We start from the raw sequence: 69,541 nt of genomic DNA on the forward strand, positions 1-69,541 counted from the left end.
ACACAAATAATATATTAAATAAAATATCTCTCCAACTCCTTGCACATATGGGTCGGGTGCACTGCAATTTTGACATAGACAATCTTCTCTTCGGCGGTCTAAGGGGCGTTCCTGTTCTGGAGTTGGGTCAACAGCGGTGGTGAAAATGTCTGGCGGTGGCATACTAGCATAGACAATCATCCTTGGCCTTCTAGTGGGTTGTTCCTGTCTGATTTCGGTCGGAGGTGATGGCGATTTGGAGCATTTGTCGATTGACGTTGTTGACATTAGGGTCCAGCATTTAGTCTCAGGTCTGACTGTCCAGCATTTCAGTTTGGTCGGGTTTGAAGTCACAACGAATGTAGACTTGGTCGATCAAAGGCAGATCAAGAGGACTCTAAGTGGCGAGTTTGTGTTGACAAAGTTGTGTGTCAAGGATTCATTGCTCCTGCGCATTTTGTCTTTGTTGTTTAATTGTTGTGCAAGTTTTAAGTCTGTAGTTGAGTTGGGGCCTTTTTTGGCTCTGTCAGTCAGTCATTATGGAGTTCGAGTGTGAAGTCCAGCGGCCATTTCTGAGTATGAGATGTTGCCAAAACTCATTGTATCCAGTTCATTATTAATGAAGTTTCTTCTTGATAAAAAAAAAAAACCTTCCTGACCTTTTTTTTTTATTTAAACAAACAAACAAACAAACTTTCCTGACCTGATTTCTCTAGTTTTCACAACAAATTGAAATAGAATTATATATTCAGCAATAGCAGGTCTTGAACCAATCAGAAACAAAAAAGCACCAAAGAAAACAATGAAGTTTAACAAAATGACCTTCTTCCTATGGTCTCGGGTGACCAATTTCACCTCCTCAGAAAATCATAAAGTACAACAAAGATGCTTCAAGTGCAGTTTCCAGTCCTTTGCCAGATCCTCTTCTCTCACCCATTAGCATGAGAATAAAATGATCTCAAGTGCTAAATGTGCCTGAAATCACAAACCATAGAATTTGAGATTCAGTTTGACCTAAGGCCTCGTAAACGTAAGAGAATGAGTTTTCAAACTGTTTTACTTACCGAGATAAAACCATGCCTCAGCGTCAGGTACTCATAGTAACTGACCTGAAAAACTGTCTGAAGAAGCACACCTGATAAGAAAAGGAGAATACCCTTAAACCTTGTTGTTATAGCTTTTACATACTCAATGCATTACTGAGTTAATTCTTTGTAAAATCCAACAATTGCAAGTACAAAATTCCTATTAACAATGCAATAAAGCTCAACTTCAAAGTAGTGCTTTATGTACAATGCAAAGGAAAACTGATGACTGGCTCCAGAAGTTCAAATGACTCTTTCCGAATGATGTATCCCTTGCATACCTAAACCTTTCTGAATCTGCAATGCAACCACTTTGTAAGGTATAATCCAAGAAGTTCTAGCGACTAAGAAAGCTAAAAATTTGTCAACTGGTATCTGAGATGACATTATAGATTGCAAAAAGGAAAACAAGTATAGGCCACAGAAGCTTAATTTGTAGGAACACTTGATATGTAAAGAAAGTCAGTCTGCAGACTAACTAATTTATTTGCATAGTCAAATGAATCATGATGTTGAAGAAATGGATGCATTTAGCTTTTAACTGAAGAGATTGAACCAATTTACCATTACTAAACTGGTATGCAACTATTTTTGTCTATTTCTCCCAATACTTCCATATTCTCATTTGTAGTCTAGAAAAACAAAAACAATGAATTGTTGAGAGAGAGAGAGAGAGAGAGAGAGAGAGAGTTAAACCTGTGTAATGGTTTTAATAACCTAAAAAAAAAAACCATTAAAAGCTTGAAAGTCAGATTAAGTAAACCTAAAATTTAAATCAAGAAGATGGAAGCAAAGGTATCAAAAGTAACTTGAAGAGAAAATTGCTGTAAGCAGAAGTAAAGGTCACAAAAAAAAAAAGAGAGAGAGAGAGAGAGAACAAAAGGTTCAAAGTTAGATTAAAGAAACATAAAAATTAAATCAGGAAGATGGAACAAAGTATTTTTGTTTTCTTTATAGATACTATATAATTGACAGGTAATAACTGTGAGTTTTGTACTACAATAGTTTGTCGGGTGTAAGCTAAGGTCTAAAGATATTTAGGTGATGCTTATGAATATTGACAATGACACTGTATTGTGATTGAACATTGCTCATGTTTGTAAGGTGTCAAATCAATTCAAAATCAGTATAATTCTTATAGACATCATTTGGTGATTTCAGGTATTAACTATTAAGCTTATAAAATATATAAAAGATTTGAAACTGAGGAAGCACAAAAAAATACAGATCAAAGGAAATACAAATCAATAGAAGTAATTTGAACTCATATATTTGGTCAGAAATGCTAGAAAACTCAAAATTAAATTAGACAATTTAAGCATTGGTAGAAGAGAACTCACATTTTCAACAAAGTCACTATCAAACACAGCACCAACTTCAGGCTCTACCTCATAGTGATTGTTCATATATACTTTAGTTGACAAAGTGATTGTTTTTTTATGCTTATCTGGTGTCATATTATAGATCAATTTGAGCTGCTCCAAGATGCCTACCTGGTGTCATATTATAGTCTCCTGTATACACCATCGCAGCATTTCCCACCTTTGCATAAAACATTGCAGCTCTAAGAACCTGAGGAGCATAAAAAATAAAAACAATGATCAGGAGTTCAGGACACTCAACAGTCAAGCAAATGACAATACGAATGCATACACTTACATTGATGGATCAAGTTAACTTCGGATGCAAATGCTATCTAAAGCATTCAATCTATGATGATAAATGATATACATTACTATTTACCAAGTTGTTCCGCATTTAATAAGCTGAGCAGGCGAATTATTAGAGACTTGGTTTGTTTTTATTGATGAGTAGCATGTACTACTGCAAAACAAATCATTCAAACAAAGAAAGTCAACTGAATATTCATAGTTATTTGCACTGTTTTTCTGCCAAAATGATTTGTTATTCTGTTTTTTTTTTCCTCTTTCTTTTTCTTCTTTTGTTATAAATCAGAAACAAAAGAAGAAGAAGAAGAAGAAGAAGAAAAACGACGTTTTAAAAACCATAACACCAGCAAATTCACCTTCCAATATACTAAGCCATTCCATTCTCTAACCAAACTAAAATAGAAACATCATCTCATCAACATCCATTATTCAAACTCAATTACTTTCATACCTTCTCTTGTTAAACTCTTGCCAAAACAATGCCCACTGCAGACACAGAACCCTATCTAATTTTGCCAATTTCCTATTTCAAAAGCAACAATTCATCATTTCCTTCTCAGAAATATGTACAACTGTTCCAAACCTCGAATCAAAACTTCAAACCATTGACAACAAAACCATAAAGAACATAAAACCTCAAAATTCCAATTTCTCAAATCTTAATCAAAACTCTAAATTGATTATATCATCTTATATAGAACTCGATCAGTAACATAATGTTAAAAGCCACCACACTGCTATCAAATAATTCAATATTTACAAAACATCAACTACATCCCTAAACCCAATCGCCAAACATCAATGTTCCGAACTCAGACAACCAAAAGTACATAGCAATCAATCAAGAACGTAGACTAAAAACAAAAGCTAATATTACTCACTGTATTTCTGGAACATTGAGAGGAGAAAGGGGAAAAAAAAAATCGGGCTACTCAATCTTCCCACTCTGTGTCGGTAGAAATCCAAAACCATAAACTATGCTATCCTCCAGTTCATTCAAAATATCCCAAAACAACTATCCTCCTCAAAAACATTTAACAAAAGAAGAAAAAACCCAAAAACAAAAAACACAAAATGATTCAAAACAATCAAGAACAAAACCAGAAATCCAATTCTCACAAATACCTTCCAGTCGGTCTATTGTCGCCGAGATCTTTTTTTGATGTGAGCGACTCAGTTAAATTGAAGGGGATGTCTTTGGGATTAGGTAGAATCAATTCAATAAGCTTCTATAGAACAATGGCACCACTGCACCAATCAGTGAAGACTAAAACTTGCATACATTACATTCCAATATACTAGATAGAGATAAATGTCATCACAATTTTGACAACTACGTAAAGTTAGTTAGGAAATAAATTAAGACTGATGAATTGCCACGTATGTAGAAGAACAATTAGGTCATTGGGGCCATGCAGTCACGCCTCGATTTTTAAATAAAATTAAAAATCAATATAATCTCATAATTATACATGGATGATGGTTTAGCCATCAATACAAAATACCTAAAAAACTTTTTCCTTTTAAATCAAGTACTTACGGATGCCCTGAACCCACAATGTCAATATATACTCGCTCCGCAGAGTCATATATTACACAAGCTTACGAATTAAATTGTCACAACAAAAATAAATGTAAATGCTTCTCAGAGCCCACTACAAAGCGAAAATCATAATAATGGCAAAGCCAACAAAATTTGCTTCTTACCCGTATTGCTGCTAACAAGCTACTTTGGCTTCAGCCACGATTAATTGACCTGCAGGATTAACCCCTACACCATCGAATAGTGTATCGGGTTGCCACACAACAAACCTCGTAAGCTTATAAAAGCTTGTATGAGTAACTCAAATACATCAATCAAGCAACTCACACCAATCAACTTAAGGAAAACAATTCAACCATGATTTCTTCCAACACTGTCAGTCCTTTTCTTAGAATGAACAACAAAAGTCACCTCCGTGACAAAAACATATTAATTGATAACTCAACAAATCAATATGAACATTCAAGTCCCACATGGACAATAAAAGAAAGAATTTCTCTCGAGACTCTCCTTTAAACTATACACTTATGAGTCTCCAGCAACCTCGACCGTTACCCCCATAAGTTATAATGGCAGACAGACTAGAGCTCTAACTGATCGTAACCACTCACCCGGCCAAAGGCGTGGTTCCCGATTACATGCTTTTGTCACCATATGTGACATGTGATTTTCAGACTCATCTAGTTTTCAAATCAAACATTTAAATAAGTTGCACCCGACCTAAAAATGTTACATAAATCTAATAGAAGATTTCCCCATCCTTGCTCACCATCTGTGACTCTTGGTACAAGACCAATACATTTAAAACAAGTCACGCTTGACTAAAAAATGTAGCATCAAACTCAACACTTATCAAACAATAGAAAACATCTTTTTCCACTATATTATTTCCCGAAAAGTCGCCTTCAAACAATAAAATGAACACAATCATGCATATTGTTTCACCACACATCACACTCACATGAATACACACACACACACACACGTAGTTATTCGCTCAAGAATGCCACTAATACTAACTATGGTTTGCAGTTAAATAAATAACTCTCAAAACAAATAAGGTAACTCTATCTGTTCGTAAATGAACAATACTCACCTCAATATTCCTGCTGTGTCTTCACACAACTAGTTACTTACAGAATGCACTCTGTCAAGCACCTAAGGAAAGTACGGTCTCAAATCAATACACGAATTACAAAACGATTAAAGTTTGAATCCCCATTTGAACTAAAATCCATGAGTAACGCCAATCGAGGCGAAACTTCATCCGAGACCACCCAAAGTCTCTGGAACACTCTTACGATCAATATGTCAAAGCTACAAGTCGATCGAATGGCTGGATCCTCACGGATCGAAAACTGAGACAATCGAAAACGGTAAAAACCCTAACAAATTCATACGATCTCCAAAAATACGTATTATATATCAAAACGTTTGTATCGACGAGTAGATGATATATAATACTAGAAACTGCCCCTGACATGGCCGGAAACGCCTCCAAGCGCCGCCACAGGCAATGGCATACCGCCGCCGGCCAAACTCAAAACTACAACAATCAAACTGTCCAAAATGTCAAGAATATCAAGTATAGCAACTTTAATACCTGGAGCAAAGCCCAACTTGGCCTAGATCGCTGCCACAAGCTCAAACACACTGTTCACCTCGAGTTGCAACTCTACACTAGGATTTGATCAAAACCACCACCAAGCTAGGATCGAAGGAGGAGGCCTTTGCGAGCTCAACAAGGTTGGTTTGAAGCTCTGCCGTCGTCGGAATTGGGAGAACCAGTCGGGTCCGACAGCCCTCGCCTCCGCCGCCTTGTTGTGCCGCCGTGGGTGAGAATCGCCGCTAGAGACCACCGTAGGGAGGACCACACAAAGGAGACGAAATGATCTGGGTTGGTCGATCTCACCGCTAGAGATCGCCGGAAAACAAAACGCCGGCCGGGTTGGAAACTCGCATACGAGTCAAGTTGGTCGGGGTTGAGGAGAGAGAAGAGAGCTTTCTGATTTCTATTTTTGGAAGGTTTCCAAAAAAGCAAATTATGATTTTCCCAAAACAGAAAATCTATTTATAGTAATTTCCAAAAATATCTGAAATTTTCGCGGACCATAACTTTCACATACTAACTCCGATTTTCGCGTTCCACATATCCACGAACTTGTATCGACGTGCTCTACGACTTTCGTGAAGGAAGTTTTTGGAGAAACCCAACATATAAAAAGTCAAACTTCGTACACCCCCTAAAACTGTGAAATTCGAATAATTATTCGTACGAAAATAAATTCACTTCTCAAATAACATACGAACAAAGCATAGCACCCATAATTCGTACAATTAATCCATTATTAATTGTAAGAATTAAATAACGAAAATTCAGGTCATCATATGCATGCATGTTAATTGTAAGTATGTCTTTTACATATTCTGGGCAATGACTGATCTGGATGAGAATATAAACCAACAGAGATCTGGAATCACGTATTTAATATAAACACAAACCGGAGGAAGCAAATATACACATATGTTGGGATTTGGGGACGAAAGGATGTCATTTTCTGAATTAAAGGAAAGGAATAATACCCACATATAAGGTAAAAGGTGGAAGCATCAGGGTCCTTTTCTAAAGAGTGGCTCATGGCTTTCAGGAAAGAAGGAGCTGGCCATGGCTTTAAGTGAAAGCGCGTTTGTACCGCTTGCAAGCTTGTTTTGGACTTGAAAGCTTGGAGTAGTGCTTCAATGGAAAGAAACTAAACCAGTCCATATCAATCACCAGAAACAAACGCGTTTAATTATATGAGCTTTTGGATTTGTTGCATTCAGTGCTTGAATTTATTACAAATTAAAAGCCATTCATCTTATTACATGCATTAATCAGTCCCCACATGCACATTGTTATCCATGCACTAATTGTTGATATATATGCGATGATCGAATGCATTAATTTCTCTTCAAAAATACTAGACGGAAAATAATAATTGCAGGGTCTTAATCTAATAAATATAGGTCTTAATCTAATGTGACAATATGGTGTCAACTGTCAAGTTTAATCTTTTTTCGTTATTGATTATTAGATATTATTCAATAACACTATAGAGGCCGGCTAGTACATGCATCTTTTTGCAGCCCCTGGCTAGCTAGTTTAACATAACACACTAGTGTCACATGCAAAGTGACATGCCCCTAGCTAGTAGCGTTACGAACACTTTGGCTAGAATATGGTGACATTGTAAGATGCTTCTTCCATCATATTGTTATTTATTTTTATTTTATTTTTTATGTTTGAATATGTATTGTTTTCTTTCATTTTAACATGAAAACTATTTGCAAACTGTGGACTTTAATTTCAAACAGCACCACCGGCATAGTTTAGGCATAGGCTGCACAGTAGACAAACAATTCACCCAAAACATGATGATGCGCGCCAACATAACAAAAACCTATATATGGTACTTAATTACTTATTACTGCTCTAAAGGAAAAAAAAAAATTTGGTTCAAGGACAATTGATCAGGTACAAGAGTGAAATTTCATATCAACTGCTTAAACCCTCGTTAAACCCCAAAGCCTGCAGTATATTTGACACCAGTAGAGGGCAACCACAAGTTTCCTTCAATAAACTCGGACACTGTATAGTTCTTGGCCTGCCCGGACTCGTTAAACTTTTGATATCCTGGCCAGGTAACCCGGCTCCCGAGGCCCGCTCCAGGCCCGTAATTCATGTACTCTCCATAGAACAATGAATCCAAAAACATGCTACCATTCCACTCTAGCCACCCTTCTGGCTTTATGATATTGCTCATGAAGGACTGCATGATTATAGTTCTTGAAAATTGTTTCCATGGTCTACCAAGGTAAGTAGGTGTGCTAGAGTTAACCGGGGTGGCTAACAAGTCTGGATGTGCAGATATGTTGCAGAATTGGATCGAAAAGCCTGTTGGCTCATCTACGTACTTTCGGCCATGGGCTGTGATGCTGTTCTTTTGGTTTGGCAAGGCTTGTCTGGCTTGGATTTGGCAGTTCTGGAACACAACAGTGCCGTCACCGAAGATGAAATCAACAGTGCCGCTGATTTTGCAGTCTCGATAGAATTGGCGCATAGAGTGTGTGTATAGTGTGTCCTGGTATCCCCGAAACTCACACCGGTAAAAGACCGAGAGGTCTGAGTCGGATCGTAGCGCCACTGCCATGTGTTTCTCGGGTCCTGCTGTGTTCTCGAATGTGATGTCGCGCGCTATGAATCCTCTTCCACTAACAGCTGATAAATACACAAACATAAAAATAAGATTATTATGAGTGATGTCGAATACAAATATCGAACATATCAAAGTGGAGCTTTCACTTTGCATGTGACATTAATCTCACGAGACTTTGCTCATCTTAAACACATAATGGGACCATAGTCCATACATATATCCTTAAAGTCCACCTTTTACTTTGCATGTGACATTAATCTCACGAGCTTAAGTGTCTTGTTTTTTTATCTTAAACCCTAAACCCTACACAATTATGTATCCTTGATCTCCCTACCCCAACTAAATAATGAGTCTCTCCATGTGACACTAGACTTGCAACTTACATATATTGGGACCTTAGACCTTAAAATTAAAGTCTCCTTTGCCTCTCATCTGCCATTTTAATGACGTTACCATAACTAAAGTGGTTGGAACGTCACTATTGATATCTCACTAGTACAATATATCCATTTAGTCTGGGTCCCAAACACACAGTGAAAAATACAAAAGGACTAAGAACAGCAAAACTTGAAGAGATCTCCAAATTTCCCATGTTTGTTCAATAAGTAAACAAAATAGAAGAGTCTAATGACGAACATGATGCAAAGAGTGTTACCAAAAGTTGCAGAGCGAAATGTGGTCCAACCATCCACATAATTGTGATTCCCACTGATTACAGTAGCATCCATGCCATCTCCGATCATCATTATGTTCCATTTCTTCTTCTTGATCTCCACATACTCCTTGTACACCCCTCTCTTGACGTAAATCACGTAGCGCTTCAAGCTGTAATCCGGTACTGATAAAATCGCGGAGGTGATATTTGTGAAGTTCCCGGTTCCATCCTGAGCTACCACAACGTCTACAGGCATTCCATTTGCTTGTAGCAGTTTGCGGTCCTCGGATCTAAACCATGCTGGGGTTTGGCCATTTGACTCGTGCTGATCCGAAACTGGGTGCACTTGGCCGAGTAGTTCTAGGACCAAGGAAGTTATTTGGTCAAGGCTACCGGACACCAAGTCTTTGACAATGCCGTTGGTGCCATCAAATCCATCACTGCATGTGTCCTGGTTAAACAGTGTAGCACTCAGCCATGTTCTCAGATCAGAACTCAAATTCCCAGTGCTGTTATGTTTGCCTGCAAATCATGATTCAAAATGTGATTGTCAATTACAGCAGTTGACTTCTTGTGCAACCGAAATGGACTCATTCTAGCTTATAGGGAATTGTGTGGGTTGGGATCTGAAAATTGAAGTGAATTCATTAATTACATTGATTTATTTGCATGTAATAAGTGATACCAGATCCAGGAATTCGAAAATAACATTTGGAAATCAAGAATTCTCGCACCCATCAAGCTAAACATCAACCTCGAAAAAAAAAAAAAAAACAAAAACAAAGAAAAGCTGCGGCAGTTTAATTTTAGTCCACTCTGTGACCTCATGAACCAGAATTCAAAGTTGCCAAAACAAGCAATATTACTCTCGACACCCAGAGTAAAGTGTCATACAACAAACTAAATTATAACACTGCAAATCAAGTAATTATTCTTTAATGAAGTGAGAGATTTGCTAAATCTGCCAGTAGTCCAGTACTCACCATTCTGATTCTGGGTAGCAGAGAGAGTCCAGCTCAACTCATCAGCCGAGCTATCCATCAAATCCAGACAGTCGTCGATGGCATTCGAAAGCCGGAAATCCCCGAAACCCTTAGCAACGCTGGAAAGAATAGACACCACCTGCTGCATAACATCAATGGTGTTCACAATCGACCCGGCAAACTCCGAGTTGGGAACCTTCAAACACTCGGACTGTATCGTGTTTGTGATATTTTCACAGTGAATAAATGGGAACGACAAGAGTACTAACACTAGTAGAAACTTTCCCATCCACAATGGATCGGAAGCCATGAACAAAGATATGACCGAGGAAGTGATAAGGATTTGGGAGGAGAAACAAGGTATTTAAGGCAAAAGAGATGAAGTTAGGTCGGCAGGTGAGGGAATTTAAGAGGGTGGTGGAGTCATGGTTGCCAAATGCGGGTCTGGGAAGAATCGATTGGTCTATTTATATATAAATCCAAGTGTCGGCGATCTCTACTGTGCAGCTCAGATTCGAGGAAAGTGTTCAAATTTCACATGCAAAGGCAAAGAGGGTGTTTTTTTTTTTTTTTTGAATATGAGTGTGATCATCATCATCATTACTATATATCTATATAGTACTTATATCTGGAATTGAGTACTGATTAAGCTAGCTCTGTTTATCTTCTTTTTGAAATTTTGATACACTTTTAAGTGGATTTGCCATTGGTTTTTACTACTTGGGGACCCAAGAGTGACACATATGTCAGGTTTCTGTGTGCCTTAGACAGTGAGACTGGGAAGCCATGCATTGCTTTTCCAAGAGCAGGAGTAATGATGCTAACATGGTATATCTCAAATTTGCGGACTCAAATTTGAGTCATTTCTAACTCAGAGATTCCAAAGAGGTCTCGATTAATTACTTGCCAATTTCATAAGCAACATATATAAGTGGTATTGACCAAAATGGAAGAAAACGAATAATAATTTTGCATGGTTTTTATAGTCAATGGTAATTATATATATTTTTAATATGTTTTTACTTTTTCTTTTAACAATAATATATATATATATATATGCTTTTACTTAAGTTGTAAGGGATGGTGGGGACTTGGGTTATGAAATAAATTTGTGAATTGTAGTGTATCCTCTAGCCACTATATATAGCTTAAGATACTATGTTCTAGCTTAGCAAATGTAATGCCTAAATGATTTAGTCTTTTTCGTACGACTAATTACTTTGTTACATTACTTATATATCAACATTACAATGGTTTGACCATATCTACGATTGACAAAACGATCATAGCAGAATTATTGAATGGACGTTCATGAAGATTGATGGCACTTGCTATAAACACTTTAAAGCCAGAAAGAAATATTTCATTTCCTTCTTTATCTTGTCTTCTGTTTCACCAAACTTCGATCAGATCCCAAAACTTCTCCCCGGCGCTTACCTCTACCAAACATAATTTAATTCATGACCAAATTATAGAACAACCGCAAAAATCAACAAAATCAAATTCTTGAAGATTTTTCATTGATAATTAATTGACACCACTTGTGTAGAGCAGGTAGGATCAAATTCAATGAGATTCTAGATAGAAATAATAGAACACAATAAATAAAAAGTCATGCAACCAGTGAAGGGTGGACCAATAAATACATCTGTGTTCTATAATTCAGTCAATTAATTTTGAGAAGATTTGAATCAACTTAAAATATTAGAAAAATTCAGTCAATTAATTTTGCAAGTGCACTGTCGGTGCATACAATCCTCTTGCAAAATTAAACACGTTAATCTCTTAAAATATGAATGGATGTAATTTTTTTGATATTAAAATATATAAAGGAGTGGATTAGATGAGTGGTTGTTAATTATTTTTTTAGAAATTAAAATAACCGACAGTGCTTCCCTAGCTTTAGACTAATGCAAGCCACGTACGCAGACAATTAAATAGGTCACTGGCCAATGGCCATGCATGCATAGTTGCATACCCATTTTTCATTACTGTAGAATTAAACAGTATCGGCAATTACTGATCTGGATGAAGAGCATAATAAAATCGACAGGATTTGTAGAAAAGAAAGCGTCATTTTCGGAATTAAAGAAAGGGAATTCGAATTATAAATAGTTCAGAAAGAGATGTAAGCATCAGAAACAGAGTCCTTTTTCCAAAAGGAAATTAAAGGCAGAATGGGATGGCTCATGTGGCTCTCTTTAACTTCGCGAAAACGCGTCTCTACAGCTTGCAAGCTTAACTTCTTGTTTGGACTAAAAGCTTGGACTCCTTCAATGGTGGTCAAGAAAACCCAGAATAAGTTCATAAATACCGCGTCATTATGACAGCATAATTGTTTGTTGCATACTTGCATTGCCTGGGTTTGTTAAGAAAAGCTAGCTGGACTTGATTTCAGAGGGTTAAGAAGAGTATATTGAGTATGGTCATTGCATGTTAATCTGTTGGCATTATTAGCATCATCCTAGGGGTCGTCAACGGGCCGGCCCGGCCCGGCCCGGCCCATTCATAGCGGGCTTGGGCCGGGCCTTGTTATATTTTTAAATAATAGCGGGCCGGGCTTTATTAAAAATAGACGGATCCAAGCCCGTCCATATAAAGCGGGCTTTTTCGGGCCGGGCCGGGCTTGGCCTTGCGGGCTTTTTTGGGCCGGGCCTTGCGGGCTTTATGTATAAATAAATATTTAAAGACACAAATATTTTTTTTTTTAATCAAGCTTTGGAAACTCATTGGATAATGATCAAATACAATCAAAGATAACATATCTATAATTCTATATTGTACCAAAAAAAAATCTTTATTTATATATAGATACTAATTTATTGATAAATAAATTTTTAAAGGCACTAATTTTTTATAAATCTATATTTATACATCATACACTCCAAAGAGCAACATATAGCAATTCAAAGAAAATGAGAAAACTGACCGTTGGATGTGATTATTACAATAAAATAAGAGTGTGGTTAAAAATTTAGTCAATTTCACCATAGTTTCAAACCCGATCGGATTGGTCAATTGTAGTCACTTGCATGTTTTCTTGGTTGACCGATGGCGTGATGAACGCAAAACTTGCTTATTTTTTTACATCACGTTTGTAAATATTTCATCGGTGGATGTGTGTGGACATAAGATAAAAATTTCAATTTTTAATTACAAATACGTTGGCCTATACTAATTTGTCTCCTAAAGTTGTATGACTTATACATTACATTTAAATTGTTGAGGTCCATTCTAAAACAACCGTGAAGTGGAAGATGAATTTGGAGAAACCAACCGCTCGATTGAGAGATTGTAATATTTTATGGTGGTTGTAAAAAATCTAGCCAATTTGGTTATCGTTTCGAATTCGATCAACTAGGTCAAACGTAGTTACTCTTATAAACCTATATTTATATATCATACACTCCAAAGAGCAACCCCTATCAATTCAAATAAAATGAAAAAACCGACCGTTTGATGAGTTTATTACAATAAATTATGAGTGTGATAAAAAATTTAGCTAATTTCACCATATTTTCGAATTCGATCGGATTGGTCAACCGTAGTCACTTATATGTTTTCTTGGTTGACCGATGGCGTGACAACCGCGAAACGTGCTTATTTTTTCACATCACGTTTGTATATATCCCATCGATGGATGTGCATGGACATAAGATAAAAAAAAATTAATTTTAATTACAAACACATTGGCCTATACCAATTTTCTTCCTAAAGTTGTATGACTTATACATTGCATTTAAATTGTTGAGGTCCATTCTAAAACAACCATGAAGTGGAAGATGAATTTGGAGAAACCAACCGCTCGATTGAGAGATTGTAATATTTTATGGTGGTTGTAAAAAATACAGCCAATTTGGTTTTCGTTTCGAATTAGATCAACTAGGTCAAACCTAGTTACTCTTCTAAACCTATATTTATATATCACACGCTCCAAAGAGCAACCCCTATCAATTCAAAGAAAATGGGAAAACTGACCATTGGATGTGATTATTACAATAAATTATGAGTGTGGTTAAAAATTTAGTCAATTTCACCATAGTTTCGAACTCGATCGGATTGGTCAACTGTAGTCACTTGCATGTTTTCTTGGTTGACCGATGGCGTGATGAACGCAAAACTTGTTTATTTTTTTACATCACGCTTGTAAATAATTCATCGATGGATGTGTGTGGACATGAGATAAAAATTTCAATTTTTAATTACAAATACGTTGGCCTATACTAATTTGTCTCCTAAAGTTGTATGACTTATACATTGCATTTAAATTGTTGAGGTCCATTCTAAAACAACCATGAAGTGGAAGATGAATTTGGAGAAACCAACCGCTCGATTGAGAGATTGTAATATTTTATGGTGGTTGTAAAAAATCTAGCAAATTTGGTTATTGTTTCGAATTCGATCAACTAGGTCAAACGTAATTACTCTTATAAACCTATATTTATATATCATACACTCCTAAGAGCAACCCCTTTCAATTCAAAGACAATGGAAAAACCGACCGTTGGATGAGTTTATTACAATAAATTATGAGTGTGGTAAAAAATTTAGCCAATTTCACCATATTTTCGAATCCGATCGAATTGGTCAACCGATATTTAGAATATATATATATATATATGCACATATTTTATATAGAAGTATAAGAACTTCCACACACACACACACATATATATCTCTATATATATATAAACACACACACATACATGATATATTGATATATATATATATATATAGGATTTTTCTCAGGTAAGGATGTCCTTAGTTTTTCTTATGGAACGGATTTACTGTTTTCACCCACTTTCCGATCACATTTTCACATCTTAACCGTTCAGTTTTTAGGTCCTAATGTATGGATCACCTCTGCAAAATTTTAGCCAATTTGGTGATCGTTAAGGCGTCCAAAACTGCAATTTACACGAACGAACCGAATCTGTCGAACCGGAACCGTTCGTTTACATTGTTGTAATTTGCAGTTTTGGATGCCTTAATGATCACCAATTTGGCTGAAATTTTGCAGAGGTGATCTATACATTAGGGCCTAAAAACTGAACGGTTAAGATGTGAAAATTTGATCGGAAAGTGGGTGAAAACCGGAAATTCGTACCTAAGAAAAACTAAGGACATCCTTAGTGTAGCCGGACTGTATATATATATATATAAATTTTGCAGAGGTGATCCATACATTAGGACCTAAAAACTGAACGGTTAAGATGTGAAAATGTGATCGGAAAGTGGGTGAAAACAGTAAATCCGTTCCATAAGAAAAACTAAGGACATCCTTACCTGAGAAAAATCCTATATATATATATATATATTTATAAACACACACACATATATAGATATATCTATATATAACACACACACACACACACACACACACACACATATATATATATATATATATATATATATAAACACACACAAATATATATCTATATGTGTGTATATATATATTTATAAACACACACACACATATCTATATATATATATATATATAAACACACACACACACACACACACATATATATATATTTTACGGGCTTTTACGGGCCGGGCCTAGCGGGCTTTTACGGGCCGGGCCTAGCGGGTCTTTGGCGGGCCGGGCCGGGCTTTTGCGGGCTTTTTGCGGGCCGGCCCAATACCCACCCGAGGCGGGCTTTTAGCCCTCAGGGCCGGCAGGCCTCCATCGGCCCACTTGATCCGCGGGCTTTTTGATGAGGCCTACTGATCATCCCACATGCACGTTATTTTCGTATTTATGAGTTCAATTGATTTGTTAATAAAAACAAGAGATGGTGTTTATGGATGACAGAAACGGAGGATATATAGCTAGGAATATTGCAAACTTGATAGCTATAGTTTCTAACATTACTCCTTTGGTAGGGATAAAACAAGACGAAAACATAAGATATGTAACTACTCAATATAAACCCTAGATAGCTAGACCATGACGCGAAATTCTATAAATTGTAACACTCTATTAATAAGGTGACACATCATTCAAGCTATAAATTGTAACACTCTACTAATTCGCAAATACAAGATAAAATGACATGAAACTCTAGAAATTATAATTGATCTTCATAGTTATCTGACTTACTATAGAAATTATGATCCCAATTGAGACTACACGTAGTAAAAACTCGATGAATGAGAAATGCAAAGCAAACGCTAATTAATCAAGGGACATCGGGGCGTTGCATCACCATCCCTAGAGACTTGTTTATGATAGAGTTGCTGTGGTACCACAAATGATGGCATTACCATCCCAAGAGATCGATTTGTTGTTGATAGAGTCGCTACGGTACGACAAATAATAGCCAAACCAAATTACTTAAACACGTTGCTAACGTCTAGCAAACTTCAAATGAAAGATAAATCACAATCTCATATGAATTCAAAATAACATTCGATGACCATGAATTTCTTAATCCTCACAATTAAGAGATTATTGTAAATATGTATAAACACGTTGCTTTATCATGTTCATAGGACATGTCGGTGATGTCGCTATACGCATATGCCGCATATATTGATTTTATTACTAAAGGGAGAATGCAATAGGCCTTTGTCATATCAAAAAACGATTTCATTTCAATATGTTCATGCACCAAACGTAGGATAGATAGCTACCCCCCATAGCTTTAATTTTCATGTGCTTAAACATGTTGGTGATTCGTCTTTTCAGTGTAATTATGATTGGATATAAACAACACATCATGATCTGATTCCCTCCCCTTTTTTCTCTAAGCAGAATATAGTACGTTCTAAAGTTAATGGGAAGAAGAACATTCAAACATATATGCGTGGATCGGAGCTTCTTGTACAGCTACTGCAATATTGGACTTTTAATTGGGTACATACGTTCCTCTGATTTTTAGGGAGATCTTCGCTTTCTCTTTTATGCCGATTTGTCGGATCGTCCTTGGGGTAGTGCATTCTAATGCCATTGGAACCTTGAGCCACTCGCATTGATTTCTCAATTGCACCAGCCACTAGCTGCTAGTATTGTCCGAGCTTAATTACCATAAAGTTTTAGTCTTTTAGTAGGTACAAGAACTATTTATGGTGTGTTGGCAATGGCATTCCCATACAAAACCTTGAAGTATCATACACGCTGATCTCGGAGAATTTCAGGTAAATGCATCCATGCATACATGGTCAGTCCCGTGTGTTGATTAGTGGTTGGTCTAGGAAAATATCTTTGGGGTTTATTTATTTATTTATATATATATATATATATATATATATATATATATATATATATATTAGGAGAAAGACGACCGAATTGTATTACTCATTCAAAGAGTACAATGAGAAGCCACAAAGCTTCTAATAACAGGAGGGACAAGCCCACTCCATGAAAGATTAAAAGAAGAATGTAAAGCTAGTTTAGCTAGATTATGGGCAGCCATATTAGCTTCACGATACACATGTCTCAAGGAAGAACCCACCAACATCCCAAGAGAAAAGTTGATGTCCTCAATAATACGACCCAAGGATGAAGTCTCCTCCCCCTCATACTCAATAGCAGAAACTAAACTCTGACAATCTGTCTCAACCATAATATATAGGAGAAAGATGATAATGTACTACCAATGAACAAGCAGCCCTACAAGCCATGGCCTCAACAATATCTGGAGAGGCAACATAGTTGACCTTTAAACAAATTCCACCAACAATATCCCCCATAGCATCACGAAGAACCACTCCTACTCCACCAGATTTGGAGGAGGAATCAAAGGCTCCATCACAGTTGGCCTTAAGCCAGCCGGAAGGAGGTGGTGACCAAACTGCCCTACCCCTCAATACAGTACTACGAGGTGTAGCCAAAGTAGATTGAAACAACATGTCATATGATCTAATCTGAAATTGTAAGTGAGTCAAAGAGACAAACTGATTTGACCACACTCTTAGATTGCGCTCTTTCCAAACAAACCATCCAACTATAAGCAATAGAGCCACATTCTTGTTAGATAGGATATCAAAACAAGAGGCCAACCAAGTAGTAATTGACGTACCTTCATTACAATCAATTTGTAACACGTACCCCATGCAGCTCCAGAAAAAGAGAGAGCAAATCCTGAACAAACTGGCAATCCCTTGTGATATGATTAATAGATTCATCATGATCATTACAAAACCAACAACCATCCTGAACAAAAACCCTTTTAGTACGCAACAAAGCAGCTGTTGGTAGGATAGAAGAGCATACTTTCCACCAATGAACTTTAACCTTGCCTGGTATTTGAGCAAACCAAATCGGTTTCCAAAAAGAAGAAAGATTCTCCGAACTAGTAGCAACTTCTCCATAGTTATGAAGCTCCTCAAAAGCTAACACATAAGCTCTCTTGGTAGAAAATCTACCTTTCTTATCATAATGCCAGATAAGACGATCAGGGACATCCCTCTGACTAAGAGGCATAGATAAAATCAAATCAACATCATCAGCCACAAAATATTGATTAATAAGAGCCAGATTCCAAGAAAAACCTGGGAGTAACAAATCAGAAACTCTCTCCGGCCCATTCTCATGCCGAATAATAGGGAGAAAAGAAGAAGGTCTCGGAATCCACGGATCCTCCCAAATCCTTACTTGCAGACCATTCCCCACCTGCCACCGAACACCCCTCCTCAGAATGTGTTTAGACGCATGGATACCCCTCCAGCATGCAGAGGGAGATGAAGAAAGCCCACTAGACCAGAAATCTCCATCTGGGAAGTACTTAGCCTGATACAATCGAGCCAAATGAGAACCCGGATTACGCACTAACCTCCAACCCTGCTTAGCCAAGAGGGCCAAATTATGTGCATATAAATCTCGGAAGCCAAGTCACCAAGCTCCTTGGGTTGACATAGTCGGTCCCAAGACAGCCAATGTATCTTACTGTTTTCACCCTTACTGCCCCACCAAAACTTGGCACACTTCTGATGCAATGACTCACAAAAATTCTTAGGTAATAAAAAGCAGCTCATAGTATAAGAAGGAAGAGCCTGAGCCACTACCCGTATAAGAAGATCCTTCCCTGCACTACTTAGTAACTTGCCTTGCCAACCCTCAAGTTTCTTATTTAAACTTTCCTGTAAATAAGCAAATGTTTCGGTCCTATTCCTCCCCAGATAAGTAGGAAGACCCAAATACTGTGTTATTGATTTCCTAAGTATTTTAAGATTTGGTGTCTTTATTTGATTATCTTTAACACAAAATATTATTTCCTTGTAGAAGTCGAATTAGGGTTGTATTCTATTTGATTGAGTATTGCACGGTCCCTTAATATATATGTGTGGAAACAGACGGTCATTTGGAGAATTAGTTTGGTAGTCTTGCTTGCTTGAGATCGGTTTCGTCATAAGAGTCAAGGACACTTGTTCCACGCTTAAGTGTTCTTGGTCATGTTTCTCATATGCATAAATTCTCTTGAGATAAGTAGAGAAGCTGTGAAGAAAGGAGAGCGATAATTGGCGATCGTTCAAGTGAAGAAGGAGTTCAAGATTGAAGACAAACTTCTCATTAGTTATGTCTAGTGATTGTAGCCGAGCAAGTGCTATTTGAGTTTGTAAAGAACATATCCTTAATCATAAGTTAATTGTTCTTTTTGGGTTCTCAAGAGTAAGAGCCACACAGTGTTTTTAATCTCATGTTTGAGGATTTCACTGCGTAACCAAAAATCCTGTGTTCTGTGTTATTTTTGGTTTCTACCCAGTATGGATTGCAACGTGCCTATCAATCCCCGTTTTCCAGAAAACACGTTATGTTCTTGTATTTTCATATTAACTTTTTTGAAAAGAAAAAAGAAAAGATAAAAACTAATAAATGTGGAGAACGGTTTTTGTGCTCTAGGTGCATCCATGTGTCAAATTTTAGTTTGTCTTTTATATTATATATTTTTATTTTTATTTAAATCAAATAATAATGATTAAAGATGTAAATTGTGTGATTACGGAATACTGAAATATCAAACATATTACTTTTCAACTTTAAAAATTGTAAAACAAAATTAATCCGTTAGACATTTTGATATTCTGTCAATTGGAACACATTCTAATAATCATGTTTTGTCAATGATGAGATTAAGAAACATGATCATTTGGATTAAATGAATCTTTGCATGGTTTGACACTGAAGGTACCATACGGGCACCTATAGAATGTAATAGCATGCTTAAATATGTTAAACCTTGTTAATACTATTTTTCTTAAATTATTTTGTTTCATAAGTTCACCATTTGTAGAGCATAATGTTTAGAACATGTTCTAATTGGTAGAACACAAAAATCTCAAACAATTTTTTAAATAAATTTATTGTTTATGACTTTGAAAAATTGTAAAAAAAAATCTATCGTGAGTTTTAAGTTTTGTCAGTTTGAGAAGTGTTTGAAAATTATTACTAGAGGGTATAAAAAATAGGGGAAATGCTCATTTACCCAATTTTAGCTTAAAATTTGCCAACTTGCTCCACTAACAGTTTTTTAACCCCATTTACCCAAAACACTCTAAGGGATTATTTCCCCTTTACCCAATTAATTCTTTTTATTTATTTTTGGGACTTTTTTGCCCTCTCCTTCTTTCTCACTTAGAGGGAGAAGTCATCCTTCACCTTGCCGGACTTCGGTGACCAGTGGCCGACTCCGGTGACCGGAATCCGGAATCCGGCTACAGAACTTGTGTCGGGATTCCGGTGTCTGAATTTATTGCCCCCCAGTAATGTTATTATTGCCCCCCAATACTCATATTATTGCCTCCCAAAAATCATATTGTTGCCTCCAATAATCATATTATTTCCGTCCAGTGAATTGTATAAACTCCCAAAACCAAAATTAATACATTACAGACACAATTGATCATATTATTGCCCCCCAGTAATCATATTACTGCCCCCCAATACGCATAGTATTGCCTCCTAATAATCTGATTATTGCCTCCAATAGTCATATTATTTCCGTCCAGTGAATTGTATAAACTTCCAAAACCAAAATGAATACACTACAGACACAATTGATCATATTATTGCCCCCCAGTAATCATATTATTGCCCCCCAATACACATATTATTGCCTCCTAGTAATCATATTATTGCCCTAAAGTGAACCAAAATGAATACACTAAAAACACAATTGATCCATTTATATGTTCAATTGTACACGTTAACTTTTTTTTCCTTCACCATTCTCGGAGTTCACAATATAAAAAAAAAAAAAAAAAAAAAAAATTGATCTGGGCACCAGATCAGAATGACTGGGGACGAAGAACTCGATATCGGACCGGCATATCTTGAACTCGATATCGGACAGGCAGATCTTGAAGCTTTGGGCCGACGAGCTCGTCTCCCGCGGCTTCTTCCTCCACCGCACCACTGCCGACCTCAACCTCAACCACCTTAAGTCTTCGTCGCCGTCGGGTTCCCCAAGGAAGACCCGGCCAAGATTCAGATCGAGAAACAGATCCGAGTTGTCCCAAAATCCGCCGGAAAGGTTTCGTCACCGTCATCGGCTTGCCGGGCGACGACTTCTGCAGTGAAGTCTTCACCGCCCTGGATCGGATTCTTGTGCTCCGACGCTCCAACGAGGAGGAGGAGGTGTGAGAGAGAGAGAGAGAGAGAGAGAGAGAGAGAGAGAGAGAGAGAGAGAGAGAGAGAGAGAGAGAGAGAGAGAGAGAGAGAGAGAGAGAGAGAGAGTCTGAGATAGAGTTTGATAGGAGGAGAGAGAGAATTTTGTAGTTTAATAATTTGATTGGGGGTGAAAATGTCATTTGCGTTTAAATTGGGTAAATGGGGTCAAAAAACTCGTAGTGGAGCAAGTGGGCATTTTTTAGGTTAAAATTGGGTAAGTGGTCACGGCCCCTAAAAAATAAGAACATGAATTTTGATAAAAAAAATTCGTGTGTCATAGACTCATAGTCCACAGTATTTGGTAAAAATCAAGGTCTTAAGGAATTTTTTTTTTTAAGAAATTTATGTCGTCTAATTTATATGGGGTTGAGGAATAAACTGGAGTTAGTTTACAGTTTTAACATTTTATTTTTCATTTTCATCCAACATTTTGGATTTAATATTATAATTACTAATTGGAGCCTAAGAGTTTTCTCTCGATCGCTTCGTCAGCTCGTCCGGTGGCACGTCCCTGCGGCGTTGTCGTCGGACGGGTTGCTTCCTCTCTCGTCATCTCTTTTCACGTGCGAGCGTGCTTACAGGTAGCAGGGAGTGATGGTGGTTCTGTGGTGGCTGGTTTTGATGGTTCTGATCTAGATTGGGGCTTCAGTTTCTGTTGGAATGATTCGACAACGGGGCTGGGCTGGAGGCGGGGTGATGCCGGGTGGCCAGATCTGGACGAGCTAGTCAGTGCAGGGTGATGGCAGGGTGTCGGCGCGGCTGGGCTCCTGTTGCCTTTGTTCATTCGGTGGTTGTGCTTGCAATCCAGATGCATATTGGATGATGGGGTATGACGTCGATGGTGGGACAATGGAGATGGTCTGGAGGGGCTGGTGGTGGTTCGGTGGGGATGTTGTTCTGTTGGAATTGGCTGGCGATGCCTGGTTGACGGCGGCGGTACGCCGGTGGAGGTGCTGTGGTCGCGGTGGAACGATGGTAGGGATGAAAGGGCAGAGCGGGTTTTGCTAATGGGCTGGAGCAGTCCATATGGGGTCTGGGCTTGGTCTTGGGCCTGGATTCAGGTATTGGGCTGCTATTTGTTTGGTTGGTTGATAGGTGGAGATCGGGGTGGATGGGGCGCCGCTGGTGATGGTGCGATGGTGGATCGGGTTTGCCATGGTGGCGGGCTTGGCTGTTACTAGTGTTTTCGGGTCTGGTTTTTATTTTATAGTTGGTAATAAGACACTACTACAGGTGTGGCAGAGACGATCTTCTCTGTCGCGGTCTCGGGGATTGTTCCTGTTCTGGAGTTGGGTCAGCAGCGGTGGCGAAACAGTCTGGCTAGACAATCATCCTTGGCCTTCTAGTAGGTCCTTCCTATCTCGGATCGGGTCGGCGGCGATGGCGTTTTGGAGCAATGGAGGATGGATGGTGTCGACAATAGGGTGGTGATGGTGTTGGGTTTTCTTTAGTCCCAGGTCTGAAAGTCCGACAATCCTTTTGGCTTTTGGTTGAGTTTAGGTCACAATGAGTGTTGGCTTGGTCGATCAAAAGCTGGTCAGGAGGACTCTGGTTGGTGAGTTTAGTGTCGACACAAGTGAGTTGTCTAGTTTTAGAGTTCTTACTGGCTGGACGAGAGGTGAGATGTCAAGGATTCACTGCTCCTGCGCCTTTTATCTTTGTCATACAGCTGTAGTGCATTAGAGTCAGTATATAGAGTTCCAGTTGGAAGTCTACAGACCATTTCTGTGTCAGAGATGTCGCCTAAAACTCGTTGTAAGCAGTTCATTATTAATGAAGTTCTTATTTGATCAAAAAAAAAAAAAAGTAACAGATTAAAAACATTATAATCTGAGATGATTTTTTTTTTTTTTTTTGAAATTGGGCTGGTGCGGCTGCCCTCAAGCCTTGAGTAATGAAATTGCAAAATACATGGGGGGGACGTAGAGCCTGAACCCCAAATTACAATAAGCATAAAGAGAAAATCCTGAAATAATACCGAGATTCTCCGTAAAATCTATGTATTCTAACAAGCACCAATTAGCAAAGAGTGCACAAATGGCTACTCTATTTTATTTGATATAGCGGTGACATACCAGAAATATAACTCTATAACGAAGAAGCATCATTACAAATAGCACAGCTTTCCCACTATGTTGCCGCACGGAAAAAAATTAGGCGGCACTCAATTTCATCCTGCCACTAGGAGGTTGCGTCCATTTGATTAACCAAACAGCTCACCGCCTCGCTAGGCCAGACAAGGCACACTGAGTGTGCATACCGAGACAACGCCTATATCACCCTGCCCTAAAATGGCAGGGATTTATTGCTGGCATAGAGCCACATTTAGCTAATAATAACAAAAAACAATAAAACAAAATATAAGGGGAGTTTGGGCCCAGAGCCCAAGCCCAGGCCCAAAACACACTTAGCCCAATCCAAGAGAACAATAGACAACAGCCACCTCGCCCCCTTCCCTCAAGCCAGATCCACGCCGTCCGCCCACCGGCGGCCAACCCGCCACTCCGAGTGAACTCAATCCGATCCGCCATCCCTCCGTCCTCCCCAACACCCCAATAGGCATCGCCGCCACCCCTCTCCACCGGACTGCTCCAAGTAACACAGACAAAATCAGATCACTCCGATCCGATCTGAGTCCTTCAAAGCTCGTCCTCTCACCACTAGGTGAAGTCAACAGCCACCATGGGGTGGTCGACCGCAGCCCGACCCACAAGCCGCTGAGCCCGATCTGCACTTCCCCGGCATGACCACCTCGCGGTTTGGAGAACGAAGCCATCGCGCCACCGTCTATTCGACTGGGTTTATTCCACGAATAATCATCACCGGACACTAGGTCCCCTTTAACCCGTCTGACGCCGCCACCTCGAGGGCGTGCTGCCGGAGGGTTTGCTCTCTAGGTGCCGTCGGAGGGTCGCTCTCAGTTTTTCTTATAAGGAGGATTTATTCTTGTTTCTCACAAAAAAAAAAAAAAAAAGGAGTATCAATACGTACATTGCTAGAAATCAAACATGATCCACTGTAAGCTTGAAAAACTAAGCAACAATGGCAGTAAAGAAATCTTAACCTGATGAAGAAGACGAAGTAAAAAGAGAGAATTGGTATTTGATCGTAATTTTACAAAATGAAGCAACTCACAGAAATAACAACACGACTAGCTATTTATACTAATTGGATTTCAACTAATTCAGCTGACAATTATTCTAGAATATTATGCAGATAGTGCCACGTGGCCATCATGATGCGGTCCACATTTCTCCTCCATGCAGGTTAGTTGCATAGTGTGAAGTCACGCTTAACACTTGAGCTGAAGAGCTGATCTGCTGTGTCAAGGCTATGCTCAGGTCCACTCCTGCAACATAAGCTGGCAATGAGCTGGCTGACATCATCAGAGAGTGGAGGTTGGGCCTGAAGGCTGGGTGAGGATTGGGCCTGGCTTGCGGAGTCATTGCTGCTACTAGCACTATCACCTGTTTGAGCTTGAGTGTGCTTAGTGGCTAGTGTTGCCTCAACATATATACATCAAGTGCACCATAATTTTTTTTCAAAATTGACATGTTTGGCACAAAAAGAGAGAGAAATATACCGATTTATAATGGGCTTGATTATAGTAGCAAACATGGACAAATGTGTGCGTTGCACAGATTAATTCTAGCATAGTTATCATTAGCCCATCTTTGTTTAAAAGAAAAGATGGACACTGGACAGTACCCCTTGCTTTCGCTTTGGGTCATTTAGCAAGTCGTGGATAGAATACCTATTACGGGCTAGCTTCTTGTAAATTATCTTAATACAATTATGAATTATGAGTTGGTTTTGGCTTGTTTTTCTGACTTGGCTGAGTTCAGTCCACCAAAAAAATAAAAATAAATAAATAAATAAAATTTACACTAATATGTTCACATTCATTCTTTTCTTGTTTAGAATGAAATTCACGCTCCTATATATTGTCTTTACAAAAAGACAAACTTTTAGATAATAAAAAATTAAACATGGAGTGTGGATTATAAACGAGGAGTGTGAATTATACTCCTCAGAAGAAACAAAGTCATGTTTGAGCTTGTAAAATTCTTGAACAAGTTGATATTCAAGATTGGGGCTAACCTTGAGCTAGCTCGTCGTAACGGAGCTCAACAAAACGCAACCAATTATTTTGAAATTGTAGCAACTTCATATCTACGAGATCACACACTCAAAATATAAACAAATGCGTCATGCGATGACACTAGCACATCGATACAAACTCTATAGTAAGCTCATTTGCTAATCTTTCTTCTTCAATGTGAGTCGAGTGAAGCTAAACTTAAGCGCGAAATTGTCATTGAGCATATCATGCAAACAATGTTTTGGGAAGCAAATCTGATTTCTTGCCCCAAATTACGTGGGCTTATATCTTAGACGAACACGTGATGATCGAGAAACAATGTAAACTTCGATCTTCAAGCGACTTTGATTGATAGATAGAATCATGAGATCGAAGGAAAAATGAAGATGAAAAGGACAGGTTCCTAATTCAGAAGAGATTGATTTCAATGTAGTTTCTAGTTTATGGGAAAGTGACGCCACGTGGAAACCACTAACTTGATCCTATCTATCATGCATCATCTGATCATCGATCAATAATTCTTGATACATAAGCATTTTCTTTCCATTTTAGAAACATGTATTTGTGTCCTTACTATCAGTACTCGATTAAACAACATTCGTTACTATATGGTTCTCTTTTGCACTAAAACAACTCTTAGATTACAATCAACCAAATATTCACTCATCCAGAAACTCAACAGAGAGGTTCATAATCATCCAAGATGATATAGTCTATATAACCCCCTACTAAACAAAAACAAACAAAAGAACAGTATTGTATCCAATCTTGATAAGCAATGCAATAATGGTGGATGAAGAGCGTGCAAGGAACGATTACTTGTCCCGACCAACGTCATAGTCCATATCATAGACACGAGGCACCATATGGGCGCTTGGAAAGTGAAGCCATGAGTAGATCCAAATACTAATCCCACCTTGTGATTTTGATTTTGTTTTTGATTTGGATCAGTGCGTCATTCATAGTGCTTATCATGGATTCAGTGCCCCAATCACACATGTCGCATGCCACGTACGTTCCACTAAACTTATATTCATAAAAAGGTGATTGCTTGTGATTTGTGATCACTTCTCGCTTTCGTTCTAACCCATAATCAACTCCTCCTTTCTCTCTGAAACCTCTGACTCACTCAACCACCAAACCGAGAACGAGAACAAGAACAAGAACAAGAACAAGAACAAGAAGACACCAAAACCCAAAAACTGTATTGATCCTGGTTTTCATTGATCATTGATCAAAACTTGAGCTTGATGCACAATGCTTGGAAATGGGGTTGTTGGGATCGTCTCGGAGACTGTGAACAAGTGGGAAAGAAGAGCACCATTGACCCCCTCTCACTGTGCTCGGCTGCTTCACGGTGGCAGTGACAAAACCGGCGTGTCTCGGATCATCGTGCAGCCGTCGACGAAGCGCATCCATCATGATGCATTGTATGAAGAAGTTGGATGTGAAATTTCAGAGGACCTGTCGGAATGTGGCCTCATTTTGGGGATCAAACAACCCAAGGTTTGCCAACTAATCAAGATTATTAATTTTTTTTTTTTAGTTTTCTTGTTGTTACAATTTATTTGTATGGGATTTGGTGCAGCCGGAGATGATTCTTCCGGATAGAGCTTATGCTTTTTTCTCACATACCCACAAGGCGCCGAAAGAAAATATGCCATTGTTGGATAAGGTATTGATTTCTGATGTTTATCAAATCTTTTGTGATCTTGTTGTGCATGTATATATAGTGAGCATATACATAGACAGTGATGTGCTTGTTTTGATTTATGTTGGTTGCTGTTTTGTGTGGTATGCAGATTCTTGCAGAAAGGGTGTCTTTGTATGATTATGAGCTAATTGTTGGGGATCATGGCAGGAGACTGCTTTCATTCGGCAAGTTTGCTGGTAGAGCTGGATTTATCGACTTTCTGCGCGGCTTAGGACAAAGTATGTTACTGAAGTCTGTTTTCTCACTTTGTTATGATTGAATTTGGGGGCCAAGAAAAAGTTTTTTCAGCTTTTGCTAGTTTACTTTTGATGTGTGCAACTTTAAAGCTTAAAATAGTGGATCATCAGTGTTTTTTTTTTCTTATCAAAGACTCCTTGTGTATGATGTTTGGTTGATTTGAACCTTTTTTAGCTGATTTTCTAACAGTGTTTTGCTTTTTCAAGGGTACCTAAGTCTTGGATATTCGACACCATTTCTTTCGTTGGGTGCTTCGTACATGTATTCATCTTTGGCTGCTGCCAAGGCTGCAGTAATTTCTGTTGGAGAAGAGATAGCAACTCAGGGGTTGCCGGCAGGAATCTGCCCTCTCGTCTTTGTCTTCACCGGTTCAGGAAATGGTACATTGAATATGACATTCCTTTCGTTACCGTTAACAATGTTGTCAACTTTCTGCTTCATAGTTCTGATGTCTTCTCTGGTTCGAGAACTAATCTTTTGACTATTATACAAGTGCATTCCTGAGGTTGTCTCACTTGTGTTACTAATTGTGATACATTTCTCAGCTCATAATACATAGGACTTTACTAGTTCTTACGAAATGATTTTATCACAATTTGTTCCCTGCTGTAGTTTCTTCTGGTGCACAAGAGATATTCAAGCTTCTCCCTCATACTTTTGTGGAGCCAAGCAGACTCCCAGGGATATTTGGGACGGTGTGTACGAAAACTCTTTCTGCATATATGTTTTATGAGGAATCCCTTCTTGTCCTTTAGTTTCACATGCTTTCCTTTTGGTTAGGCCAAGGATGCTGCTCAACCCACCAGGACGTCAAAGAGGGTCTTCCAAGTATATGGTTGTGTTGTGACTTGTAAAGACATGGTTGAACACAAGGATCCCAAAAAATCATTTGACAAAGTAAGTTCCCTCTTTGTCATTTTTTATCGACTTGATTGTTGTCATCATCTAATAACTAACCCAATTATTGTATTGTATTTCAGGCTGATTATTATGTACATCCAGAACACTACAACCCGGTTTTCCATGAAAATATAGCTCCTTATGCATCTGTAATCGGTCTGTATTACACTCTTCCATCAAATAATATGCTATTAGTCTGTTACAGTTCATATAGATAAATTTCAATGCTTACGTAGATAAATTTGTTAATATTTTATTCTTTCCTTTTCTTTGGCAGTGAATTGTATGTATTGGGAGAAAAGATATCCTCAATTATTGAGTACCAAGCAGTTTCAAGATTTAACAAGGAAAGGATGTAAGCTTGTTGGTATCTCTGATATAACTTGTGATATAGGGGGATCAATAGAGTTTGTTAATCAAACCACACAAATTGACTCACCTTTCTTCAGGTACAGAATCAACACATTCATTTGTTATTAAAAATGGTAGGCTATATCTGTTCTATATCATCTTCAACCATGGTTTTCAGATATGATCCAATAAAAGATTCTTACCATCAGGACATGGAAGGTGATGGTGTGGTATGTTCAGCTGTGGACATTCTTCCAACAGAATTTGCAAAAGAGGTACCTTTCATCAGGGCATTTTATTCAGTAAATGTAATAATTTTTAGGACACTTAAAGACCAGAATGTGAAACACTTCTCATTTTCATGAAACTTGCAATTTTATTGTGGAAAGGCTTCCAAACACTTTGGAGACATATTATCCGAATTTGTTGGCTATTTGGCTTCTACAAAAGACATTAAAAAGTTACCTGCACACTTGATGAAAGCTTGCATAGCCCATGGAGGAACACTTACCCCATTGTACGAATACATTTCTCGCATGCGAAAATCTGATGACTCAGAGTAAGTTTCAAATCCATCTCATGTCTTACCCCTCCCCTGTATATACTTGCCTTGCCTTCATTTTCTTGTCTTTTCTTTGTTGATCTAATAATTATTGTACTAGTTACATGTTATCTTTCTGCATTTGCAGAGAAACATCAAAAGATCATGCTAGTCACCACTTTAACAAGAAGTACACCACATTAGTAAGTATCTAAGAGTTTTTGGATCATGATACTTGGGTGTTGCTAATTGCTCCTCTTTCATTATTGATGAACATGATGAATTCACTCTAAATGACAGGTATCTCTCAGTGGTCACTTGTTTGATCAATTTCTGATAAATGAGGCCTTAGATATTATTGAAGCTGCAAGTGGATCCTTCCACTTGGTGAAGTGTCAAGTTGGTCCAAGTTCTCATGCTATGTCATACTCAGAACTCGAAGTGAGTAGGCCTCAAGTGCATTTCGATCATAGGAGAGAGAATATGCTACTTACATACGTTCTCTTTATCTGCCTAATTAGCTGTCTCTTTAGAATTACTTGTAACTGAATTTTGCTGCAGAATAATTTTGGTCTGATGAAACTACAATTCTTAGGTGACACTTGGTACCTTGCTTAATATAATCGCATTGCTATGAACAGGTTGGTGCAGATGATGAGGAAGTTCTGAATAAAATTATCGATTCATTGACTTCTCTTGCTAATCCAAATGAAAATCAACCGTTAAAGCAAGAAGCAAATAAGATTTCACTGAGGGTTGGTAAAGTCCAGGATAGTGGAGCTAAGAAGGAAAATGACACGAAAAAGAAGGTCGGGATTCTAATTATTGGAGCAGGCCGGGTCTGTCAACCAGCTGCTGAAATGCTAGCATCAATTGGTGGAATGTCTTCCCAACAATGGTATAAAACATGCATGGAAGGTGACTTTGAGGAAGACATTGATGTGCAAGTTACTGTTGCATCTCTCTATCTAAAGGATGCTGAAGAGGTATAGAACAATATTATAGTCTTATTGCAAAAATAGTCAGAAATGATCATCTTAATTTCAACTCTTTCAGCAATATGTGAACTTATTAATTTGTTTGAAAAGTGACGGTGTGAAGGTTTTCCATATATCTCTGTGTTTTTCTTTCTTCATTCACATTTGAATGTTTGATACTGAAAAATTGGATGCAGATCACTGAAGGTATTCCAAATGCGATTCCAGTTCAACTTGATGTGTCAGACACTAGTACTCTTCATAAGTATATATCTGAGGTAACTACTTTTCTGAAGTACAGTGAACTGGTATGCAGCAAGTGTACTGCAAAATGCTGGGATTAATGCTTGAAAGAGCAGTTATGTATACGTCAGAAAATTTCAAAGCATACTTGTTCAACATATTTTGTTTAACTTATATGTTCACTATTTTTCTTGAGACATTGTCAATTCTCTTTACGTCCTTGTTTTCCATCATGCAGGCTGAAGTTGTTATAAGCTTACTGCCTGCTTTTTGTCACATTACTGTAGCAACTGCATGTATTGAGGTACTTTACATTGTCTCAAAAGTTATTTTTACTTTGCTGTAAAGAACAGAAGCATAGAGATCATGAAAGATTCCTAGTCAGGACCGATACTGGAAACTTCGTGTATTTTTTTTTTTTTTTAGCTATGAAAATGTTGTCTGTTCATGCAGCTCAAAAAGCACCTTGTCACTGCTAGCTATGTTGATGATGCCATGTCAGAGCTAAATGAAAAGGCAAAGACTGCCGGTATTACAATTCTTGGTGAGCTGGGCTTGGACCCTGGGATAGGTAATGATTTAGCAGACTTTAAAGAAATGGACGATTCATTTCAAAATGCATTTCTGGAGAAACTTCTGGAGGCATGATATCTCCTTCCATTATTCTGTCCTACTTCAGATCACATGATGGCGATGAAGATGATCAACCAAGCACATGTTCGTAAGGGGAAAATAAAGTCTTTTACTTCTTACTGCGGTGGACTCCCATCCCCAGCTGCAGCAAACAATCCTCTAGCATATAAGTTCAGGTATTTTTTGGATTGGGTACACTCCTTACTTCATGGTAGTCAAGCTTCAATTCAATAAGTGGTTAAAATACGGACAAGTACAAGGTTCTAACTTCTAATTTTAGTCCTGTGGAAGTTACTAATCAATCATTTCAGCTGGAGTCCTGCAGGAGCTATCCGAGCTGGACGCAATCCTGCCACTTATAAATCTAATGGCGAAATCTTAAATGTTGATGGTAAGTGAGGAAAACAGATGATAAGTTCAGCGAATTTTAACTATTATACACAATATGAAATCAGATTTACCATGAAGATTTCATTTTTTTATGAGGTCTTTGGTCTGTCTTTCACTTTTATGGTACAAAATTACAGGGAAGAGTCTATATGATTCAGCTGTGAAACATCGGATACCTGACCTTCCTGCTTTTGCCTTGGAATGCCTTCCAAATCGTAATTCACTAGTTTACGGGGACTTGTATGGCATTGGAAAGGAAGCATCAACCGTCTTTCGTGGAACCCTTCGCTATGAAGGTATGGCATGTGTTTGGCACTTGAGCTTTTAGGTTGACTTTCGACTCACATAAAATCTTCAGTATTTGCATTGAGTGTCAAGTAGGATAACAAAGACATCAGGTGGTTAGCTCAGTGTGCTATTTTCTTACAAGTCTGCACAAATGTTTGAATAGGGTTTGGCCAAATTATGGGAACACTGTCAAGAATTGGTTTATTTGAATCCGAACCTCATCCAATTTTTAAGGATGGAAAGAAACCAACATTCCGGATGTTCTTGTCCGAACTTCTAAAAATCAAAAGCGAAGAAGTGGATGGATCTCTGAGAGGAGAGAAAGCCATCAGCGAAAGGATTATCAGTCTTGGATACAGCAAACAGCAAGAAACTGCAGTACGGGCAGCTAAAACTATCATGTAAGCTCATTATCTCTTACCCATTTTCCTTTCTTTCTGAACTGAGTAATGCTTAAATGGACTGAAAAATTGTTACTTTCTGTGGAATAGATTTTTGGGACTGCATGAGCAGAAAGAAATTCCTGCCTCCTGCAAAAGTGCTTTTGATGTTAGTTGTCTCCTCATGGAAGATAGGTTAGCATACACGAGCACAGAACAGGTAAATTCCTTGTGTGCAAATCTAACTACAGATTTTAGTGTCTAAAATTGTGTGTTACTGAAACTTGTTGGATTTATGGTCAGGATATGGTACTTCTGCACCATGAAGTGGAGGTTGAGTTCCCAGATTCTAAACTCATAGAGAAACAGAGTGCCACTTTACTGGAATTTGGGACGATGAGGAATGGTAAAATGATCACCGCCATGGCTTTCACTGTTGGTATCCCGGCAGCCATTGGAGCTCTGGTACTTTGTTACACATTTTTATTCATTACACAATGGGTGGGAGATATTATTAGTTCCTAAATAAGTTTACCTCAATTGTGGTGTTGCAGCTCCTACTTGGAAACAAGATCAAAACAAGAGGTGTCTTAAGGCCTCTTGAACCTGAAGTATATGTCCCAGGTAACCAAGCAATCAAGCTTGTTTGTTTTTCGGGTTAGTCGTTTATCAACATATGGTGTCTAAATGGAGTTCTTTGTGGTATTTGCAGCCATGGATATCATACAGGCATATGGTATCAAGGTAATGGAGAAGGTCGAGTGATCCAAATCATCAAATTTCCCTACCGTCTTCCTATATGTATACTCAATTTCGCATCAAATTTCATCAAGTGGCCCAATTTGATCCGAAACAGCTCCAAGGCTGGAATCACAGAACCTTAACAGTGTTGCACAGATAGTTGAACATTTAATACAACTATGTAACGGCGCTCCAATGACAAGGTTTTGCAAAGCTTTCTTGGTAGAAAAGGCACTTGCAAACTGGAGGAGCTTCCTAATGCTACATTTTTCATTTTTGTATGCAAAATAACATTGTGAATAATGAAATTGACATTTGATCAGATCTCAATGCATGGTCATGGGCTCATGCCTCATGGCCTCCAATTGACCCAACTCACCCAAGTATAGCTGTACCTAAACTCGTTGATATAATTCTTCACAGAAAATAAAATAATAAGATTACACCTTTATTAACGAATAAGAAGTCTCCCACAGAAAATTAAAATAAGAGGTTTAAACTTAAAGTGTGGATATGACGGTGAGATTAGGTGTAGGTTGAATAGCCATGTCACAAATTTAGGGTTAGAATAGAGTGTAGACCAAGATAAAACGGCCGAATTGCAAAAACTAAGACTAAGATTGGATGAGAAGATATGATTGGCATCAATAAAGAATAAGATCAAGATCAAAATCACAATTCGTACACACTTCAAAATTGAACAAAAACGGCTTCAGACAGCCTTCTTGAAATCACATAAATGAAAACTTTTGGATTAATTTGGTCATCATCCATATTTACATCTCTTTTGAGTTTTGAGTTTCCCCTTTAAGCCCTACTCTCTTCCTAAATATAAAAAGATAAGGAACAGAAACTAGTCCTGGCCAGACCAGTTAATATTGAGCTATCTGACCAACAGAATAAATGTGCCTTCCCATCATAACTAGCAATCTGAGAACTAGTTTTTCTTCGAGGGATCTGTTAAAAAAACATCTTCACCTCTCATCAATTCTCCTACGACAGCTTTCACCAGAAAAACAAACCTATTTGCCTGGACTTCATAAAGATTCATAATCAAGAGTTCAAAACCAATACAGGTTTGCTTTCTTCCATGAGGTGCTTGCCAAGCATTAGAATGAGCTCAAAGAATCGTGACAAACTAGTGATCAATCTTGTAATGTGTGTCCTAAAAACCTATGAAGTAACCCATGCCAATAATTGCTTCTCCACTGCTTCCCAGTTATGAACCCTGGTCACGAGGGGATGTAGATCAACAGAATCGGACTTGCACCAAGGATATGAGTTCTCGTAATCAAAAAGTAGAACCCTGATCCCAACTTCGGCACATTCAAGTGCATACCTTGGATTGTCATCAATCAGAACCTTTGCTCCTAGAGACCTGCAAATCCATATCATCAGAACAGAGCCTGTAGTGATAATCTATCAAGGAGGATAATGATTGGATCTCATGACACCGTACACAAAACCAACAAGCAAGTAAACATGCACCATAAGATGATAGGGGAACAGGATACTTGAATTCCACACTTTGGACTAGCACGAAAACAATATAGAAGGGGAAGGGTGTTTCAAAAAGACAGACCAAGTTTAGAATCTGTTAACATACCTGCATATTTCTGACTTAGGCCTTGACTCTCCATGTAGAGCAAAGTGGTTGCCGAAGTGAATCTCCTTAAATAGTCCTGGAAAATGACTTTCAATCCATTGAATTGTGTGGTCCTTGATTGCATTCTGCCGAGAACTTTAATTTTTGCATACATGCCAAAACATGTTAGTCAATGCTCATGTAACCAAAATCAATAAGAAAGGAACTTGGCTAATTGTACATACGTCACAACTGACAGGTTACAAAATCCTGACAACTTATTAAGCGTCTCCTTAGCACCTGGGAGGGGGTGGATCCCAGTCTTGAAATATGATGTTTTAAAGAACTCATGAACACGAAGATCGGCTGTAAACAAACTTGATAATATCAACCACCAAAATTCTTTTAAGAAACGAAGAAATACATAACAGGGTATAACATTGCAGGTACAAGTATCCAAAGCAATATCAAACCAATGACCAGGTCATAAGTCTCTAATAAATTAGAAAATTCCTACATGAAATATAAAACATAACTATATGATCTATGTTGAAAAGGTTCACAGAACTAATAGATTACTTTATTCTAAGACCTCCAGTTGGTCAAGTCAAATGTCTGATTAAATCAACAGTTATGCACCTAAAGATTTGACCTTGACATCAAGAGAATCTAGTGATTCAAAGGTTTCATATCCAAATACAACCTGAACCCAGATGTAATTTATTATATGTAAAGGTCAACTAGATTAGCTGCTAAAAGTCCTCTCTTTTTTTCTGTTCTTTTTTCTTTGCTGAAGAGCTCCTACATGTCCTTTGGCATCATAAAATGATGATCGTGATAACAATGATGACGCTGTCGATTAATACAAACACTGATGATATTATGATGCAAGACAGTAAACAGGATAATGGGCACAGTATTAGTACCTTCATCACGGGAACACTTCCATATCTGCAACAGAACAACATGATTCATCAGAATACGCCTGGTAAAATGTAACTATTTTCCCAACAAAAAGCATATTCAAGAAACAGTAACACCAAACAAAGATGTGTCCATAACATGTTCGAAAAGATTGTTGCCAATGAACATACTGGCACCATTAACCACAGAATAAAGAACTCAGATAGCTGGAGTAACAAATCAAACCCCTAATCGAAGAAAATTTCTCAAATGCAAAACCAACAAGACATCCTAACATTGTACCACCAGCACTAAACCATGACTGCAAAAAACAAAATGTAGCTCTGCAAACACATTGACTCAATCAGTTGGTTTCCAAGCTAGGCACAGCAGCAGGCAATACCTTGAAGAACTCATACACATGGTACTCCGAAACCGTATGGTTCGCCGCGTAACGATCGGCAATAAACCTGTTCAGAGCCGACACAAAGTTGCCCAAAACTGCACAACACAACACAAGAACGAATCAACAAATCATGAAAAACAAACACAAACCCAATGCAATGCAACAGAGAGTGCATTACATACCCTCATCCACATCAACAGCAACCACAATTTTATCCCGGGACAAAGTCTGGCTGTGAAACCCATTATGACTCCCCTGAAAGCCACCATTCTGGGATCTCCGGAGCTCCGAATCCAAATCCCGGACCAACTGCCCATTATTCGGATTCTCAAACACATTACCCTTCACTCTATTATTGTTATGATTGCTACTATTGAAGCAACATTTCACGACGGTCAAATTAGCCGTCTTTCGATTCCGAATCTGGCGAACAGGACCCGCGAATCGATGATTTGGGTGCAGAATTGGGGCTTGTGCATGAAATCCCTTACAGTTATGGTTGTACAAATAGGCGGCCATCTCTGTAAATCGATGAAGACGACGACCTAAACTCAAAGGTTGGCGGTGCTTTGAAGGGTGTGTGAGAAAGTTAACGGCGCCTTGCCTTTTCAACGCCAACATAACGATGCCCAAGAATCCCAGTCACACTCCCACCACCATTGATTGGGACCTAAAAACCCTAAAACGGCTTCCAAAACCCCCAAAACGCAGCGCCTAGGGAAAAAAGATTGATACTTTTGACATGGGTATATTCAAAAAGGACGAACAAGGCGAGAAACTCTGCAACTGTGAGCCAATCATATATAAAATAAATTGGCAAATCTTAATTCAGAAATTTTTTATTTTTTATTTTAAATAATTAGGGCTTTTTCAGAAATTAATAAAATTATTGGTTAAAGCGTAAATCCGGGCCTAGATTTATGATTGCCTGTAGTTCTACTTTATTCCCTCCCTCCCTCCATCCATTGTTGTCTTCTTTCTCTGGTTATGAAAATCAGTGGTGGGGCCCAGATTTGTGGGATCCGACGGTCTTGGATCATCGACCTTTCCGGCACCGCTTGGCCATGGCCATCCATGTCTTTTTCTCATGATCAAAAAGAAGTCGGAGTTTTTGTGTAGTGTACAATTGGCCATGGAAAAAGGAAATAGCTATTTTTCTATTTTATGCTAATTTTGGGAGCACTTGAAATCTCCAATATTGGAAATTTATTTTGTATGGTTGGACACTTAGACCAAAAGGTGGTGATGTAGACGTTGGTTTTGGCTTTCTTGAGAATTAATGTTATCCAGACGTCTATTTTTGCTGATGTAAGTCCACGTCGGTGTATTAAATACTCTTACTACCAAAACAAAGAGTTCACTGATTTTTTTTTTTAGTTTTTAATTTGTTGGTCAATGCATGATAGTGTAAAAGATGGAGATGAAAATGAAAGTAAAAAAGTTAAAATAGAGAATTATTTATATTTTTACCTCTTTCTGTTCTTGTTCTCTATAAATTCAGTGGCTAGAGAAGAGGAAATGTTAGAAAAATCGAAAGTGTAAAAGAAAAAAATGATACGACTCTAGTTTTTTTTTTTTTTTTTGAAGATACGACTCTAGTTTCAACTTTCAAGAAAACTCAAATTTATTTGGTATTATTATTTCTTTGAAAAAATAGGGAAAAAAGTGCGACAAATTAGGCAGTTCACAAAGAGGCATAGGCATCGCCTCTCAGTCCAATACGGACACTAGTAAATATTAGATGATCAATGTGGACACTAATACAAGGACAAGTAAAGCCATCACAACTTTTTGGGAGCTATGCTCATTTAGTCCTGCAGCCACTGAAGAAGGAGGCCGTTTAGCTTTCTGGTGCTTCGACAGATCGATCATGATCTTAAACTGACACGTCCTGTTCTGGCCATTCGACGGTGGAGATGGATCGACACTTGTGGTGATCGACAGACTCGAGAAATTGCATGCATCTTTGCGTTGGTCCATGGTTTGGTAGTACATATTGAAAGCATAAGAAGCATTGCTCCTTGGGTCAAGCATTCCACAAGAAGAGCCATATCCAAGACTAGTGCAATCGGCATAAGTGCAAGCATAGTCGATGCTCTGGACCAAATTGGGGTCGGAAGTGCTTGCTGAAGGTGACATTATGCACCATTGTCTTGCCAAGTATTGCACTCCTTTCGCCGGAACCAAAGCTTTTCCTTTACCTGTATTCAAGGTACAGATTGAAAGTTAGCACATCAATATCGAGTATTTGAAAACAAAGAAATTACGAGGGATTGAACATTATTGCCCTTGATAATATATATCAATCTACAAGAAAGATATGAATGAAATGTACTGAAGATAATGTCGAAAAATTTTCAAGAACATAACCAAAATTTCGAAGAATACCTATATCCAATGAGTATTTGAGTGATCCATCATAATTGAAGACGCCCCAGTGCCGCTCAAAATTCCCAGGTAGGACACTCTTGGCATCTTCATCTATGAGTCCGAATATGTATATATCAGGCGGGGTTGACCTCTTTGGGCTGCCTTGCCCTGCAAGTATACGACGCACAAGCCCTTGATTGAATCTTTTTGCATTTTCTATGTTGGCGTTGGGGTCACCATCAGTCGGCCACCCGATCTCTCCTACAATAACAGGCAAAGAGGAGAAGCCATTCTTTTCCAGAGCAGCAATGCAGGTGTCAAAATTGGCGTCAAGAACATTGGTGTAGGAAATAGAACCATCCACAACAGGTTTTGCACCTTTGTCGAAGAAGGCATATTCTTTGGGGAAATCAGGGTCAGCTTGGAGACTAAGAAAGGGGTAGATGTTGATAGTGAGAGCACCACCATTGTCACTGAGGAACTTCATCATGGAGAGCATGAGGCTGTGGATGTCGGACCGGAAGTCGCCTCCGGATGGAAGATGGTTGTCGGTCTGGTAGACGTCGGCGTTTAGTGGAACAGTAACCTTCACTTGTCTCCCTAGCCCAGCTTTTATAAGGGCTGCTTGAACGTTTTGGAGTGCTGGAAATGTGGTGTTGAGGAATGCGTCTTTGTAGCTTGTGAGGAAGGGTTCATTTCCTACAGCCACATACCTAGATAGATTGACATGTCAAATAAAATTCAGTTTGAAATAAGAGAAAGTAAGATAAGATGTTGTTAGGTTTGAAAATGCTTTCTCAATATGCTTATTGACGTAAAGAACGTTAGGATCAAGCATATTGTAACCTCAATAGCATTTCTATAAAAGTCGAGGTTTCTTTTGCAAGTAGAGAATTTTGAGCATGAAAATTTTTAGCCTCTTACCTTATATCGACCCCGTATTTGGATATGTATTTTGATACATTCTGAGCCACCCACGTTTCAGCGATCGTAACAGTACTTGCAAGCGGTGCCAAGAACTCATTGGGTATTCCCAGCATAACCTGGATACCGGAATCTCCTAGAGCTTCAAGTGCCCCAGGATCAGCTTCAAATAGCTTCACCTTGGTGAACTCATTGTCCTTCAAAAGCCTCACAACTATATCAGGTGACAATGGGTGTGTCGCCCGCGTTCCCCAGTTGCATGCAAAGCCACCATGAACGCCTCTCAAAAAACCTTGACTAAATAAGCAGAGCAACAAAATATACAGGTAACGAAACCCCATGTTTTCGTATGACTTTCAATCTCGTTTTTGGGTTTGTAGATAGGAAGCACACTACTCTGGATTTAACAGACCTAAAAGGCGGACAAATGACTTTTATGAGAGGAAAGTAAAGGAATCACATAAGGAACAACCCGTTCGAATGGTTTCTGAGCTTATTACAATAGCAAGAATAATCCATCAAGAAAAGAATAGAGTGAACTTGCTGTAAACCAATTTTTTGTGCAAGTATTCCTCTGCATAGGGAAAGTCCCCTTTATCTCCCTTCACTTTGTTATAAACTAACCAAATATTGGTGCAGGCTCTATCTTCTACTGCCACGGGTGACATTTGGGCCCCATTTATGAAAATATTGGCAAGATATCCCTAGGAGCTTCCAGGATTCCCGTTTGATCATATTTATCGGGACTATATGGGCTTTTCCTTACATTTGTTCTATTCTGAATAAAATTTGTCGTCTCTTAAATAAAAAAAAAATAAAAAAAATAAAAAAATAAAAAACTAACCAAATAAAAAATGAGTTCTGCGATTCCCTCATAAAAACTTCTTAAACATAAAAAAAAAAACTTCTTAATACCAACTCCATTGCAATTGTGATCAATAGAATAAATTGTTTCTCAAACATAATTGAGGACGTACAAATAGCTTTCATAACTACTGATATCTACTTTTGGGTATTTAATCAAGATACTTACATTACAAAATAACAAAAATGATGCTTATAAACCCGACTCAAATCTATGTTCTCCCCTTTTTGTTTACTTCCTTTTCTACATTAACATCATTACAACAAAATTTACTAGGGAAGGTGAAAATTGAAAAAAGAACATATACCTCTAATCTGAAGAAAATGAAATTTATAGGCACAGGAGAAAGAATATTAGCCGAACAAAATTAGACAATCAATGTTTAGAGGCTTGGAGCAGTGATGCTCAAGTTCCTTTTGGGACACTGTCAAAGTGGCGAGAAAAGGAGAAAGCAACTACGGCAGAAGTGCTTTCAATTGTGCCCTAAATAGATCACCAAGAGCTCCACGAACATCCATCTGAACAGATGAAGCAATTATAAGTTTCCCAGAACATATCCTAATCTCTAGTTAGCAAATGATTAACTGTAAGTGCAGCATCAAGGGATGAATACGGCAGTATTGATTACGTAGGTACTACCACGAGACATATTTGTAAGAAACAGTAGCACGAGACATATTCGTAAGAAACAGGGAAAGAGGAGACTACCTGGTCGCAGCATACAAGTTTTGTAAGCAAAGGATAGAAGTCTCTCAGATGTCTTCTGAAAACCTGTTGGTTCATAAAGCACATGCCTTTGAGCACCTGAAAAGCCAAAACAGTATCAAAATAAACATCTGTAATTACTACAATATATATATATATATATATATATATATATAACTTTGCTCAGGTGCGGATACGGATTTCCAGTTTTGACCTACTTTTCGATCATATTTTCACATCTTAACCGTTCAGTTTTTAGGTCCTAATGTATAGATCACCTATGCAAAATTTCTGCCAAATTGGTAATCGTTAAGGCATCCAAAACTGCGATTTACACGAACGAACCGAATCTGCCGAACCGGAACTGTTCGTGTACATTGTTGTAAATTGCAAATTTGGATGCCTTAACGATCACCAATTTGGCTGAAATTTTGCAGAGGTGATCTATACATTAGGATCTAAAAACTGAACGGTTAAGATGTGAACATATGATCGAAAAGTGGGTCAAAACCTAAAATCCGTACCTAAGAAAAACTGCGGACGTCCGCAGTGGAGAAGCGCTGTATATATATATAACCCATTGTGGGAAATCAACCACATAAAATTTTATCCATTGAACAAGACGGATTCCTATCACTCAGGTCCCAAGATAACAGCAATTTGCTGAAGACCTGCCTAACAAAGGACCGCATGAAGTTGTAAGGTTACCAAATTACAAGGATTTTCATATGATTGAACAACTCGGGAAATAAAAGGCAGCTGCTGGAACTGTTTAGGCAGGATATGTAAAATGGAGGAAGTAACCAGTGAGACATTTGGATACCCAAAAAAAAAAGAAAAGAAAAAACAGTTTACAGTTTATACCTTAACAATTATTGGAGATCGTAACTCCAGAACACGGTGAATATCCATATTAGTCACGTCTCCAGAGCTGGACTGCAGCTCGGATGCCTCCCTGAGTACATGTTCGCAGAAAGACACCAGTTTGTCTTCTGCCAATCCTTCAACTTTCTCTTCATCATTTCCCTCTTGATTGGCACTAAACCCGGAAGTTGCTTTCTGTAAGATGTCCAGATATATGCAAGTTCCTGTTAACTCTTGGCGAAGAAGATTCAGAGGTGGCCTGTCCAATGGTTGAATAGTCAAAAACTATGTTCTTCAAGGAGAAAAAATTCAGAGAAGTATTTGCACACAAATTTTCATCCTACCTCTCATCAGAAATTTGGTGCATGCGTGTCCTGAGATTGGTATATGAATTGTAGGAAGCTGCAAATTCTAACGCGGACAGCAAAATGTCCATTATAGCAATCTTCTGTGGTGACTTCAACTTGCTCCAGTATTTCTTCTGCAAATTATAAAGTGATTCTATTAGGAAAAAGTTAAACTTTTAGAGAGGGGGGGTGGGAGAGAGAGAGAGAAACCTGGATACTATCAATGGCCCCCAGAAGTAATAATTGAGTAATGCATTTGCCCCTACAAGTTCCCAATACAGAGCTTTCCTCCTCATCTTTGGTATCAGGCTCGACAGCATCAGGAACCTATGCACCACAACAAACAGACACATCATATAGCTGTCAAAACATGTGCTGCTGATACACACATCATAAAGCCATAAAATCTGGGTTCTGATCTGTGTAACAAGATTAGCAGAAATAACGTACTTTTTAAAATTAATAACCCGTAACATGATACCTTAACTGGAGTAGATGGTACTGAAGCATCAGAACTCTTAGGCTTAGATGAAAGATTTCTGAGAAACAGGTTATCCATAATTCTTTGACCTATTGTTTGACTACGTTGGAGGTTTCCATCTTCAGCAGATTTTGAAGCAGATCCTGATGGTGAGTTGAGGCCTACAGAACAGAAAATAACAAAATAAAAATCAATTCATTCATCAATAAAAGTTCAAAATCCAGGTTCGTAAAGCGTAGCTTTGGGACAATATTGACTCCTCAGGTTCTATTTCTGATAAATGCAAAATACCAAATATGCAGTCTTAGAATTTGAATGTTAACAAAAGCCATTTTTGTAAACATGATAATTCACAAAATTTCAAAAACCTGACCTTCAGATCCATCCAAGTTCATTTGTGCCCCTGATTCGACTGATGCATTTGGATTTCTATCATTGGCATCAAACTGACGATTGTCCCCCCCATCATAGTCAACAGGCATTAAGGAAGCACCATCACCGGTATTGACCTCTAAATTTAATGTCCTATCATTCTTCAGGTTCTCAAAACCCAAAGCATTTAGCAGTTCAAGTGGTTGTGTTGTGTACAAAGCATCTCTGATGCAATAACAAATAGATTAGTAGAATAACTAATCAGTATAGGAATGACCACCAGATGATAAGAGAAACACACCTTATGCTTTTCAATAACGTATCCCAATCACTCTCACTAAATTGATGTCCTCCAACTTCAATGAGATGAACCAGTGCACCCAGAGATAACGAAACCACTGCTTGATCAGTCTGTTTAGCACAATCTAACAGTAGACTGAGTAGTGGTGGCAACATAAAACATACCTCCTGCACAAAGGAAAGACTTTCAGTCACAATAATTTCCAGACACCAACTTAAAATTACAAAACCTTTTTGCACCCCAGAGCCAATAAATAAGAATATCACTCTCCATTTGATTTACTACAGGTTCGAAATAAAGAAATTCAAATTATTGTCCCCTAGTATGTATAATTCTTCACAAAAAACAAGTAACAATACAATTTGTAAAGCTAGTGTTTAGCTCAAGACTACCTTATAAAAAGTGTTGAAAAGGTTGCACAGCAACTGAAGTGAGTGAATGCTTGTTTCACGGAACCATTCCTCATCAGAAGAAGTCGAGCTTTCCTTTCCAGCATTTCTTACATGATCAAATATGGGAAACAAGACACGATGGAAGATGCTCTCCCAAAAGGATGACGAGAACTTGGTACCTCTCTCATTCAGTAGATCAAACAAAACTTCAAGCGCACAGCTTCTGACTTCTGGTCTTGTATCTGATGTCAGATCAGACAAACCAGCCAGCATTGGGAACCAATAATGCTCAGTCACATCAAAAGTTGTAGTCTCATTTTCTTCTATAGGCTTCAAAGCACCACCAGGTATAAGACCCTGAATTGGACAAACCAGACGTTAAACATGAATATCTGGACAGCAAAGAGACAGACTATCAATAAGGCAGAAACAACCGAAGAACCATAGGCATCCACCCAACCCACAATAGCCAAATCCACCAGCACCCAAGAAGCCCAATACCAGTGGAGTTTTTTGTGTTTCAATGGCAGAGGAGAGCGATTACAATATCACAGCAAAGGCAAAGTCTTTCTTCCTAATCATTTAACCATGGGGTGCAGTTTCCCACCCCTGCATGTGTTGTGTCATGTCATACTGACAATGCCACAAGGCTTATCGGAATCACTTTGTAATTAACTTTATCAACTTCAGCTGAAGTATTATGGATTCGATATTACCATTAATCAGTTATTTTTAAATATGATATCTTCAAAACAAAGAAAGACTAACACACCTCAGCCAAACGATCCTCACATATGCGCAGGAGTGCAATAGCCTTCAAACTTATACGGTGTGAAGTTCTATTATTTGCAAATCTAATAAGACAGTTGACACAGTCCATAAAACAATCTCCAACAACTTGATCAAAGTGTTCCAAGATCACTGCAAGTTTCCGGGTATTAGATATATCGATATTGTAAAGATGAGGAAAAACATCAACGTCATGAAGAACACAGTAACGAAAAGAAATTGATACCCTGTTCGACATTTTCAAATGCACTTTCAACAATAGATTCCAATTCATCATCTGCAGAAGCTGTAAAAATCATGAAAACACTACGCCAACCAGACTTGATGCTCCCCACTTTAGATTTTATCATCTGCAAAGGACAGAAGAATAATTTTGTTTTCAGCAGAGCAGTTGTAGATTAAGACAGATAACAGTGAGAAAAGGAAAGTGCAATCAAGAAAGCAAATTATGTAGACATACTTGAACAATGCAGTCAACAATTAGGCCCCTTATGGTTTCACTTCGACTATTGCGCATAAGAACAACAAAAGGCTTAAGAATGTCATTTTGGAATGTGAAATTGGCAAGTTCAGCTCGCTCCAGATACTTCATACCAAGTTGCCTTAGAGAATCTATGGCATACATAGCAATTTTCTCATCATGATGACTCCCAGCTGAAATAAAGTGGTTTGCCAAAACAGACCATATCCTAGCCCAGACCTGTAAAACAAATTAGTGGAAACGTTCAAACGATGGAGAACACAACAGAATCCCACTTACTGAGCTGCAGTTAGTGATGGCTTTCTTTATGTGAGCATATAACTTTTTACAAGCAAAACACGAGGTTGCAATAACAAAATATACCATGCGTATACGAGCCATGTTGTAGTAGCTGATCTCAACAAGTTTCTGCAAGCTAAAAACCCGAGCTGGACTTTGTTTCAGTTCTTCCGCTGATACACCACAGAGTGCAGTGAAGAACTCCACTACAGAATCACTGGGAAGCTGAACACTATTCACAAATACTTGCTCAGAAGGTTTTCCAGCCAATTCTCTTAGAGATTGAAGAACAGCATCTTTAGAGATTTGGTTTGATCCCTGCATGACTGTTGCAGCAATACCAGGGGTCGAAGTGATGTATTCAAGCCGTGAAACACATTCCAAAACTGCATTCCATGTGTCTTGAAGGGACCCAGTCTCTGAGTCACAAAGAGCTAGAAGAGTTCGCAATGCTTCCACATTTTTACTACGCATTTCCTTTGGAGCATGCAAGAATGTAAATCTGAGATGCAAACCCAAAGCTCAAATGAGCATTATCATGAACATTGCTACAAAGATCAAAACAGTGAATACAGAATCTTTCCATGCAGGTGAATACAAGAGAAAGGCAAACAGATTTTATATAATGACAACTATTTTACCTGACCAGAGATGTTAAGAAGGCATAGCGCATGGTATCCATCCCCAGAACATGTGTAATGTGTATTCCTGCTTTAAATCCTTCCATGCAGAGAACAACCCTCGACTTATTCTCACCCTCCTCCATTGTAACAGAGAAGGTAGCAAGCAAAGGCCATCCAACAGCTTCTACCATAGGCCTTACAAGTTCTATCTGCTGTGTAGTATGGAAGACCCCTCTTTGTGCTCCTTGATTCCTAAATATATCTTGTGCTCTCTTTATGATAGCTTCACTTTCAGACTTGGTATCAGAAGACAGTGTCCTTCTGGGAAGAGCCAGATTAAGAATACTGACAAGTCGTCCTCTCTCTTCACCTTCTGGCTTATATTTGCCACTTTTCTCGAGACTAGTACTCTCATCTTTCATCTTTATCTCTTCTTTAATAATTGAGTCATAGATTTCTTCCAGAAGTTCTGTTGGAGCACAATCTTCTGGATCTTCAGTGGCATTCATGCGCACAAAATCTGACTTGGACATCTTAGGCCACACCATTGGATTATGCGCATCAGTATTCAACATAATAACTGCATATGCAAGAACGTAAGCAGTATCTGCATTTTTGAAGAGGCCTGGATTATCTGCACAGTATCTGCATATGCAACATGTTAAAACTCACTGTCAGTAATCAAAAAGGCATACATCTCAGTAAAAGCTAGATGACCTATTCAGTCAGCAATTGTTTACAGATTTACAAGGGATACATGCATTATGTAAGCATGAATCAAATGCACAACCATGCATGGAAGATTTGTGCACACAACTATAGATGACAGACAACAAAAAACAGAAAAACCCAGTACCTTTCTGCAAACTTTTCCATGATGCGATCTATCTTTTGAGCTTCCCCTGGAAGTCGGAATCCTTTAAGAAGTTCACGAATTGCAGTATCAAACTTCATTCCCGAAAATTTCATGGAATCTACATAAGCATGCATAACAGAAAGCGGAAATTCTTCATGATGGCCCAAATATTCCCCAATCATAGCCTGCAAAAATGTTAAGTACTAAGAAATCTGTATCATTGTAGAAACATAACTTAAAGACAAACAGAGATTCAACCTTGTCCAAACTGGGAGTACTTTTCAAAAATTGGGCAACTGAACTAGGTGTGTTTTCCACTAATTTATTTGATCTCAGATACTCTACACCCTTCACTGGTCGCCTGTTGAACTGCAAAATATTAAATCAACAAATCAGTTGTAAACCACAAACAGAGCAGTTGTCATTACAAATAAACAAAAACAAAAGTACAATCAGGATATCAAGTTAAGCCGATCAACCACCTCAGATATGGCAGCTTCCAGTGTAGACTTGTGAGCTTTTGCCTTCTCAAAGTTAGTGGTTGTATCTTGCCTGCTTTTCACATCAACAGACTCTTTATCTGAAGCATCTCCTTCCAGAGACCGAGTGTTTTTAATCTGGCTATCTGATTCTCCACGTGACTTTTCCCAATCTACGAGTGATTTAAGCACATTCACAAGACACTGGCAAGTTCAAGGAAAAAGGGGTCATCCAGCAACCTGTGCTACCATCAATGAATATATAGCAGCAAGAAAGCAGATGATGAATTAGCCAAAACTGAGAAAGGAGTAAATCGTTAAACTTACCTGAAGAGATGAACCCTTTATTGAAGTAGTCTGGGATGCAGCAGCCATATTCGGATCTGCATTTTGCGTCCCTTGAGATATTCTGGATAGAGTTGTAACCTAATTAAGAGTCAGAATACCTTGCAGTATTAGATGTACAAGAATACCATATTTGGAAAGTATGAAGAACATCATTGGGAAACAGTAGGTAAATTATACCATCCGCTCAAACAAGTTCGGTGCCTCAAGATCACAGTCATAGTTCACAAATATGTCAACAAGCATCTGAGGATCTTTGCAAACTTTTTCTAACATCCTGCAAACCCGCACCTCATTAGACGACTGGGAAAATAAATTCAAAATCATAGTGATCACATATTCACATTAGCCATGTGAAAACTGAGAGTAACATGTGCAAGATACTAGCAATGTGATAACCAGAAAAGGCAATACCTAAGAACACTCATTTTCTGGTTCATGGGTAAATCCGAGCCATCCAGGGACCGGAGAACTATCAAGGGAAAGAAGATGCCTATTTCACCCTGAATAAAAATTGTTGGTGTAAAGAACAGAGTATGTCAAGGTAATTTCGGTAACTATTTGTGAAGATCATAGACGCACCTTGAGACTCTCTCTAAACCGCAACAAAAGCACTAAAAAAATTCCAGTTGCATACTGCAGGAAGGAAACTAATGATCAGAAGCAAAAATCTCATAGAATATTCTACCTAACTCAGATGAAGAATATATGTAAACCTGAAATATAATAGGGGACGGCGAAACTGAAGCCCGCAACAAAGCATATGATAGGTATGCTTTCACGGAATCAATAAAATGGAAGTTCCTAGTAAATGGATGACCAACTCCTTCCAACAAACCCTGAAAGACCAAGTAATGAATCATATTATTCAAAGAACACTGAAAATAAGTAAAAGGACAGCTCCTTATATAAGTCAATGAATAGGATTATACATATCTTCCTTTCTCCATCCATAGTCTTAGAAGGAGGAAGCTCATACTTAATAAGTTCAAGAAATTACTTTTAAATAAAACTTTCAAGTTATTTAACAGTATCAGCTGCTTTGTAAGTAAGCATCTATGCATAAAAGCATGCACATAACATCACAAATAATCCTTAATATAACCTGCAGAAGCTCAAGAGATAAAATCCTCGTCTTCAACGTAACTTCGTTGTTATCTTCCTTCATGCCCATCTGCAGACCAAGTTTCGAAATTCATATAGGAGCAAGTTGCTTGAATGACTCAACAATTAGAAGACAGTGTACAAAAACACAAACCTTGCACAGGGTTCGGAAAACCAGTAAAGCATCACGTTGAACTATGCTCATACTCTCCAGGTCAATCCCTCTTTTAAAATAACGCATCAGTTAGGAGCATTACAAATAAATGTGAAACACCGGTGTTAGGAATACAAAAGAGAGATCTTAACGTATAATATCAAATCCAAACCTGGTTATCTTTTTGCCATCTTCATGATGCACGGCTTTGTCCAGGACGGCCTCTAAACCCTAAACATTGAATGACATTCAATCTCAGTACAAAGGAAACCTTGCAAGTTAAACTATCCATGCTTAGAGACATAGTAAATAGCGGAACAGCGCAGCACCTGAGAGTGCATGAGGTACCAAGAACATGGGTTACTAAAGAAAAATATATACCTTGATGTCAGCACCACCTGCAAGATTATGAAGTTCCTCAACAGATGCAATGGGTGTCTCCTTAACCTGGTTAAGTTGATCTCCTAAAGTCATTCCTTTCTCATTTTGGTCTGCCACAGAAGTTTCTTCAGCTTCTGTATTTGAATTTTGTGCTGTATTTGAATTTTGTCCAACAGAACCAGATGATGAAACCTGAAGTTCCTACGAGAAATTGGAAAGTACAATGTAAAATAACTAAATTGAAACAGAATATGAGAAGAAACATCCAAAATAGAAGATTTAAATCCACACCGGATCGGTCTCCATTCTCCTGAATATGATGCTGATCATCTGCGTAAGCATTGCCTTTGATGTAGCTTGGTTGACAGGACTCTTGCTACAAGTCCAAACTACGATTCATTAGCACTGCTTGAAATTGAAATTGGGAACCTATAGAAATAAATAAATAAATATAAAAAAAAATACCTGTGCAGAGCAATATTATAGCACACTCTGATAACTCCCAGCAAAGGTTCCCCATGTACTGCATTTGAAACAATTTTTAATGATTTAAAAATAATTTCTTGGCACTTATAATTCTAGGGGAAGAAATTAAACAGAATAGATAAGCTCAAACATTCATGTGCACATATAAAAGAAAGATATGTGCTGATTGCATATGTACAACTGCGCAAAGCAATGAAAGACACTGAGTGATAATGTACATGAGCAAATTACATGGATAGACAGACATAATGAACTAGAAAAAATTATACTCAAGATCAGTAATTCCCTGATAACTTACCTCTAAACTTTGTGGATGCCACTGCAGTAAGAAGGACCTTCAACACTTGCAGAACAGTACTGCACATCGTTGTATACTTAGTAAGAATAACAAGCCATATATTTTCGGAAGAAAACATTGGGTGGCACATACCTATCAGGTGAATTATTGTCAACACAACTGCAAACCCTGTTCAAAATGTCGGTAAACACCGGAACACTTTTATCGTCTAAACCAGGATCTCCCTCTAAATGATCGTACGCAATGAGTTTCTGTGCGTATGAAATTTGAAGGACTAGTTAGCTAGTGAGGTAGGTTTGCATATTATAGATCTCAACAGAAAATAATATTTAGAAACAATACAGGAATAGCCAATTGTTTAGATGGTATAAAACAAAGAATTTTATCATGCATGCAAGGCTCCAACAAAATATCACTATTTTGAAAGCACACGATATTAAACAAAAACTAAAAGGAAAATTGAAAGATCACCAAAAAGTGACAATGCATACATGAAAACAATCCAGAGCAGGTTCTAGAACTTTCAAGTTCTTTGTATCGAATGCAAGTCGCAGGGGATTCAAAACAAGCTCCGCCTGAGCGCCTTCTAAGGTGTTCCCAGCAGTTGCTAGGACAGTTGAAACAGTTCCACTTATGCTCACTGGCCTGCCAACAGAATCTGCCTCCTCGGCAGTGTGTGAGGGTGTTTGAGACTGACCTGGTTCTGCACCAGTTTTTGGAGCTTCACCTTCTGTTTCAAGAGAACTACAAAATGGAAGTGATTCCAAAAGTCAAAACTAGTAGATATATGTCTGATCACATGGTTGTAATGCAAGCTACAAATAATCAATCTACCTTCCATCACCATCTGTAGCTTGATTCTTCTCACTTGGAGCGGTTTGTGGTGTGGTTTGTTGAGCCTGATTAACCGCTTTCACATTGTCTAAAGACACAAAAGAACAAGGAAATGTGAGGAACAGACAGATCACTGGTGTTTCTTTTATAACAAACACAAGCTTTACTTATAGCACACTATCAAGAGTGACCGACATCAAGTTGTTCAAGTCGTTCCCAATAACAATTACCTCTCTCCACTAACAGTTGTATAAAACATAATAGAAAGTCAAACTCCAACAAAAACGGAAGGAATCAGAGCACAAGCAAAACAAAAGTACACTATAAACAAATCGGATTGATTTAATAAAATTCGAAATTAGAACGAAATTAAGATTATTGTCTATACCGAACTAGTGTACATAATATATGTTTTGCAATTTACCATATATAAGTATTCCTAGCTACTTCCTGTACCAACCACATGGATCTCATACTACCTAGTCTTCATTCTTCGAAATTCAGCAAGCACTAAATTGAACTAATACACATAAAATTAACCACTGCAAACACATTAAAGCTTGTTTCACCCTTCCCGGTAACACCAGAGTTTCTTAGAATCCCGAAATCTAGAGCACCAGAAGAACACCGTAAACAAATTTTTAAGCTCACATCTTCCCTCATTACACTAAAGGAGCAGTAATCACCAAAATTCAAACATTATAACTCATACATCAATATAAAAATAATGATCTCCAATCCAGCTCTGAATCTCGAATCGTCCAAACTCAGATACATGCAAATGAAAATGCACATAGAGAAGAGAGAGAACGAGACCTAAATAAGCCTGAATTGCCTTCTGAAGATCGGAATACTTTTTCGGTGAGCACTCTTTGAGCATGGACTCATAGGCTCTCGTCACGAAGCCGCCAGCTGCGCCTCCCGCCATCTTCAACTCCGACCCGAACCGCCTGCAATTCGGATCAAATCACGTTCCGTCAATATAAATTCGGATCATTCTCAGATGATTTCGCGTGCGGTTGTTACAGAATCGCAGAGAGAGAAAGAGAGATTGTTGGAGAGGATTGCGTTACCTGGATGAGGCTGATCGTTGAAGACGATGAGAAAGTGAATGAGCGCGACGGGGTGGAGTGAGCGGAGAGCTGAGAGGAGGTGAGTTGAGATCTGAAGAAGGCGAGGGAGATGGTGAAGTGGAGGTGGATAGATCTAAGGTGTGGTGGAGAAGAGTGAATAGTAATGGCGGTGGAGTAGAGAAGAGAAGAGAAGAGAAGAGCGGAGTTGAAGAACCGGGAACTTTGGCTCCAGAGACTCCGCGGGGTTTGGGGTGTTGAGACTTCGCTGAACTCAGCTTCGTGATTTAGATTTCCTTTCTCAGATTGAAAAAAAAAATTAAAAAAATGGATCAAATATTAAATGTGTTTTAGTTCAGTTTTATAATAAGTTGCTGGAATAGCTCAGTTGGTTAGAGCGTGTGGCTGTTAACCACAAGGTCGGAGGTTCGACCCCTCCTTCTAGCGTATCGTTTTTACTTCCTTAAACAATATTTGACAAACATTATAATAATTTTTCGTTATGCACCATCCCAATCATCCAGTGTAGCTCATGAAATATCAAAGTACACAAAGGACTTGAGAATTTCCGGGTTCGAATCCCGGCACTGGAAATCTTTCTTTTTTGTTTATTGTTAAACTACAGTTGGCAGTCCGTTATAAAGTTTCATGTTAAGCTTTATATCACTCATCCAGTGTAGCTCATAAAATTTCAAAGGAATTGAGAATTTCTGGGTTCGAATCCCGGCACTGGAATTTGGTTTTTTTAATTGTTTTCTAAATTATAGCTGGTATAAGAAATTAAGAATTTTACATGTACATTTTCAAAATCCTAACACTAAAATTCTTCTATTTTTTTCCTACATGAATTACATATTAATCAAGATCATCTTGTGTCACTCATTACAAATTTGAAGGATTGAGAATTTTCATGTTTGACTCATGGAACTAGACTTTTTTTTTTTTGAAAGGGGTAGGAAGGTAAGAAATATGTCTGCTCTATTCTTTTTTCTCTTTTATGTATTGTGGTGATTTATTTCTGCATTGATATGATTCTCTTCCAAACTTCAAAGTACAAGTACTCCAATTAATATTGCATTTCATATAGCTCATTATAAATTCATCAAATTGAGCATTTCTGTATTTTACAATATAGTAATATGCAATAGTTCGATATAGCTAATTATAAGTGAATTCAGCAATTGAAAATTCTCATATTCAACTCTTAGCACCGAAAATTTGATGGTTTGGTCCTCCAAAACAAATCGACAGTGGCAAGTTTTTGTAATCAGAGATAGTGCTGGAGCTTTACTCTTGCTTCAACCAAGAGTATTATCATTCCATCATTTTAGTAGCTGGAGCTTTAGCCCTTTGTGAACATCATCGTCAAGCAATTATTAAAAATTACCATCAAATTCAAGTAGAAGGGAGCTCGAAACTTCTTGATTGTATAAATGTCAAAATTTAAGTACATTGGTGAATCAAGTTTCTGATTCAAGATATCCATTATCTTGCAAGTAATTGTTCTAGTATCTCATTCAACCGCGCTTAGAAAGCAAATTTCGTGACAAATGTAGTAGCTTCTATTGATTTTGCTTTGTTGTCATCTTCATGAGAAAATGTTCTTCCCTTGCAACTTCTTTTGCTTTCCATTTCCATTATGATTAAAGTGGTGTTGAGTGTTATAGGGATTTAAATTTTTTGCGGTATTCTTGTTTGAAATTGGGGGAAGAAAAAAAAAACACCCAAAAAATCCACAAAATTCCATCTACTATTTTCTTGGACTAATTAAGAATCACAATTTAGTAATTTATTTACACACTAAATTCCAAAATCCAGACGAAAACCAAAACTATAGCACCAGATCCTCCCCAAAAAGATAGAGCAGTCTCTCCACAGCCCAGCTCGGCTGAGACCTCTGCTCCCAGCTCAGGCTGTGGATCTGCGATGACGTCAGCAGCGGCGTCCTGCAGAGCGGGCACGTCTTGTGGTTGTCGTCATGGGCGGCGTGATCGTGATGATCATGGCCGTTGTAGTCCAGCCACCTGTCGATGCACTCGGTGTGGAAGACGTGGCAGCAGTTCCTCAGCTCCCGGACCTCGTCCCCCATCTCCAACTGGCTCAGGCAGACGGCGCAGGTGTCCCAACGACAGCTGTTTCCCTGTCGTCTGGTCACCTCCTCGAACGTCGTCCGTATCAGACTGTCTCTGATCAACTGGGTCGACGACAAAGGAGAAGACGTCGTACAGGAAGAAGACTGTACTACTTCATAGTCAAGCTCCGCATCTAACAGATCGGAATCCTCGTCGGACAAGATTCTCCGGCGGAGTCTCAGGGCCCAGTAGAAGGCCCATCTGAGCAGCGCGATTACGAAGGCCGCCTTGTAGAGGACGTCGCTGACTAACAGGTCCGAAGACGAGAATGTATCGATAACTAAACCCATAGACTCTTAGTAGAAGAAGAAGAACCAAAGGAGGAAGGACGAAGGAGGAAGGACGAGAAGAAGGGAAAGGGGGAGGTTGAGAATGAGATTCAGCTTGTTTATAAAGACTTGTAAAGAAGGGCGTGTGGGACCCAGTGGGATGTCAGTGATTCGTGTCCTTTGGATTTGTGCGCGTCCGAGTCAAGTCACTCTGGACGGTGGCGCTGTCATTTGAATAATATATATATATTTTTTTTTCTATGAGGAGAAAGGTTAGGTAGATATGGAATTAGATTATAAAGTTATATATACATCATCATTAAAGTTAAAAAGCAGGTGGGATATGATCATAACAGCCCAATCGAACTTTTTTTCTTTTTCTTTTTACTTTTTTTTTTTTTTTGGAATTTAAGTATCTATATGGAGAGTATATTCTAATCAAATCGATCCTTGTAGCAGGGACTTGCAGGTTCAAGTTGCTCGGATGAGGTAATCTTGGGTTTGGTAAGGGCATATGAGGCTTTTGGGGTAATAGGCATTGCTATGGAAAATTTGCTGATCAATTTAAGGTTGAATGTTTTGATTTCTATAAAGGATTTCTTTGTTCACATGTTAAGCATAATAACTTTTAGTATAACCTTGTCATCATCATTATTATTCGGCCAGAATAATGAAATTATTTGGGTTGCACCATAAAATAATTTGTTTATGAGAAACTAACTATTTGATGTTTACTTAATTCAAATACAGGTATCAAATCAGGGGAATAATTGTGATTCATACTTCTCTTTGCATTTATTTATAAAAAAGAACAATGAACAAAGAGCTACAATTAGAAACTATCAGGAAGTTTCCTATTTTTTCAGGAATCAGCTTGTGACTTAGGGGATAGGTAATCTATCTATGAGGTTCAGACCAAAAAAAAAAAAAAAAAAAAACCCATAGATAGGTAATCGCATCCATACTTTTAGAAACTCGGTCTTGCTTAATCCCTTATCCATTTGATTTTTCCTCAACTCACATGTGTTGGATTTGATTTCTTCTGAACTCATCCAACACGTCCAAGTTTGAATGGACTGTTAATCATAAACTACACCAAGTAACCAACACTACCCTACTATAACCTAAATCCATAGCTAAGCCATAGTCGGCAGAGATAACAACATACTGGACCATGACTCCTTCCAAAAAAGAAGTAATAGCATGACTCATATGCGATGTTTTTATTACTAGAATGAGGCCAATCCTAGTCATATCCCACCCAACTTGGTACTACAACCCTTCCAAATTTTTCCCACAACTGTAATTTGTGATAAGAATGCACCCCACTTCTGACCGTTGCTTTATTGCTGACACCACAAAAGTTAGACTACTAAAGGTGATGATGCTCAAATAGTCTATCATCTTTAACCAAACACCATTACCAAAATTTATTTAAGATTCGCATAAAGGTCCGGGATAGGGTGATGCTGATTCCCTTTTTTCCTTTCACATCTTATATTCAAGTTGCCCATTCTGATTTCAGAAGATGAAGTTTTAACAAGACGTTTCTTTCACAATCGGATGGCATACAGTTTCGGTTTCTGTTGCCTTGTAATGTAAGGGAACTCTGGCCTGCTATCATACAACAGAGTCTGTCAAGAATACTCTCCAGTTGAATCAAATAATCGACATGCACACGTAGCTTAAATGTTTGTAATCACTCTCCCGTAGAGTAAGCCGCAGTTCTCACACTCGTCTATCGTCTTCCATCTTCTGCCGCATCTTGTATTGCAATGTTACAGGAGCACAATCCAGTGGCGTTTCCCCTGTATGCAAGAATCAATCAGTCAGGCGGTGTGAGCTAGTGATATATGCAGCTGCCTACTAGCTAGTAGCTACTAATAGGGTCCTTGCCTAATTCAAATGTGAACAAAAGGTTTGATTATGACTGAATACAGCGACATGGATATTTTATCAATTCAGTCCATACATGAACAGAGTACGGTGTGCAAACAAAGTTGCTCTTATTATCACCACCTCTCCCTTCAACACTTTGGCAGATGATAAGAGAGGTTCACCAAAAGAACAACCATGTGGATATAGAATTATTGAGCATGAGATCTCAATTATCATATTCAGTAGTGTGGTCATATATAATTTACTTCGACTGGACACTTATGTATGACTTGGTTATCCATTTTTTTTGTGGTGGATAATATGCCTGGTTATCTTTAATAAACCTTTCCCTAGTGAAAAATTCAACTAAAATGTACATATTAAGAGGGCCAAGAAAATTACCCTGTGCATTCTTGTAGTCCAGGCTTCCTCCGGAGTCCATGAGGGCAAAAACTATCTCAGTTTGATTAAAGACTGCTGCCTGAAATAGTATCAGGATAAAATATTTAGGCACTGGAACCATAGATACATGCAGACACAACATAAGCTACACAAACATGTGCAGGAGAATGCCCACCAATGAAAACAAGTACACAGAGAGAGAGAGAGAGAGAGAGAGAGAGAGAGAGAGAGATCATACTAAATGTAGCAAAGAAAGTCCTTGTTTGTCGTGGTAATTAGCATCAACACCCTGCCAAAATGATAGTATTCTTAAATCCACCTTTAAAATACTGATTTTACCAAGTATGTATACTTCTTTTAGAATGTTGATTCTAGTCTACATCTTAATACCTCACTCAGAAGCTTCTTCACAGCATCAATATCACCATTCTTTATAGCTTCTCTCATACCCTAAGAACAAACATTGACGAAAAACATTATCTAGAAAACTAACATCATGATTGTACACTCTGTGACAAAATTGAACTTCAAAAAGCTATACCTCCCCATTGACTTCGTAATCCGTCTTTTTATCAGAAACCCCGTTGTTCGCTTGACCGAGATTGAAGACAGAACTGCAAAATTTTCACAAGCAATTACTACAAAAGAGTTTATTTGGCACCTACATCATAAATCACCAGTTTACAACCAAGCAAGGTGAAAAAGAAAAACACTATTGTTTACCAATGAATTTAGTTTACAGGAATGTGTAGATGGAATTGTGCTTCATGTATTTTATCCTGTAGGAAGGTAGGAGAAAGCTAAACTAGGGAACAATTAAATGGACTTTTGGTTTTTTCTGCTTCACTTCAACTTGTTTTATTTTGCTTGCTATGAACTAACCTTTGATTTAAACAACCCCAACCCACCCCAACTACTGACCCCAGGCTAAAGCATAGATGGTATGCACATCCATGTCAAGAAAGAAAGACATGCAAATGGCTCTTCATAGATACAAATCAGTTTTGCCGTTAAAGAGAAGAACTTTCATTGTAGGAAACACCAATTTCCACTTTATAAGGCAGCACTCTTCTCCAGTACCCACATATGTCTAAATCTAGCAGACAGATCCACAAAATGCAGAAAAGAAATTCAACATACATGGCAACCAGCTAGACATCCCCGTCTTTCTCAGCTATAAGAACTAACTTTCTAGAATAATTCAGGTTTTGACCAAGAACTGAGGTTCCAAGTTTCGAACTCCCAATTGTCAAGTAAAATTGGATCTCCATATCGTGAAATAATAGCAAAGGAATCACATATGTAAGACTACTGTTATAATTATGTTAGGTGAATAAATATTGCTAAAAAAATATAAAAAATAAAAAATAAAAACTCTAGAGTTAACCTACCTGTGCTTGCTGTTTGAAGTTGAAGGTTTGGTTTTTACAGCGGTTTCTGTTTTCTTTGGTCTTGGACAATGAGGGACAGGGGCGGATGTGGTTTTGCTCTGCCACATACAAAAATATGGCATGAGACACATGCAAGGTGCCATACAAACATCCAAAAAAAAAAATTGGAGTATTTATACCTGTATAGGAGCTGCAACTACAGATGGGTCAGGAGCTTCACAAATACATAAGGGCATTCCACACTTACACTCTATAACTGCTGACACAGGCTGAGACTGTATAGTTGGTTTAGTCTTTGAATCTGAATCCCCACCAATATCCAATCTAGAAACTGCAGCTGTTACAGAATCAGTTCCATCTGAAGAAGCTTGTACATCACCTTTGGCAGGTCTGTGTAAAATAAAAAAATCCACAGTTACACAGAAATATTTTTTTATTATTTATTGCTCAGAAATTGATAAGTAGAACAACCAAGAGAAGAAGGAAAGCAAAGAATTAGAAGTCGCATGTGTAGGACCAGCATGGCATAGCACAGTAGGCATAAAAAAGAAAGAGAACCACATCAGAATGGAGCACATGATAAGGTAGTAAAGTGGCAGCTCGTAAAGTCTTCAATTATATTTACTAAGCATAACCCTGTTTAGCCAGTGGATAATGCAAGAGTATGAAGCACAATGCATATGAATAACTACAAAGTGAGCAGCATGATCAAAATTCTCCAATTGATGCTAATTCTACATTAGTTTCTAAATGACACACAGACTTAATGGATGGCATGTCATAAGTATCCAACACTTGGCTGGCAATACTTATGTGCTGCATCTGCACAACTTCATAAATAGTTGGCCAGTACTACAAATGAAACCTAAGAACCCCTCTCCAGTTGATAATTGTCTTTTGACATTTATGACACTGGAATAATGAGAAGCAATAACTCAAGTGGTTAATGGGTTGGGTTGAAATTCCAGGGTAAGGGGTAAGGCAATTCCTATAACTCTATAAGGAAGAGAGATATTTAAGATTACCATAGGGTAGAAGTATAAGAAATCCCATTGCAGGAGATGAGAGAACTCTTATCCAAGAATCACCAAACACTGAATGTGACTTTCATTCCATGTTTCCATCACATCTAGCCATGAAGGCCCAGTAAATAAATCTGTGCCACTCCTTAATAACCAGGGACCCTTAAGAAAACCTTTTCCTTCCAGAACCAAGGAAATGATAAAACCTGATGGTTGGGTTTCTGTGAATCTTTTCCCAATGCTCCAACTCATCTAGAGTTTTGTTTTTAGTTGTCCATTTGAACTGGTTATTAGATTTGCATGGTCACCGAGACCACATAGTTTTCAGAAAAATAAGATGTCATGAGTCTTTGAGCTGCATTGGTGAGCCATTTCCATGCTTGACCAACTCTAATAGGTAGATTATATACAATTGGACATTTCAAGAATATCACAAAAGTTTCGAAATTATCAATCTTCACTCAAATACCATCTATGGAAACAAGAATTCACCAACACATCCTAACATACACAACCGCCTTCGTCCTTCTAAATCCACTCAGTGTACAAATGACAAACACAATACAACATAATGCACATATAGAATACATGAATATCTGCATAGAGCTCAAAAGAGGAATGCTTTACCGAGAGGAGCCGTTAAAACAATCACTGCAAACTCTAACCGGTGAGTAAATGCCAAACTGCGGTAGAGCCTGGATTTCCAACAAAGACACAAATGCCAATGAAAGTTCATCAATCAGTAAAACCGATACACATGAATCGAGCATAAAAGCAACACACACACCATTTGGCTTGCTGAATGTTCGTGGCACAATGTCCGCCCACAGGATCGGCAATGATGCTGCATAACATCAAAATCCAAACTACATATCAAATGCACAAACAATTCCTCCAAAAATAGTATCTTTAACTATAAATCTCCAAACCCACATGGTCTACATCACAAAAACCCCATTTTGCACACATCAAACGATTGTTTGCCAATCACCATAACATATTAAAATCATCGTCACAGAAAAAAGCCAATTTGAGATTAAAGCATCAAATTTTTTTTGGCCCCACTGTAAATAAAGTACAGAACTTTGAGATCCCAATGAGCCGTGCAAGTGAGTATTTGATCAGATTGGATAAAGAAAGTGAAGAATTGAATTGGGTACCCGTCGCCTGAAAGCGTTGAAGCTGCATTTGCAGACGTCACAGCGCGGAGCTTCTTGGAAAGTAGGAGGCTCCATTTCTCTCAATCACAGAGAATCTGGGTATGATCGATTACGATATATACAGATCAAATTTTTCAATTCATTGTCTGCCCGATGATTCGAGCTCGTGATCGTTGAGCAGATAGAAGAAGGAGCCAATGTTTTGATGGAAGTCCTTCCTCCTGATCCAAACTCTTACCCGGCAGAATTCGGGTTACCCGCTGAGAATATTAGATTACGGGTTTTCTTTATTGTTTTGGTTTTTGACCCAAATTTCTTTTCATTGAATTTGAAAACCAAGACTCCAAGAGTGCCAATTGCACATTTGCACCCTAATTTTTTTCTTGTTAAAAAAAAAAAAAAAAAAAAAAAAACCACCCTAATTTTTTGTCTGTCAATTTGCACCTTAAATTTTTAATTTTATGATTTCTTCAATTTACTCTGTATTTTTTTTTTTTAAGGAGGGCGGGTGCAGCTGCTCTCAAGCCTTGATTAACTATAAAATACAAGAGGGGACATAGAGTCATAATTTCTTCAATTTACTCTTTATTGTGCGCTTTGTTTAAGGAAAACTGAATTGGGAGAGAATTGAGTCGTACTTTCATTGATAATAGGGGCCTCTTTATATAGAGGATTATAAGCATAAAGATAGAGTTGTACATGGAAACATAATCGTACATTGATTGGATATCTCCTAAGATTCTCCGAGAATATCTCTAATATAAACCCTATTTCAACTAGAGCAAGTAACTTCGAGTTTGGGCCAGACACATATTCTGGATTTACTTGAACACTCCCCCTTGTGTCGCCCAAACGTGGTTCTTCTCTCGTTGCCTCATTAAAAACCTTGCCGAGTAACAAAAACCCAGTGGGACAAAAATAACCTCGGTCGAAGGGGAAAAAGAGCACAACACACCCTTCACGTTTCGAGACCATACATGTAGACATCTCCCCCTGATGTCTGCATCTCCCCCTGATGACAATGGTCATGAGAGTTCGGATAACTTCCGCAAAAGATGCCACCAACATGTTTCTCGAAAGTGGAATTTAGGCAATGACTTAGTGAGCAAGTCTGCCATATTGTCCTCAGATCGAACCTAGTTCACTTTGATCTTGAGGAGAGTTTGTTGTTGCTGATTATACTTGGTGTGGTCGCTTTTGATGTAGCCTTGCTTCAAAACAAGCAGCATTATCCTATATGCTCGTAGGCTCATATGTGGTAGACTTCAAACCACAATTGTTCGAACATGCGTAATTATGGATCCAATCCATATACATTCACGAACCACTTTGTGAAGAGCAATAACCTCTGCATTGTTCGAAGATATAGCGACTAGGGTCTATTTCTGTAGACCTCCAAGATATCACGGTCTTTACCCATGGTGAACACTTAACCATTTTGGGAATGATCTTTGTATGGGTCAGAGAGATACCCTATATCAGCAAAACCTTCCAAAATACATGTCATTTTGGGATGGGGATAGAGGACGCAGGCCAGTGTTGGCGGCGTTCCTGGTGTGTGATGGGTCTGAATCCATCATCTCTCTATAGGGATAGAACGAGCCCATATCAATCGTACATCTCAAGTATCGAAAGATATCTTTTACACCAATCAAATGGCGTCGCGTTGGCGCAGAGCTATATCTTAGCTAACAAGTTCACTGCAAATGAGATGTCCGGTCTTGTGCATTGAGCTAAATACAATAATGCGCCTATTGTACTCAAGTAAGGCACTTCTGCCTCTAGCGCATCTTCGTCATCATCCTTTAGACGAAGAGGATCCTTTTCAGGATCAAGACTACGGACGATCATGGGGGTGCTTGAAAGTTTGACCTTGTCAAAATGCCTAAGCACATATCGACACGATGCTCAAGTTCCAAACCGAGACATAATCGTGTTCTCCCATAATCCTTCATCTCAAAATCGGATTTCAAGTGTTCAGCGGTTTCCCTTAACTCTTTAAGGGCTTCTAATGAAGATCATATCCAACATGAACCGCGATAGAATCCGAAACTTGTTATGGAAACGCGTGGGCATATCCCTTCCCAATCAAGTAGTCACTTTAGTGAGCATTTCAATCTTATAGTAAACGCGCTCCGTGGTCTAGAGCCACTTGACTTGGGTAAATGAAGTTCACCATGAACCTTCATGTATATTCCGTATCTAGATCCCTATAGAGATACATAGTGACCACATTTGTAAGCTACATGTTCAGTTATTCGGAAACTACCAAACTGACAGGGTAGTGGAGTGCAATGACATCCATTACGAGAGAATATGTCTCATCGTAATCGATATCAGGGCGTTTTATGAGAAGCCTTGCGCCATAAGGCGAGATTACCATCTCTTTTTCTCACTACACTTTCTAACGAAGACCCATTAGTTTCATAGAGCTCTATATTCTCAGGAATAGGTTTTGACGTTGAGGCGTCCCCCAACGATAACCATAACTCGGAAGATACTCATGAGACGGATTTTGAGTGTTAATGATCAAAGGATTGGAGTGTGCCAAATTATCCTTCGAACCCACGGGCCTCCCACGCATCCTAGCTGGGGTCATGGCCTGTAACTCCAGAGTGCCACTCTCTTTGGCGTTGGCGCCATGCCTACCTCCGTGTAGGGTGGCGCTACGTCCTCTCGTAGGGATGTCCTTCCTTACAGGCATGTTTGCAGCATATTTGTGTGATCTCGTCACTTTAATAGGGATCGAGCTGAGACATAGTGGGGACAGGCCACGACAATTCCTGTCGTTCCTGCTGAACATCTGTGTTCTTATCTCCCCCTAACGACGGGAAGACTGTCTCATCAAAGTGACAACCCGCAAATCTAGCGGTAATGAGATCGCCTTGCAAGGGCATTAAGTGGCGGACGATTGTTGGAGTCTCAAATCCAACGTAGTTGCCCATTCGTCTGTAAGGACCCATCATAGAGCGCTGTGGCGGCGCAATTGGCACATAAATGGCTCACTCAAATATGCGTAAGTACGATACTTGTACCCAATCACTAGCTGTGACGCAGAGGTACATTGAGTGGTGGTGGGTCGTAGACGAATTAGGATAGCTACATGCGATATTGCATCACCCCAAGCGGATATAAGAAGATTGGTGCGCATTACCAATGTCCGGACTATCATCGTAGTCGTTTCCGCGAGCCATTTGGGTGTGTACATGGGAATGTGATGTCCAACATTAGTCCCATTGCAATAACCACAGAAAGTCTTTCGATGTAAACTCTCTAGCATAGTTAAATCCAATTGACTGAATAGGATGATCCGGGGAGTGAGCCCGTTGTCATATGATATGTGCTAGGAGTGTAGCATAAGTAGCATTTATAGGTGGACAATGGCACAACACGTGACCAGCGTGTTTGCATGTCAACCAACATCATGAGATATTTAAACGTCCGCAAGTTGGTTGAATCAGTCCACAGAATCCCCACGGATTCGATGTAAGAACAGAATGAGTATTTTCATATCCTTTGCATAGGACGGTCTCAGTCCTAATTTCCCGAAGGAACAGACTTTGCAAAATGAGCGAGGGGCCTTAGAAGCAACCAATGAGGATTTTGGTTGGGCCTGAGCGTCTGTAGCGCTATTAGAAGCAAAATGTGTGACTACATCTCCCATCATGGCGTTGGAGCCATGGAAATTAGCATGTATGGCGTCATGGCCACTAGGAGGAACAACCATGGCGTCATGCTCATGGTTGGCGCTATTTATGGCGTCATTAGATTCTTGCTTCGTTTTGCTCAAAATGATGGATGTCCGTGTGAAGTATTCAGTAGACGGATCATCATATCATGACTAGGATGATCTATCATGTCGAGACAAAGCCAATATGTGTCTAAATCCAAGAGATCTTCTCTCATAACTTTATTGGATTTAATAGCTCGAATAGTGACATAGAGTCCACTAGAGAGACACATAAACTTCTCTAAGATGCGCCTTTGTTCGCAATCATTAGAGGTATTGCAAAGGAACTCATTTTCGTTCTCTACATGCGTTTTCGCATGGAATCCGTTGGTTATTCATAGTTGCGATTGGCCCTAGGAGCGTAGAGAGTTTCTGTGACAGTAATTGCCATTTGGCAAGTGGAACTTGGGCTATTCCATGTCCTTGAATTAATACTGATGGCCCAGCCATCGTAGTCACAAAAGTCATATGCTCAGAATCAAAATGGAGTCATAAAGAACTCGAAATTTTATTCAGAAGCCAACGGAGTTACATCATTGTCTCTTTGACCAAAGAAAATCTAATCCAAAATGCTAGCTAATGCAAAACAATGGTAGTCGTCTAACTTCTTTCGGTAATTCCAAAATAAATGTGACCATGTGAGTAGAGAGATGTCGGTGGAGCAAGGCTCGCTTAAGTACCACTAATCCCAGAACCTTCCTAGACATCACACTTACTTTGGGTAAGCCTACTTTGAAGAAAGACCAAGGCGGGTCTACTGCTCGTATCTCTCTATGGCCGAGCAGTAGACCCGCCTTAGAAACAACCTAGGCAACCAAGGATTCGTCGCCACTTCTACTCTCAAAACCTAGGGTTCAAGTTTGTTTTTTTTTTTTTTCCAAACCCTAGGAATTTAGGATCCTTTAATTTTTCTAGGTGTAACTTTATTATGTTATATATGCTCATCTCTATATGTAATTATTAATAATACTATAGTCGTACATACTATTTTTACAGAAAAATTGAAGTTTGGGTATACCAAAAATACGTTAAATACCTATTTTTGTTGGTTTTTAAGATTATTTTTTTGTGTGAGCAGAAGGCCTAAAACCCCAAAAATAAGGACAAAACTAAATAGCAATAAGATGAGGCTGCAACAGATCATCCTCATCTTCTTTCAATCTCTTTGAAATACGGTCAGGTTGGGTCTAAAAAAGATGATTACCGGCCCAAATCCAAACTATGTCCCATTTGAACAAGTCTACCACGAAGATTCTGAAAAAGATGATTAACCAAATTCATACTATGTCCCAATATTTGAGAAAGTATATCGGTAGTCTATTACATTCATTGTAGACATACTTTATTTGATAGTTCCAAGTTCTTTTTTTTTTTTTTGATGAAAAGAGGTCAGCCCATTATATATATTCAGCAAGCAGTACAAAAACGAAACACCCCTATGGGGTCGACAGAAAGAATCGTTCCTTAGGGAACCCTAAACACCTATTCTATGACAAGAACAAGCCCCAGGCCACCCCGAGTACACCCACCTTTTAAGGCAAATAACGCACCCTTATTTCAAACAAAGATCAGCATCCTCCGAAGCAAATAGTAAAATGAACCCTCAGAGGATGTGAGCTTTGCGACCTATTAAATAAACTAAAAGCTAGTAATGGAAGATGATAAATCACCTTCCATCCCTTCTAAAATTAAACAAGCCCAGCAGGCCCACACTACCAAGGCCCAAAATCGAGGAACCCTAGCACACCAGGCCCAAACCCAACTGAACACAGCCCCACCAAGATATCCAGTTCGCCCTAGGAGCACCAACCCTGTCGCCGCCAAAAACCGACCGCCGACTTCACCTGCACTGCCTCTATCGCCGTCAGAGATGCCGCCGATAGCCATGCCACCTTTACCGCCACCAAAGCAAGAACGACCAACGACTCCGGCTAGAGATTGCGTCGCCGAAGCCATCCACGAGCAGCGTTGCTCCGCTGTCATCACCGAACCCAATATCCCACTTCTACCAAAACTGGCTGTGCTGGACGAGGGAGTAATCATCCCAAACCGATAGCTTCCAATCTCAGGCCAAACCAGCCCTAAATCAACCCCTGGATCTCCATCACATCCATCAACTGGTAAAGCCCCAGACGACGGCTGAATGCCAGCCCAGTCGGCTTTGCTGCCAAAATAGCCACCACTGCAGGTCGAGACGACCCCTGCCCTCATTCCAAAGCCCCTCCGATCCCAGATCTGATTGGCCACACACCTATCATTGCCATCACGTCCAACAGCAATTGCAATGAGAAAAAGGCCAAAGCCTACGTTTAGGCGATACCGACGAATAGGCCCGCCGCCACCACCGCAATTTAGACGAAAGAGAGGAGAAAGGACCCCAATTCCTGTCAAAGGATCAGAGCCGCCACCAGTCGAAGCCAGCAGCCGTGGAGAAACCTCTCTTACGAGAGTCAGAGAATAGAGCATTTTTTTCAAAGTTTCTAACTTGAAAAATATAGTTCCAAGTTCTTTGAATAAGGGTATTGCAAATTTGCAATTAGGGCTGTCAATGGGTCGTGTCGGGTTGGGTTCGTGTCGAGTCAAGATATTTGTCCAGTCTCAAGATACGAACCCAAACCCAACCCATTTAATAATCGTGTCAAAAATGTAAACTTAAACCCAACCTATTTATTAAACAGGTTACCCGTTTCCAACCCGCTTAACCCATTTAATAAATAAGTCGTGTCGTGTTAGACAAAATGACACATTTAAGGGTTAACAATGCGACCCATTTAACTAAAAAAATGCATAAATTGATTAAATTCACTAAAAACTCCACAAGACGAAAAATATAAATAATTATATATAATTTATAAATAATTAAATCCAATAATTATATAGCAAAATATTTCAAATTGTCTGATCATATGATCAAATACTCCCAACGTCTAAAATTTTAAGAAGAAGTATAGCATAATTCGGTTATACGGGTTCACTTCGTGTTGGCGGGTTGACCCGTGGCCGACCAATTTATTAAATGGATCATGACGGGTTGACCCACGGCTGACCCGCTTTTTAATAGTGCAGGTTCAACTCGTTTAATTTCGTGCGGGTTTGGAGTCGTGTCGGAATTGACAGCCCTAATTGCAATCCGTAATTAGCTATATGAAGAGGATCACTCTCATCTAGCTTCTTACCCTTTCATCAAATTCCACGATGACATGATTAAAATTAAATCTGGAGGTCAACTTTAAACCAAAACATAACTCTTAGAACTACCCTGCCAAAACTTTTCATGTATCTAGCTTTGTAGGGATACCTAATATCCAATCCCCAAAACTATTTTAGAATAATTCTCCAACTGCTGTTTACAATTTTTAGAAAATTACACACAAGTGTCATTCTGAAACTTTAATTAGTCATAAGGCCACCTAATCTTTTTTGTATACGTAAGGCCATTTCAGGCTTAAACTATTTTCAACCATGACAATTATACCCCTTCACCAGTATGAGAACAAATTATTTTGATCTCTCACTCCGGTGGTTCAGATCCATTCTCTCTCTCTCTCTCTCTCTCTCTCTCTCTCTCTCTCTCTCTCTCTCTCTCTCTCTCTCTCTCTCTCTCTCTCTCTCTCTCTCCAATTCTCAAATTGAGCCATAGATCGAATCTGTCTTCACTAATGCTCGCCGGATCTCATTTCCCGGCACTCTCGATATGCCGGAACCGAATTCAAGCGAGGACTCGACTCTCAGCCTCGTCAACGTCACCGCCATTTAGGTTTCGACACCTTACTCATCGAGCCTGGGACAGTTTCGGAGTGGCTACGATAAGGTCATATTCGGGAGGAAATGTCGGTGGAAGCGCAATCTGAGTGAGTTTTGGTTCGAATCAGCCAAGAGCTATTGTGTCTCGTAAGCCTCTCTCTCTCTCTCTCACTTGAATGATCGTGTTTTTAGTGCAATTTGTGTGTTTGGAGTTATTTGATTTGAGACTGTTTAGGATGGTTCACTTAGATTGGTGGTGGAATTTAGGGGATTTTGATTTTCTAGGGTTTTGAATTTTTTGATCGGATTAAGAGAATGCCCATGGATATTGTATCATATAATAGTCATGAACAGAGAATGCAAGAGTTCTCAATTAAGAGAAGCTGGTGGTGCAATGGCTTCTCGAATATGAATATTGTATAGATAGGAATGGATCAGTAATATAATCCTGAATAAATGTCAAGTAGTTGATGTAGATACTAATAAAATACCAATGGATAAGAATGAATTATATTAGGAAGACATTTATAATAGGTTGGGCAACTACTTGATTAAGCTTAGCATTTGATACAATATTCATATAGTTAGAAGTTTTATCTGTGTCAAGCCTATGTTAGTTCTTTTTGATTGATTTCTACATTTAAGTTCTGTACCTATTTATTATTACACAATGATAGTAGCTTTTCTATATCTATGTTAGTATCTTTTCAAGCTAATGTCAATATCTTCTGTTTTCATTTTAATGGATTTTAAGTCAGTAGCTCTCTATAACTGTTATAGTGATTTTTCAACACAGTCATAGTAGCTTTGTATGTCTATGTTGGTATCTAGGGCTGGGCATAAACTGGTGAAAAATCGATAACCGACCGAACCGAACCGGTTTTCCGGTTCGGTAACCGAATTGTGAGCAAAACGACGTCGTTTTGGAAGAGAACTGCACCGAACCGCTTAACTGCGGTACGGGTTCGGTTCATGGCTTCGAACCGCCCGCATTGAACTGAACCGGACCGAATTTTTATTAATATATATATAATTATTTTTAATAATAAATATATATATATATATATCAACTAACCCTAGCTTCGAGAGTATCTCGGCCGTTTCCTTCATTTTTCCCTCATCTCTGATATCTCGATCTCTCCCTAATCTCTCACACGACTACCACCGCCGCCGGCGCCTCTCTCGCGTGTCCCTTCTCAGCTTCTCTCATGGCTAGAACCCCATCGCCGGTAAGGATCGAGTTCCCTTCTCTTCTCAGTTCTCTCACTTCTCTGTCTCTCTCGATTTTTTTCTTTTTCCAGTTCTTGTGTTCAAAACCAGTTGATACTTTGCTGAGACTATGAGAGTGTGACTAGTTTGTGTGAAGACTTAAACAGAATTGGCGATCTATTGATCCCAGCCAGATTTGTAGTCTTCAACCCTTCACTCTAGATCATCTTCTTGATCTTCTTGTTCCACATCGTGAGCTTCTCTTGCTTCACAATATGCTTTGTAGGAGGTGACAATTTCTTCACGAGCTCTACAAATGTGTGCCCAATGACCATATACTCCACATCGAGAACATACATCTCTTTGCCAAGACTCTATTGATTGAGGCGCTTTGAAAGCGTCATTTAGATGGCTCTTAGTGTTGGTGGCACCACTAACATGGCCAGAGGCCTTGCCTCCCTCTCTCTTTCCACGTTGACCTCTTCGGTTCCGTGTTCGCCTATTTTGGCGATTACCTTCCCAAGTAGAGCGATTATATGGACCAGAAAGTCCAGAAGTATCCCTAAGGTTAGGGTTTCGCTCTTGGCGCCTTCTCTTAGGGGCGCTACTATAATTGGATTCCGGAATATGTTCTATTTCCACGGATCTCAAATTATAGTTCTTCACAAGGATGTTGTCATGCTTTTCAGCG

The 69,541-nt window shown here is 38.7% G+C and overlaps 7 protein-coding genes and 1 non-coding gene across 14 annotated transcripts; 2 read left to right on the forward strand and 6 right to left on the reverse strand.

Annotated features, from left to right (window-relative positions):
• Positions 1 to 7,598: 7,598 nt before the first annotated feature.
• On the reverse strand, positions 7,599 to 10,564 carry LOC133714761 (pectinesterase/pectinesterase inhibitor PPE8B-like). Its single transcript, XM_062141018.1, has 3 exons — positions 10,112 to 10,564; positions 9,129 to 9,650; positions 7,599 to 8,535 (listed from the first exon to the last, which is right to left on the reverse strand). The coding sequence occupies exons 1-3, from the start codon at positions 10,419 to 10,421 to the stop codon at positions 7,832 to 7,834; spliced, it is 1,536 nt and encodes a 511-aa protein (XP_061997002.1). The 5' UTR covers positions 10,422 to 10,564; the 3' UTR covers positions 7,599 to 7,831.
• Positions 10,565 to 26,789: 16,225 nt separating this feature from the next.
• LOC133714772 (alpha-aminoadipic semialdehyde synthase) lies at positions 26,790 to 33,541 on the forward strand. Of its 4 annotated transcripts, none has more exons than XM_062141028.1 (24): positions 26,790 to 27,330; positions 27,413 to 27,499; positions 27,627 to 27,756; positions 27,982 to 28,155; positions 28,388 to 28,470; positions 28,556 to 28,672; positions 28,756 to 28,831; positions 28,953 to 29,124; positions 29,205 to 29,301; positions 29,416 to 29,585; positions 29,689 to 29,770; positions 29,868 to 30,008; positions 30,209 to 30,553; positions 30,742 to 30,822; positions 31,026 to 31,091; positions 31,241 to 31,358; positions 31,467 to 31,596; positions 31,732 to 31,811; positions 31,948 to 32,106; positions 32,262 to 32,499; positions 32,590 to 32,698; positions 32,782 to 32,943; positions 33,033 to 33,102; positions 33,191 to 33,541. In XM_062141028.1, the coding sequence occupies exons 1-24, from the start codon at positions 27,082 to 27,084 to the stop codon at positions 33,241 to 33,243; spliced, it is 3,189 nt and encodes a 1,062-aa protein (XP_061997012.1). In that variant the 5' UTR covers positions 26,790 to 27,081; the 3' UTR covers positions 33,244 to 33,541. The 4 variants fall into 4 exon arrangements, with proteins under 4 accessions (XP_061997012.1, XP_061997019.1, XP_061997030.1 ...); XM_062141035.1 differs by having other exon boundaries at positions 26,793 to 27,330; positions 29,716 to 29,770; XM_062141046.1 differs by lacking the exons at positions 26,790 to 27,330; positions 27,413 to 27,499; positions 27,627 to 27,756; ... (2 more) ...; positions 28,556 to 28,672; positions 28,756 to 28,831 and having other exon boundaries at positions 28,985 to 29,124; positions 29,236 to 29,301.
• A 298-nt stretch (positions 33,542 to 33,839) lies between these two features.
• On the reverse strand, positions 33,840 to 36,905 carry LOC133714796 (uncharacterized). The gene is made up of 6 exons (XM_062141056.1): positions 36,296 to 36,905; positions 36,111 to 36,208; positions 35,731 to 35,755; positions 35,050 to 35,170; positions 34,826 to 34,960; positions 33,840 to 34,597 (listed from the first exon to the last, which is right to left on the reverse strand). The coding sequence occupies exons 1-6, from the start codon at positions 36,732 to 36,734 to the stop codon at positions 34,393 to 34,395; spliced, it is 1,023 nt and encodes a 340-aa protein (XP_061997040.1). The 5' UTR covers positions 36,735 to 36,905; the 3' UTR covers positions 33,840 to 34,392.
• An 837-nt stretch (positions 36,906 to 37,742) lies between these two features.
• Positions 37,743 to 39,800, reverse strand: LOC133714836 (glucan endo-1,3-beta-glucosidase 5-like). Its single transcript, XM_062141098.1, has 3 exons — positions 39,408 to 39,800; positions 38,502 to 39,196; positions 37,743 to 38,314 (listed from the first exon to the last, which is right to left on the reverse strand). Exons 1-3 carry the CDS (start codon positions 39,746 to 39,748, stop codon positions 37,851 to 37,853), a joined length of 1,500 nt encoding a protein of 499 aa, XP_061997082.1. The 5' UTR covers positions 39,749 to 39,800; the 3' UTR covers positions 37,743 to 37,850.
• Positions 39,801 to 40,336: 536 nt separating this feature from the next.
• LOC133714808 (brefeldin A-inhibited guanine nucleotide-exchange protein 5) lies at positions 40,337 to 52,182 on the reverse strand. Of its 4 annotated transcripts, none has more exons than XM_062141073.1 (34): positions 51,917 to 52,182; positions 51,660 to 51,793; positions 50,844 to 50,931; positions 50,501 to 50,753; positions 50,142 to 50,260; positions 50,010 to 50,068; positions 49,691 to 49,748; positions 49,517 to 49,601; positions 49,226 to 49,417; positions 49,017 to 49,075; positions 48,845 to 48,914; positions 48,692 to 48,760; positions 48,303 to 48,425; positions 48,169 to 48,222; positions 48,001 to 48,089; positions 47,767 to 47,863; positions 47,569 to 47,667; positions 47,245 to 47,445; positions 47,021 to 47,131; positions 46,763 to 46,947; positions 45,925 to 46,551; positions 45,368 to 45,785; positions 44,984 to 45,223; positions 44,750 to 44,873; positions 44,507 to 44,655; positions 43,735 to 44,091; positions 43,343 to 43,509; positions 43,043 to 43,266; positions 42,670 to 42,830; positions 42,399 to 42,515; positions 42,186 to 42,322; positions 41,842 to 42,100; positions 40,981 to 41,076; positions 40,337 to 40,790 (listed from the first exon to the last, which is right to left on the reverse strand). In XM_062141073.1, exons 2-34 carry the CDS (start codon positions 51,769 to 51,771, stop codon positions 40,728 to 40,730), a joined length of 5,262 nt encoding a protein of 1,753 aa, XP_061997057.1. In that variant the 5' UTR covers positions 51,772 to 51,793; positions 51,917 to 52,182; the 3' UTR covers positions 40,337 to 40,727. The 4 variants fall into 4 exon arrangements, with proteins under 4 accessions (XP_061997057.1, XP_061997049.1, XP_061997072.1 ...); XM_062141065.1 differs by having other exon boundaries at positions 49,226 to 49,426; XM_062141088.1 differs by lacking the exons at positions 50,501 to 50,753; positions 50,844 to 50,931; positions 51,660 to 51,793; positions 51,917 to 52,182 and having other exon boundaries at positions 49,517 to 49,614; positions 50,142 to 50,224.
• Positions 52,183 to 52,286: 104 nt separating this feature from the next.
• On the forward strand, positions 52,287 to 52,360 carry TRNAN-GUU (transfer RNA asparagine (anticodon GUU)). Its single transcript has one exon. It is a non-coding gene; the product is annotated as a tRNA-Asn (tRNA).
• Positions 52,361 to 53,645: 1,285 nt separating this feature from the next.
• On the reverse strand, positions 53,646 to 54,422 carry LOC133727149 (brassinosteroid-responsive RING protein 1-like). Its single transcript, XM_062154774.1, has one exon. The coding sequence runs from the start codon at positions 54,333 to 54,335 to the stop codon at positions 53,745 to 53,747; it is 591 nt and encodes a 196-aa protein (XP_062010758.1). The 5' UTR covers positions 54,336 to 54,422; the 3' UTR covers positions 53,646 to 53,744.
• A 1,297-nt stretch (positions 54,423 to 55,719) lies between these two features.
• On the reverse strand, positions 55,720 to 60,467 carry LOC133714846 (uncharacterized). The gene is made up of 10 exons (XM_062141110.1): positions 60,168 to 60,467; positions 59,795 to 59,851; positions 59,635 to 59,702; positions 58,165 to 58,375; positions 57,986 to 58,083; positions 57,136 to 57,208; positions 56,985 to 57,044; positions 56,833 to 56,883; positions 56,595 to 56,673; positions 55,720 to 56,122 (listed from the first exon to the last, which is right to left on the reverse strand). Exons 1-10 carry the CDS (start codon positions 60,240 to 60,242, stop codon positions 56,043 to 56,045), a joined length of 852 nt encoding a protein of 283 aa, XP_061997094.1. The 5' UTR covers positions 60,243 to 60,467; the 3' UTR covers positions 55,720 to 56,042.
• Between the last annotated feature and the right edge of the window lie 9,074 nt (positions 60,468 to 69,541).

Source organism: Rosa rugosa, chromosome 1 (genome assembly GCF_958449725.1).
Source record: "Rosa rugosa chromosome 1, drRosRugo1.1, whole genome shotgun sequence".
In the NCBI taxonomy this organism is placed as follows: domain Eukaryota; kingdom Viridiplantae; phylum Streptophyta; class Magnoliopsida; order Rosales; family Rosaceae; genus Rosa; species Rosa rugosa.

Excerpts from the sequence above, each read along its gene's own strand:
- LOC133714761 (XM_062141018.1), bottom strand. The coding sequence starts at position 10,421 with ATGGCTTCCGATCCATTGTGGATGGGAAAGTTTCTACTAGTGTTAGTA. Across the intron at positions 9,651-10,111 it reads TGCTACCCAGAATCAGAATG|GCAAACATAACAGCACTGGG; the intron begins GTGAGTACTGGA and ends CATGATTTGCAG. Across the intron at positions 8,536-9,128 it reads ATTTCGCTCTGCAACTTTTG|CTGTTAGTGGAAGAGGATTC; the intron begins GTAACACTCTTT and ends TGTATTTATCAG.
- LOC133714772 (XM_062141028.1), top strand. The coding sequence starts at position 27,082 with ATGCTTGGAAATGGGGTTGTTGGGATCGTCTCGGAGACTGTGAACAAG. Across the intron at positions 30,554-30,741 it reads ATCTAAAGGATGCTGAAGAG|ATCACTGAAGGTATTCCAAA; the intron begins GTATAGAACAAT and ends AATTGGATGCAG. Across the intron at positions 32,107-32,261 it reads TGGAACCCTTCGCTATGAAG|GGTTTGGCCAAATTATGGGA; the intron begins GTATGGCATGTG and ends ATGTTTGAATAG.
- LOC133714796 (XM_062141056.1), bottom strand. The coding sequence starts at position 36,734 with ATGTTGGCGTTGAAAAGGCAAGGCGCCGTTAACTTTCTCACACACCCT. Across the intron at positions 35,756-36,110 it reads ATGTGTATGAGTTCTTCAAG|ATATGGAAGTGTTCCCGTGA; the intron begins GTATTGCCTGCT and ends GTTCTGTTGCAG. Across the intron at positions 34,961-35,049 it reads TGTAACCTGTCAGTTGTGAC|TTCTCGGCAGAATGCAATCA; the intron begins GTATGTACAATT and ends CAAAAATTAAAG.
- LOC133714836 (XM_062141098.1), bottom strand. The coding sequence starts at position 39,748 with ATGGGGTTTCGTTACCTGTATATTTTGTTGCTCTGCTTATTTAGTCAA. Across the intron at positions 39,197-39,407 it reads AAATACGGGGTCGATATAAG|GTATGTGGCTGTAGGAAATG; the intron begins GTAAGAGGCTAA and ends CAATCTATCTAG. Across the intron at positions 38,315-38,501 it reads CAAATACTCATTGGATATAG|GTAAAGGAAAAGCTTTGGTT; the intron begins GTATTCTTCGAA and ends CCTTGAATACAG.
- LOC133714808 (XM_062141065.1), bottom strand. The coding sequence starts at position 51,771 with ATGGCGGGAGGCGCAGCTGGCGGCTTCGTGACGAGAGCCTATGAGTCC. Across the intron at positions 47,864-48,000 it reads CAGAAAATGAGTGTTCTTAG|GATGTTAGAAAAAGTTTGCA; the intron begins GTATTGCCTTTT and ends GCGGGTTTGCAG. Across the intron at positions 45,224-45,367 it reads ACATGGCTCGTATACGCATG|GTCTGGGCTAGGATATGGTC; the intron begins GTATATTTTGTT and ends TTTGTTTTACAG.
- LOC133727149 (XM_062154774.1), bottom strand. The coding sequence starts at position 54,335 with ATGGGTTTAGTTATCGATACATTCTCGTCTTCGGACCTGTTAGTCAGC.
- LOC133714846 (XM_062141110.1), bottom strand. The coding sequence starts at position 60,242 with ATGGAGCCTCCTACTTTCCAAGAAGCTCCGCGCTGTGACGTCTGCAAA. Across the intron at positions 56,674-56,832 it reads GACTTTCTTTGCTACATTTA|GCAGCAGTCTTTAATCAAAC; the intron begins GTATGATCTCTC and ends ATACTATTTCAG. Across the intron at positions 56,123-56,594 it reads GGACTACAAGAATGCACAGG|GGGAAACGCCACTGGATTGT; the intron begins GTAATTTTCTTG and ends TCTTGCATACAG.